The 72,089-nt window shown below is 36.4% G+C and overlaps 1 protein-coding gene across 3 annotated transcripts; it reads left to right on the top strand.

Moving 5' to 3' along the window:
* The first annotated feature begins 40,273 nt into the window (after positions 1-40,273).
* On the top strand, positions 40,274-69,451 carry LOC763375 (bursicon subunit beta-related polypeptide). Of its 3 annotated transcripts, none has more exons than XM_011662958.2 (3): positions 40,274-40,610; positions 59,038-59,310; positions 68,663-69,451. In XM_011662958.2, exons 1-3 carry the CDS (start codon positions 40,605-40,607, stop codon positions 68,816-68,818), a joined length of 435 nt encoding a protein of 144 aa, XP_011661260.1. In that variant the 5' UTR covers positions 40,274-40,604; the 3' UTR covers positions 68,819-69,451. The 3 variants fall into 3 exon arrangements, with proteins under 3 accessions (XP_011661260.1, XP_011661261.1, NP_001103717.1); XM_011662959.2 differs by lacking the exon at positions 40,274-40,610 and adding an exon at positions 55,182-56,007; NM_001110247.1 differs by lacking the exon at positions 40,274-40,610 and having other exon boundaries at positions 59,074-59,310; positions 68,663-68,818.
* Positions 69,452-72,089: the final 2,638 nt, after the last annotated feature.

Raw genomic sequence — 72,089 nt, 5'->3', positions numbered from 1 at the left:
TTAGTCCTCTGACATTTGTTTACCTCTGACATTTTTACACCGACCACTCTCAATAGCGAACTTTCTCCACCTGCAATGCGATCATCATTTTAATCAAACGGAACTTTGTTATTCCTGGCTCATTTTTCCTGATTCAGGTGTCATATGAAATAAACTTTCTAGAAATGTGAATTTTTCTTCGAAATTCTAATACCGCCCGCCAATTTACTTTTTGGTTTCCTTCCTTCAAATTGCTTTTAATCACTTATGCGTGAAATATACATTATATGAGTTGCATCAAATGAAAGAAGAGGATATACGCTTCACAAATATGTGTAATTTATTAATTCTAATTGTGATTAAGTTATGATTAAACTTTTTTCTGGGTCGCACTGTATACTCATCGGGACAGATTTGTCAGCCGGTTTGTAAATGAGATATAGGCTGCCTTCATTCATCAATATTCAAGTACACTGCAATTTTTAGTCCGGGATGGTGTCAAGGTAAACCTCTCTTAGTACAGAAGGCCCGAATTAATATAACGCTACGATATGGTACTTATCAACATGTCATTCAAATGAACTTATCCTCTAACGCCTAACCGTATATTGTATGTATTTCTCATGAACAATCCCCCCCCCCCAAAAAAAAAACCTACTTTTAAAGCTTTCGCCTCCTACCATTTTCTGAATTATCTTGCTGTACTGATCTCTATGTTTTAAATAAGAAGTATACCGATAATGAGAAGGAAATAGATATTAATTTGAATTCAGTTCATTTCAAAACATGTTTTGTTTGTTTACGTTACTTATTGCGGGAGGTTAAATAGCGTTGTAGGGAAAACACACACATTTACCATCAAAGGATCATAGTAGGATGTCGAAAACTTTGTAAGGGAATCGCAACCGAACCTCCATTGTACGTGGCAGAATCTTATCGTGATCATGGGTTAAAATCATTTCGCAACCTAATTTATGTATAACCATAAATGGATTGTACAATTGTTGTGCATTTGAATACAGATCACGTCAGGAATGTGGGCTCGTCATTTTTTTCTTATTGACATAGTTTAATTGTTCAATGAATGCTTGACTTCTTTTTAAAATTTACCAAGTTTTCACACCAGCTTGTAAGGTTCATTAGTCTGGAGGAGCTTTGAAATAATAACCTTTGACCTGACAATAAGTACTCCCACCGATAGTTTACACTCCGAGAATTATACAATAAAATAATCATGGTCTTCTCTCAACATAAAACAAAATACATATCAGTGTTCAATAATACATATGAATATTGTCAAAAATGAAAGAAAATGTGCTTTACGAAGTAGTAGGACCTTCGTATAAAGAATAGATGTAACCCAAGTTTACTTTTCTACCACTATCATGACTAGGATACATGTCTTTTTCATTGTATAGCATGATTTTGGGCACTTCCATAAATACGATTTCTAGATTTGTAAGTCTTTATTCATCTGCTGCGTGATTAAGAAGTAAGAATAGCATTCGGCAAAATTTTCCCGTGTATACAATATAATAATAACAGAAATTTGACATTAAAACAATATGTAACTGATAACATACTACCAATAATTATTCACTCTAGAGAGATATTATCTTCTTAAGTGGAATGAAATAAACTTAGGAGCTATTGATCTGTTAGCGAGGGAGAAACCGAGATAGGGGCGTCCCTCAACAAGACTTGAATATCATTCTTGACAAAGGCAGCTCTCATTAGTAGATAGAAGGGACATTTTGGTGCTTTAATCCATCATTAAAGCCCCCCCCCCCCCACACACACACACACACCCATTACCTGAGCATTATATGGTGAATCTTTCGGTTTTAGCATGTCTATTAAGTCAAATAATCAATATGTGTATGGGTAATTTGTATGTCCCATACAAAAGAATATGGAATTACTGAATCATGAACAGGAAAATAAATTTATGTGGGTTTGCATGGTTATTATAACCATATCACTTAAACCCTAACGGTTACTATGTGCACATGCGCAGGTTTAGATAGCTAGCTAGACTCTTCGCGGACGCGACTTGTAGGTAAGTCTGAGATGGTCTACCGCGTAAGCTATTAAATTGTATTACAGTGATGATGTTGATATGAAATTTGAAAATGAAGCTGATGATGATAACATTGATGATAATATTATTGATGATGATGGTGGTGGTGATGATGATGATGACGCCATCACTATCGTAATCATAATCTTCATAAATTGTATGATTATTTTCAACATGTTTTCATCAACATCATCATCATCATCATCATCATTGCCATTTGTTTTCATAACTACTCCCAACACCGTCAACATCATTATCATACCCATCGGTCATGTACTCACTATCATCGTCTATAAAAGCACCGACCTTGTCATTTACGTAATCATTACATATTTTAAAAAACTCGTCACGGTATCAATATCGTCGTCTCTAGGCCTTTCCATGTTTTTGTCATTTTCATCATCATCATCATCATCACCATCATCATCATCGTTATCATGCCTATCGATCTTGTCGTCATTATCACTATCTCAATATCGTCATCTACGTCATTGTTAATATTTAAAATAAACTAGGGGGTAAATTTCGTCGTGGGTGGTTCTCGTTTGGGGGTAATTTTCCGCGGTCAATTTTCCTTGGGGGTAAATGTCTTGCTCTTAAAAGTCCGGGGTGATTTTCCAGGGGGTAAATGTCCTAGAGCCATTTCTTAGAAGTGTTTTGTGTTTGTGTAAGTGGCTATTATGCTAATCCGTTCAAGATGGAAATTTGAAGCGCAATTGTAACTGCAAAAAAGGTGCTACACCAAAATAATATGTCGGTTGGATTTGCTCGGATTAATGAAATTCATTTATAATGTAATCCCTAAATTATGCAAATAAAATTGAATTGAATTTATTTATTCACCACCATTGAAAACATTGAAACAAAAGATAAATGTACAATGACAATGTCAATATAACATAAATGCATGACATGAATTATAAAAAAAAATACATGTTCTACAGCGATATACATGTCGTTATGACAAATATAAAGTAAACTTTGCTTCAAGAGTAAAACAATAAATGACTATTTACAATGATTTTGTGATCGATGGTAAAATAGAGAAAAAAATAGCACATGTGCTAGTCGAGTCTGACTCTCGTTATCTAAAGCCTAAAATAAAGTTAATTTAAAAATACATGATGGGTTTCCAAATCTTATATATAAGATTTGTGTATAATATTAAAATGAGACTGGTTACTATATACAACTATATAGTTACGAAATTATGAGTCGTGGTTTTCACTTAAGATGAAATATTTATAAAAAAAAAATTAAAAAAAAGAAAGAAGTATAATTGATAAAAGCTATAACATACATGTGGAAGAGGGTTAGCCTATTCCCAGGTGCTAAGTAGTGTGACCACATAAAGGAAATTTAAAGGGAATTAAACATGGAAATGAGGTATGTCCCTATAAGATTACCCCCTTGTGCGGTAGTAGTCAACGAAATTTAATGGAACGCTGTTCGTCTAAGCGAGGGAAGTATTAAACAAACACGGGGAGGTGTACTGCAATTATTGTACATTTATCATGTTTATATCAAATATATATAAAAATCCGACAGAAACTTACACAAACCACGTAAACTCGTCCGTTGGACTCGAATGCACGTTGCCTTCTTTATAGCAGATTCCTCTTTGCTGTCAATATTTTGGATCTGGAATAAAAAGGTAGACACATTTAGTTAAGTTGAGACCCATCTTCAGAGTGAGTCAGAAAAAAATGCCCTACTTTTTAAAAGTTGTATTGTTTGAAGTATGAATATTAAATCATGGGTTTCACGATATTTTTTGATAGAGTTATCCTCCCAAAACATTTAGATACCATTTTCATTTGAATCTCTGCATGCATTACTGAACATCAGACAATCTTTACAAGGCTGCCAAATCTCACTTTCGCCAAGTTACTGGGTGAGGAATAAAACGGTGCATTGAACAAAGGCAGTCAAACAGACAGACAGACACACACACACACACACCTTCTACCATTGTCTGAATTATCTTGCTGTACTGATCTCTATGTTTTAAATAAGAAGTATACCGATAATGAGAAAGAAATGAATATTAATTTGAATTCAGGTCATTTCAAAACGTTTTTTGTTTGTTTACTTATTGTGGGAGGTTAAATAGCGTTGTAGGGGAAACACACACATTTACCATCTAAGGATAATGATAGTAGGTTGTCGAAAACTTTGTAAGGGAATCGCAACCGAACCTCCATTGTACGTGGCAGAATCTTATCGTGATCATGGGTTAAAATCACTTCGCAACCAGATTTATGTATAACCATAAAAGGATTGTACCATTGTTGAGCATTTGAATACAGATCACGCCAGGAATGTGGGCTCAGCATTTTTTTCTTATTGTCATAGTAATTGTTCAATGAATGCTTGACTTCTTTTTAAAATTTACCAAGTGTTCACACCAGCTTGTAAGGTACATTAGTCTGGAGGAGCTTTTAAATAAAAAACCATTGACCTGACAATAAGTACTCCCACTAATAGTTTATACTCATCATCATTATCATGCCTATTGGTCATGTCGTCTTTATTACTATCTCAATATCGTCATCTACGTCATTGTTTCTATTTAAAATAAACTAGGGGGTAATTGTCGTCGGGGGTGGTTCTCGTTTGGGGGTAATATTCCGGGGGCAATGTTCCTTGGGGGTGGGGGTAATTGTCTTGCTCTTAAAAGTCCGGGGTAATTTTCCAGGGAGTAATTGTCCTAGAGCCATTTTTAGAAGTGTTTTGTGATTGTGTAAGTGACCATTATGCTAATCCGTTCTGGATGGAAATTTGAAGCGCAATTGTAACTGCAAAAAAGGTGCTTCACTAAAATACTATGTCAGTTGGATTTGCTCGGATTAACGAAGTTTATCTGTAATGTAATCCCTAAATTATGAAGTATAATGGAGGAAAGCTATAACATACATGTGGAACAGAGCTAAGCAGTATGACAACACTAAGGAAATTTAAAGGGAATTTAATATTGGAAGGAGGTATGTCCCTATAAAATTAGCACGTGTGCGGTCGTAGTCAATAACATTAAATGGAACGCTCTTCGTCGAAGCGAGAAAGTTATTGAATAAAGCAATGGTAGGTGTACTGCAATTATCGCACAATTATCATGTTAATATCAAATATCATTATGCGACAGAAACTTACATAAGCCACGTAAGCTCGTGCGTTGGACTCGAATGCAAGTTGCCCCTCTTAGCAGATTCCTCTTTTCTGTCAATATTTTGGATCTGGAATAAAAAGGTACACACGTTTATTTAAGTTTAGACCCATCTAAGGTCGTTTTTTAATCAGTCTTTGTTCTGAAAAAACACATTGGACTGAATGACACAAACGCTAGGATTTGTTTAGATGGCAAAGTTAGTTACTTGGAAGGAGAATGTTGGGAAATATGTGAAAGCCAGTTACCAGTAGCAGAGTGCCAAGAAGCGGTTAATAAAACGTCAACAGGAAAATCACAAGGTAACAATGGCCTCACAAAGGATTTTTTTGTCAGATTCTCGGACATTGTATCTGCTCTCTTACTATCGGCAATAAATTATTCTTTTGTGAAATCTGAACCGTCTCGTCTAAAACAATGTGATTTTACATTATTTTTATCTTTTATCTTTCATTTATTTATTTATTTTTTATTTAAATTTTTATCTTTTTTTTTTTTTTTTTTTTTTTTGGGGGGGGGGGGAGAATTATCGACATTTCTCATTGATAAACGTTGATGTGAAAAACTGCTTAAAGTACTTGCAACATGCTTAAAGAAAGTGATACAGTTAATTATTCATCCAGATCAACATGCTTTCACCAATGGTAGAAATAACAGAAGCTATTTGAAATGTACTGGATATGTTTTATTACTTGAATACTGAAAACAATCAACTGACTTTAGAAAAGCCTTCGTTTCAGTAGACAATGTATTTATTTATAAAGCACGAAGTCTCTACGTCTAGGTCCAACATTATTGCGTTAAAACAGTCTTTCATACAATTGAAGGATGTCTACTCAATAATGGCACTTCAACCGGTTATTTTCCTACTTCCAAAGGAGTAGGACAAGGAGTCCATTTATCCATGCACCTTTTTCTGATTGCGATTGAAATGTTAGCCTCTCGTTTTAAAAATATAAACAAAATAAACGAAATACGAACAAACTTAGAGGTATTACTTTGGCTCAACTGAATCGAAGCTATCATCACGAGTAGGGGCGGCGATCCCGGGGGGACGGGGGGAACACGTCCCCCCCCCCCCTCAATTATCATAAAAAAGTGCACACAAAAAAAATGTATAGCAAATACAGACTAAAGTCTGCAACACACTTTAAGGCTCTGGAGGGTCCAAGAGTGCAGCGTTTAGACAAATAAAATGCAAAAATCTTCTCACTCGGGAGCTACGCTCCCTCGCATAATATCCTTCAAAATGTACAAGTAAATACCGAGAAAAAAAGTGTGAAAAAAGTATATTGCTTGTTTTTATACTATAGTTTTGCTAGGGAATGTAATTTGTTAATACAACAAAACTTCAAAAACCTGGGAGGGGGTGGTCACTTCCGTCACCTTCACCCCTCTAATTCACTATCATCCCTCGAACTTGCGTACTGATGGGGGGGGGGCGCTTTGGAGGCAGTTCCCATCAAATGAAGTTCAAACGTGGTTTATTTCTAATTCGATACCAGGGATTTACTAATGTTGTAATGTTGTAATATCCCACAAAGGGCCCTAAGGCGGGCCCCTGGTTGCTCGTCTGACCGTAATTAAATGCCTAAAACGCCTGAGCTTCCAGTGGCTCTGCCCCCTGGACCCCACCAAGGGCCCTAAGGCGGCCCCTGGATGCCCATCCGATCGTAATTTAATGCCCAAACCCCTGAGCTTCTGGGGGCTCCGCCCCCCTGGACCCCACTCCAATAAGTGACCTGCATGCCAGTGTCACAAATAAGGTATCAAAATATGCTCATCTGACCGTATTAAAAGGCTTAAAACCCCTGAGCTTTCGGGGGCTCCGCCTCCAGGATACTCATCTGACCTTAATAAATGCCTAAAACCGCTGGGCTTCATGAGGCTCCACCCCTTGACACCCGCCGGGGCTTTGCCCCTGGACCCCACGCCAACTTACGCTCCAATTTGCTTTGCTTTGCTCTACCTGATCGTAAATACTTTAGCCCCCCCCCCCCCCCCCCCCACTTTGAAAAATGTTTCCAGGGCCTGCGTAACATGTAAGAGTGGTGGTGATGCGGATTTTTTTTTCTGCCCCCCCCCCCTAAAAAAAAAAAAAAAACTCGTCCCTCGCATTTCGTCCCCCCGGTCATGAACAGAAATCGCCGCCCCTGATCATGAGTGACTCCACCCACCTGCCAAGAGCGACTGCGCCCCGATAGACAGAGCGTGGATTGCACACACTAGCCGCTACCAGGCAGGGCAAGCTATAATGTTTGCCCAACCTAGCAACAACCAATATGCGCAACCCACACCCCGCCCACGAAAACGCAATCACTCCTATGGCCCGGTCACACATAGACGACGCACGGCACGCGCATTGAAAATCAGAAAAAAGGTCGTGCGCCCGACTTTTGTCAGGATTTGGGAGAAACTAGCGAGCTGACCGAATGTGTAGCGTGTTGCTAGCTCGTTGCGCGTATACAGGGCGTTTGCTCCACGGATGTCTGGCGTTGGCGTAGCGCTTTGGGCGCGGGTCTGGCGTCCTTTTGGCATTTACTTTCATGCGTCGAGCTCCGCGCACCCTTTTGAGCATGTACAAACAATCCCGACGCCCGGCCCCCCTGCCCCCCCCCCCCCCCACTCAGGTTTCGAAATGACCGCATGCGTGTTCCAAAACTCTCCGGCTCGTAACAAAAGAAAAAGGTCGACCCGTATTGACTTTACACACCGGACTTTTGCTGAAAGGGGGGGGGGGTCACTTGGAACACGCATATGCGTACCCTAAATAACACTGAGTGGGGGGGGGCGGGCCCGACGCACACAGCGAATGACGACGAATGCATGGCGTTGGTTCAGCGTTGGTCCAGCGCAAATTTTCAATGCGAGGGCCGTTCGTCCCCCGTGCGTCCCATATGTGTGACCGGGCCTTGGCAGGCGAAGGGAACCACACGCATCCAGGCACCCCACGGAGACCCACTCACCCAACTCGAACACATTACGAAACCGGTCCATTGAAAAGCGGCGCCTCCTTGGACGTATTGACCAAACGTTCATGTTGGTAATGAATATTATTATATGCACAAGTATATTATGAATATACTGTATAGAGTATAGACGGATGTTTTGAGCTATAGAGTTCAATATATGCATCCATTTTGCAAAAGATTTATTGCATTCTTTCATGGAATTTGTGTTTGTGAACTAAAAAGTGTCAATAAAATATATTTGAAATATTCAAACAAAGAAACACATAGTCATAATACCACTGTAGACGTTTCTTTATAAGTAGTACACAGCAATATAGATCAGTTGGCAACATTTATTCATGGGCTATGATAAATTTGAAAGACAAGCTTACCTAATCTTATCGACAGCCTATTAATCGAAGCTAGGTGTCATCCTAAAAGGGTTCAAACAAAGCTGAAAACATGGATTTGTAGAAGCTGAAGAAACATATCGTGTCGTTGTTTTTAGAAGTCTGACTACGTAATAACGAACAAGTTAGTTCCTGGTTTGAGTAAAGCCAATCCTACATACTTTTAGGAATAAACCAATCACATGAAGGCAGCAGTCTGTCTCTCAGTGGGTTATTCATTAGGAATAATAATTCAACATATCATGTCGTCACAATTTCAATAGAATCAGTCAGGTAGAGTGTCTAGGAGGAGGATCTGAACAACTGGAGGGGGCGGTAAGGTTTTTTAAAGGGAGAGGATTGTCAATAAGCTAACACGACTATCGTTCAGACGGTCACTAGGCCGACCTTCACGCCGACCTTACCATAATACGCCAACTAGCTCTAAACACGAAATTTACTCCCACCTAAATTCCCATCGTGTGAACACGGCAAATGACAACAGTGGCGGATCCAGGGGGTGAGTGATGCCCCCTCCCCCTCCCCTGGGAAAAGAAACGTGTAAAAACACGTAAATTGTACCTTGTTTTGGAGATTCCCCCCCCCCCCCAAAAAAAAAAAAACCTGGGGTTCAAGGGGGGGGAGGGGGTCCCTCCCCCTAAGAAATCCTGGATCCGCGCCTGAATGACAAGCCCACATTCCTGACATGATCCCTATTCAATTGCTCAACAACAGTACAAGTCTTTTATGGTTTTTACAGAAATCAGGTTGCGAAACGATATAATCCATGATCATGAAAAGATTGTGCAGCGTATAATATACAGTAGAGATTGAGTTGCAATTTCCTAACTAAGTTTCCAACATCCTACGATGTTCCTGAGATTGTATAGCTATTGGTAAATGTGTGTTTTTCATACAGCAATATCTTAACATTCCACAATAAATAATGTAAAAAACTAACCCGTCTTGCAATGAGCTGAATAAAAATACGTATTCAATTTCTTGTCATTAACGGTACAATTATTATTTGAAACATAGAGATAAGTACAGCAAGAACATTCAGAAAATGTAGGGAAGAGAAAGCTCTAAAAAGCAAAGCTTGTATTGAGAACGCCCATTACAAATAAATACAATATACCAATAGGCATTGGAGGGTAACTTACATTTGCATAAGTACTATATCATATCGTATACTAATTCGAGCCTACTTTACCAAGAGGTGTTTGCGATGACACCATCACAGACTAATTATTGCAGTGTACTAGAACATTGATGAATGAAGACAGCATATACATGTTTACCATTTATAAAACGGCTGACAAGACTGTACCGAGGAGTATACAATGATTCCATGTACCCAATCAGCTGGTAAAATAACACGCCTCAACGTTGACATAAGACTATGCCATTCTTCTCATTATTATGTTCTTTTGGACGTTAATTTGGGGGATCAGGCGATGGGTGAAGACACCGCCACGCTGTATGTGGGATCGATGAGTGGGGGTAGAAGAATACAGATTTTTAAAAAACGGACAGAATCTCGATTAATTTGAGGCATGTGAATTCACATAAATGATCAAAAAAAGTAACAGTAAAAACAGTAAAAATGTACCACTTCCCAAACTAACACGATATTCTAACAAGTGACAAGTTGGCGTAAAGCTCACGCACGCCAGCTATAAGGGACTTTTAGATTTGCGTAGCAATCAACGTTGTCGTTGTGCAAATTTACTTTAAATTTATGAAAATATGTTATGGAAATATTAAGTTTCGTTATTATATGTACATATATTATGTAAAACAAATATTTTGATATGAAGAAATTATTGTTTGCTTATGTTGTATTATACCTTACATTCATATGTTCTTTGTTATTCAGTTATATTTTGTTTGGAAAAAATGCAGAAATAAAATCAAATTATATATAAATCTAAAATTCCCTATTCTCAACTCTTGACGACGGATAGTCAACCTGTTCGAAACGTCGAGCCACTCCCGCCACCCATCCTCCCCAAGCGCTATTGTTCTCCTTAGAACTATAAGCTAAGAAAGATAACCAACAGTCTTTTTTTAGGACTACACACCCTCAAGAAAGATTACCGAGAGTCCTTTTCAGGACTCCTCGGTCCTCCCTCTCTCTCTCCCATAGTGCATCCGCAAGCCTACCGTATAAGTTGGCGTATATAGAAATTCTGTTTAACGCATCCAACCTGATTAAAAGGGAAGTCCACCGAGAAAGTAACTTTGTTTAAATGAACACAGAAACAATAAGAGAAACAAAGTAGTAAAAGTTGAGCACTATTCGATTAATAATAAGAAAAGTTATGATTTGTTAAATTTGTCATCAGTGAAACAAAAATTGGCGACACTGTGACGTATCTTGCGAGCTCCTCTCCAAAAATATATTTATTCTCTGTTTGGATCTTTAAAACGGATTTATTTAATGTTGTCGAGCATGTGAGAATTGGGCAGCTATTGATTTAATGCGGGGGTAGTATCTTTAAAGTCCGATCACCTTTCTGTTTACTGGTGCGAGAGATGTGAATTACGGATGATAAAGCGTGTATTGTACTTGTGCGAGTAAAGACGATCCGCTGTCTATTCTGGGGCTTGAGTGTTGTTGAATTATTTGTGCACCCGTAGACGCTCTGAATAGTGGGAATTACTTGGTAGGTCTGCGGGTTAGCAGTGCGCCACATACATTAATGGGTTTTCCACCAAACCTGGTGTCAGCGAATTATGGCCTTCTACACATGGAACTGACAACCTTCTCCCTCTAAATAACATTGCCCCCTCCAGTTGTACAGATCTTAGATACTCTACCTGACTGATTCCATTGAAATTGTGACGATATAATAAGTTGAATTATTTTTCCTAATGATCAACGCACTGAGATGCAGACAGCTGGCTTCATGTGATTGGTTCATTTCTATGTAGGATTGGCTTTACTCAAACCAGGAACTAACGTTATTTCACAGTGAGACTTCTATCAACAACGACACGATATGTTTCTTCAGCTTCTACAAATCAATGTTTTCAGCTTTGTTTGAACCCTTTTGAGATGACACCTAGCTTCAATTAGTAGGCTTTCAAAGAGATTAGGTATGATTGTATTTCACATTCGTCATAACCCATGAATAAATATTGTCCACTGATTAATATAATAGTGTAATAAATATAAAGTAGCTTCGATCGTTGCATCATGACTATATTTATATATACATTTGAAATGTTTCAAAGATGTTTTACTGAAACTTTCCAAATTATAAAACATATTCCATGGAAGGATGCAATAAATCGTTTACATAATTGCTGCATTTCAAAAGCATATCAATAGCTTGAAACATGTGTCTACGAAGTACATGTATGATAGAGAGATCTTCAGGTAAAATGCAGTTAAAGTGAAAAGTAAAAGTAATTTTAACAAAGGTTAGTATATAATACAATTTTCTATGATGAAATAGTAAATCACTTTTTCGATCTGCAAAATATAGTTCTTCTTTATACAAAGTAAAAAGCATCCTTTTGAAACAATCAATGCTTTGCTTGTTTTTCTTGTTCGTGCACAGGTAAATACATCATTTCGCTCTCAGTAAAACATGATTTATTATTTTACTTTGTGGGTGCTTTTCAAAATATCGTATGTTTACTGTTTTTATCATCGGGAAAAGATAAGTCAAACATGTATAAAACAAATTTGGTTTCATTCCAAGACGTCTGTGCATATAGCTTTAGTGCATGTTCTAAAATTTCCGATTTTTTTTTTACAGCCAAACGTGCATTCTGGAGAAGGTTTTTAAGCATTTTTGAAAAGCTTGCAATTAAAAAATAGAATATTATGCAAAAACTTTAAACTTGAAGTTTCGTGTTTTCGTATCAATTGGTGTATTGATCTTTATTTTTCGTACTTAACAGAATTCAGTACCACTCAAATCACACCTTTTTCTTAAACGAAAACAGCTCAGACATTACTCTTTCTTCATTTCAACAGAATTTACATATAAGTGTATACTTTAATTACCTTTAGATATCTTAATTCATTTGGCACATCGATATCTTTAGTAACTGCCTTCATTTCATCTTTGTGAACCGGACTAAGCTGTTGATCCACTGCCCTTCTTTATGCATGAATCTACTCCTTGTAGTAATAAATAGTCATTCCCATTTATGGTGGTTGAATTGAAAAACAAGTCGTATCTTTTCATTGCAACATCTGGCAACTTAATATGATGTCTAGTTACAATTCCCTTCTCAAACAAAAGTTTACACAAAATTATTTTATTGTCGATCTGTATCTTAAAATTGTTCCATATCATCTGATTAGCATAAGATTTATCTCTACAGATGAAAGTAGCCATGGCCAATTTTCCAAAATAGAGGCATATAATGGAGGTAGTTGTAAGATGTAGAGATCAGTATCATAGTTGCAGTTAAGAAGAAACCCATCACCACATTTCTGTGTATAATAGTTAAATTATTGAACTAGGCTTCAGTGGTTCACCTTTTCATTCTAAAATCCAAGTTAACTGTTGTGCCGAGATTACGGATTTGACAATTACAATTTTGAGACCCTCTTTCTCAACTTTATAATGACATTCCGTTTAAGTTTGTCCTTCCCTTTCCATAGAAAATCGTAAAATATAGTTTCATTTTCTCTCACAACCAAGATGGGTATTAGAATTCATAAGAAAATCTTAATCAACTTTAGATTATTGTTAGATATACCGAAATATTTAATGATCTATATTTTGTTAAATAAAGTACAATTTCTTTGTTTCCAAACATGTAGTTCTCGCCTAAATGATACTGCATACCCATTTTTGTTCCTGATAATCATCAGCATCGTACCATACTTCTGTTCCTAAGATTCTGAAATTATCGACTAGGCGGATATCATCCGAATAATGCGAGCACCTCGTTGCTTTTCAATCTTCAATATTTATGTTTTCTTTGTTAAATTTCAGACTAGAACATCTATCAAATTGCCTTAGTACATCGAATAATACTTCAACTAGATTATAATCTACACAAAATGCACAACAAACGTATCACTTTATTAAAGCGTGTTGCAAGTACTTTTGAGCAGATTTACACAGACATATTTCAAGGAGATAGGTCGGTAATTCTTTGTGACAACACTTTGTTTTCGACTAGCAGACAGTTCGTAATATACAAAAGAATAATTTAGGGCCGATAGTAAGAGAGCAGATACAATATCCCAGAATCTGACATAGAATGTCTTTGTGAGGCCATCGGCTCCTGATGATTTTCATATTGGCATTTTTATAAACCGGTGCCCACCACTTTTGCTATTGTTAACTGGCCTTGACAAATCTCTCACTATTCTTCTTCCACGTGATTAACTTTGTTATCCAACAAGTTTTTAGCGTTTGTGTCATTCAGTCCAACATGTTTTTTTTAGTACAATTACTGATAAAAACAGAACTATAGATGAGTCTCAATTTTACTAACGTGCCTTCCTTTTGTTTCAGATCCAAAATATTGACAGCAAAGGGGAATTTTCTAGATAGACAACGTGCATTCGAAGCCAACGGACGAGTTGACGTGGTCTATGTAAGTTGCTATCGCATTTAGTGTTTGATATAAACATGACAATTGCGCAATAATCGCAGAACACCTACCATCACTTATTCAATATCATATCCCTCATCGTAAGATTGGTGCATTTGGTACGGGTGTGCATAACAAGAAAAGCAACAGTTTTACTAGAAAAGACGTTTCCTGCCGAATAGTTCATCTTTTATTGCTGACGTCACAAATAGTCCATTTTTTCCAGCGGCCAACTCCAGCGTCGTCAAGGAGCTCATACCGTGCAATTTACGCTGAGCCGCAGTAATGGCACTACACTAGTACCTTTAAAGCTCCAGCTAAACATATTTATACCCTCCATTGTTTCATTTGAGCCCTGCAATTTTCCGTTTTTTTTTGTTTAATGTGATGTGAGTGTGAGTACGGTTCATGGTATTAGAGGAGTATATAATGAATGATACAGGTGGAAGGGATATAAAAATTAAAAAAACAATGACTCATTCTCGGAACAAGCTATAAACCCAGTGTTGGATTAAGGGGGAGCCCGGCCCCCTTCCCTGGCCAAAAAAAGTAGGTTAAATAAAAAGATGGTAACGTTAATTTTACCTTTTAAAAAAAAAAAAAAAGACGGGCCCCCCTCCCCAGGAAAAAGAATGTGCTCAAAGGGGGGGGGGGGGTGTTGATTAAAAAAGAAATTGAGCTCTTGTTTTGAATCACCATCACTTTGGGAATGAAAATCCGTATTTTATACCTTCGCAAGTATCATTAAATACATTTAAATCTGGCCTTACTTTAAATTCTAGTTGATTGTGTATACAAATACCAACTACTCCACCTTTCCTGTCATTTCGTTCTGATCCTGTAAATTGGTAATAATTACAAATAATATCAGGAGTGTTTTCTTTATCTAACCAATTTTCGTTCTGATCCTGTAAATTGGTAATAATTACAAATAATATCAGGAGTGTTTTCTTCATCTAATAAATTTTCCCAAAAGGCTTATATTTTAAACTTATGATTTAAAGTTTATAATAATTTACCTATTTAATAATAACACGTACATGCAGTACAGTTAATAATTCTTGTGTATAATTATGTTTTCAAGGTTCCACTCAGTTCAACTATCGAAAACTGGTTTAGAATACTATTCATTATAATGGGAGTACTTTAACTAAAATATGAAGAGTATACGTGTGCTAGCATATAAAAACATTGCTCGTTCAAAGTGAAGATAGCAATTCATGGCCAGACCCCAGGATATGTGTCATCTTTAATCGAGCGGCGTCATCTTCGCCCTGGACTTCGCTCATCTGGCCTTACTCTCCAGATGCCCATTACTCATCTCAAGGGATATGGAGACCGAGCATTTTCCTCTATTGCTCCTCGCCTGTGGAATTCCCTCCCATCATCTATTCGCGAAATTGACAACCTTGACCACTTCAAAGCTTTACTAAAAACTCACATTTTCCTTCAAACATTTAAATGCTAACTTTATTGGTGGAGCTCGCGCCTTTGAATGTCTTTTAAAACAGATAAATGGCGCCATACAAATGCTGTGAATCATCATCATTATCATATATCTCATTTAAAAACCGGCTAACAAAACTGTCCCGATAGGCATACAATGCATTCATGAAATAGAATCGACGTGCCAATTCACAGCTGAGTCATAAGTACGTAAATTGTCAAAATAAGTCAATCAAAAAAAAAAAAAAAAAGGTAGAAATGTATATACTACTTCCAAACTAACATGAAATACACACACGTGACAAGAAGGCCCATATAGAGATTCCGTGTAACGCATCAAACCTTATTAAAAAACATTTAAGTTATGTTTTGTTTAATTTGTCATCAGTAAAACAAAAATTTACACAGCTATGACGTTTGTTGCGAGCTCCTCTCAATAATGTGTATGCCATGAAAAAAATGTTGTTAGAGTTGTTTTTAATGTTGTCATGGTTGTGAGGATTGCGCAGCTCTTGATGTAAATGGGGAAGGAGTCCGCTATTGAGAGGGATGGAGACCCTAAAGCCCGATCACCTATCTGTTTGCCCTAGCAAGAGATGTGTATTACCATGGACCTATTACGGATGGACATTCATCGTTTTCTTAACGAATTTATTGTGATTGTCTCCGTCAATGTGTCTCAATGTCGTCTCAATAACATTCCGTACATGTTTCTTCCCTTTGGTCTCATCATGGTCGCCGGCAAAAAGCCGAGACAGAATCAAGATGTTAATCTACATGCGCAGAAGATAATTACTCGCCTAAATCATGGAAAATAGATGTGCAGTTCTGGCTTATAATCGGAAATTGTTGTTCCGTGTACTGTACATGTATTTTTTTTGGAAAAACATGTTGATATTACCAGATAGAGATTATTTTTGGATTTTTTGGTTGTGATTTAAAATCCCGTTTCCCCCTATTTCCTCATAATATTCCAGAGTTACAACGCACAGGGCTGATACAGATCATGGCCTTCTAATTGTTTTATAAGGTCATAGGTGTGTGCGAAAGTTTGCGAATCAGTAATAATACATTTCATATCACCAAAATCGTCTGCTTTTCAACTATGCTGCTCCCCATTGAGGATGCTTTTATTTAAGACACACTCTTACAGAGCACACCATCCAAACAAAACCCAAGAGAGGGAAACTGCTCCTTTGTCAATGACCGAAAATGCTTACGCAGTCGTTATTGTTAAAACAGATGAATGTTCTCATTAAGATGCACATAATCAGAAGGCGGCGACTATGATTGGATCAAAGAAAGAATCACGTTGAATGTCCATCCGTATTAAGTCCATGGTATTACGAATTGTAAAGCGTGTATCGTACATGAAAGTATGCGAATGGAGACGATCTGCTGTTTACTATGGGTTGTTTGATTGTTTGTGCATTATTGGTGCACACGTAGACTTTCCGAGAGCATAGACCCCCCCCCCCCCCCCAAAAAAAAAAAAAAAAAAAAAAAAAAAAACGCCCTCCCTCAACAACAAAAAAGAAGAAGAAAATTAGCAGTAAAGGAGTAAAAATGATTTCTATTTGATAACCAAAAATATATTAAAATCTGAACTGCATCCATAAAAATTATATTCCTTTTAAAGAAAAGCCCAGAGCTTCTGGGGGATTCGCCCCTTGTACCCCACTTAACGCCCGTAAGCGATCCCCTGGATGCTCATCTGACCATAATTAAATGCCTTAAACCCCAGAGCTTCCGAGGGCCCCTGGATGTTCATCTGGCCATAAATTAATGCTTAAAACCCATGAGTTTCCGGGGGCTCCGCCACCTGACCCCAGCCTGGGCGAGTCCTCTGGACCCGACGCCAATTTACGCTCTACCTGATCGTTAATACTCAACTTGGGAAAACATTCCGCGGCCTGCATGTATATGTAAGAGTGGTGGTGATGCAGATTTGTCTTCCCCCAAACGTTTTTGCTCATTACGCCACTGCCCCTGAAAGGTGAGCCCCCTGGAATGTGTGTCCCCCCCCCCCCAATCCCAAACTGCTTTCGGCGCGTTTCCAGGCTTGTACAAACATTAATGGTATTCCGACCAAGTCTGGTGTCAGCGAATGATGGCCTCCTACACATGGTATTTGATGACCTTCTTTCTATAGATCATAATGACCCCCCCCCCCCCCCCCCCGTTCAGTTGTACAGATCCTAGAAACTCTACTTGACTGATTCCATTGAACGTGTGACAACATAATAAGTTGAATTATTATTCATAATGATCAACGCGCTGAGAGACAGACATCGTGCTTTATGTGGTCGGTTCATTAATATGCAGGATTGGCTTTTCTCAAACCAGGAACTAACTTGTTAGTTATTTCTCGGTAATACTTCTATCAACAACGACGCGATTTGTTTCATCAGCTTCTTAACATTTATATATTCAGCTTTGTTCGAACTATTTTGGGATAACTCTAGGCTTCAATTAGTAGACTTCCAAAAAGATTTGGTAAGATTGTCATAGCCCATGAATAAACGTTGCCCACTGAACATTATTGCAGTGTGATACTTATAAAGGAACCTTTACCGTGGTATCATAAACATATATATATATACATATATATACATATATATACATATATATACATATTTGTTAAATATTTCAAAGATGTTTTCTTGATACTTTTCAGTTCACAAAACACATTTCATGGAAAGAACCAATTCATATTTTCATGATTGATGCATATATATATATATATATATATCTAAAAGTGCGAGAATTCTCAACTCTGACATGACAACGGGTAAAATTGTAAAGTACAGCTATGTCTCACATTCCTAGACCATTTTATTTACGCCTATATATATATATATATACACTTTCTTTTAATTAGATAAATTGTATCAGGGGGGAATAAGGGGAGCTCTTCTCTTCACTTGATTATGTTCTCACATTTGTTTTATTTTAATTGTTGCTGTGTGATTGTGCTACAAAACATAATACCGAAATTTTCGGAGTTTCCCACGAACTTTCATCGAAAATCATATATTACAATTTGTACCTGATTATACTTTTGTTATGGTTTTTTAGTCTCCATTGCCATACTGTATACCTATTCAATTGAATATGTTACAAAAATGATTGCCAATAGCGAAATGGAATACCCAAGTTTACCTTCGGCAATAGACGACGAATAAGAATGCATCTTGGCACATGCGTTAAAGGTATTAAAAAGTTTTGGCATGGGGTCATGAATTTGGTTCAAATTAACATATTGGAAGCATATGCATTCCTACAATATTCATTGATTGTTGTCGCGGTTGAAATCGAGTCTAAATTTATGAAATTATAAATAATAAACTTTTTATGTTGTATAGGTCCCTCTCAAGGTCCAGATATTAAATTAGCTATGAAACAATGTTTCTTGACTAAAATCGACCAATTAGCTATTCCCGTTTGAAAATTATATATCACAACTACATATTCTGAGATTTTTATGGTCGCACCTACCATTGTACGGCCTTAGGCGCTATTTGAAATTTATCAAAATTTACCGGGAGCACCGGTAAATTTTTATATTCAAGTTTTCTCGAAAACAGAAATGTTTTAGGGGCTAATTTTTGTAGTGTTTTTAATACATCCACAGGGGCATCCAAATATATCAAAATTGTAAAGATTCACTATCCACCCAATTTTCAAAATTTCCCAAAACTTTGTATTACCTTTAAATGAATTCGAATGGTAAAAGTGCAAATTCCCGCGACCGAAGTCATTGAGGTCATTGAATTTAATTCGGAAACCGAACAAACATTTTATCACACGTTTAACAAAAAAACAAAAAACGAAATTGGCCAGAAAAACCTATATCGTTATCAATTACTATTCATTTTTAATTTTGACAGGGCCAGCTACGTCATTGCGTGAGGAGTACGGATAAGAATAAACGACATGATCTTCAGTCCTCATCAGACTTCCCCTGACTTGTTCTGCAGCAGATAGCATGTGGTGATTGACGGCAGGAAGGAGAATATACCCGACTGTAAACACTCATCTCATTACACTAAGTTACTTAAGTGCATTGTTGTCATAGCAATCAAAAAGTAATACTTGTTTATGACATTATAAACTGTTTCTGAGTGATTACCAATATTAAAGAACGTTGGCTGAAATCCGTAAAAAATGATCGACCCCCGACCTATCCCGATGATTTTAACCCGGTTTGTTTGATCATTAACATGACTCAAGGTGGTTTGTAATAATTGTTGTTGTAATTATATGTATCAGATCAGTGCATATTGACATAGGAGAATCACAATGTCGGAATTCGAACACAATGTTTCACGCAATTTGCAGTGCCCTGTTTGTTTCGAGCTGCTTAGTGACCCAAAGCAGTTATCATGTACACATACATTCTGTAAGAAATGCCTTAATGATATTCTTAAAAGCTCTCCACAAAGTGATCTAACATGTCCCATATGTCGAAGCGAAACCTCTGTAAAGGATGGCAATGTCTTAAATCTAAATACTAATGTTCCTCTTAAGTGTCTCATTGATGAGGCGAGAAATAGCCAGCAAGACTGTAAAATGTGTGACTCAAACTCGATAGCTGTACATTTCTGTTGTGAGTGCGGTAAGAACATGTGTAACACATGCCTTGAGATTCACAACGAATGGCCGCCTCATGTCACGCATAGAGTTGTGAGGGTAGAAGACGTCAGAGAGGGAAGGGTGGTCGTCCAAAAAGAGGTTTACTGTCAGGAACACAAAGCAGATAAACAAAAACACCTCTGTACTGATGTGTGTATAACCTGTAAGAAGTTCATCTGCTTGACATGTAGGTTGCAGAGTCATGAGAATCAAGGCCACACAGTTCAAGATCTTCAGGAATACAATGCTTCTATCGAGATACAAATTGAATCTCTAGAAGCCCGAGGTAAAACAAAAGCTACAGCCATCAAGAATCACGTGACCTGTATCAAGGCTCAGAAGGAACGTGTCACTGATCACTTTGCAGGCAAGCAGGCGGAAATCAACAAGAATTATCAAGAATCACTCAAGAAATTAAACGAGAGGAAAGCAGCATTAGACTACATGTTGGACGCTCAGAAAATGAAATTATGTAAAAGATTGGATGAGATGAAAGATGTTGATGACAGGTTAATTACGAGTGTTGAGAGTGCAAGCGTGTTAGCGAATAATAGCAAGAAGGCTCCATTAGAAGGTGACATAATTGTTATCCGTGATACATTGTCTGGTGAGCTGAAGAATGTACTAGATAGGGATGATCCAGAGAAGAAGATTGCTACGGATGTAGCTGACCGTGCAGAACAACTGAAATTCACACCTAACAATCGATTTGATCAGTTGAACATTGGGAAGGTCAGGTTTGTGAAATGTGAGTTGGAATGTGATGCAGAACTCTCTATAAAGAAAGACTGCATGAATGGCATGGCTGCTACACCCGATGGAAGAATGGCAGTGGGACACATCACAGGAGAAATCGATATTTTTTCTGCTGATGGTCAGTTACAGAAGACAGTCCCCAAGGATGTCGTGGTTCGTGATGTAGAATACTTGTCTGGTAGTCGACAAGTGGTACTGAATTGCAACAATGACATGACATTGTATACACAGGAGTATGAGAAGCTGGATGTAACGTTTGATACTCTGAGTGAAGACGAAGGTGGTTTTGGTAGTCTCACTGTAGACAGTGATGATCTGATCCATGTCGGCTACTTCAAAGCCAATAAGATTCATGTGTTCGCACCAGCAGGTGGGAAGGCGATCAGAGAGATACAATGCGATGGGTATAAACCTGAGCAGATCACTAGTTATAATGACGTATTAATCATCAAAGATCGTAATACAATAATAATAATTGACAAATATGGCAATGTAAAATGCAAGGTAGAAAAATCAAATGTTTACTCATTCGCTGCTGTGACTCAGAATAATTCAATCATAATCGCCTGGGTCAAACATGATGAAGGGTTGGTTAGTATCGATGAGTACACCAGCGCGCTGAAATACGTCCAAACTCTCATCTCTGATCACAAGATTGAGAAAGCTAAGAGAAACTGGTACTATCTACAGGAGTTCCGATCAGGCGAGATTGCTTTCTGTACTCCTCGTAGACTCTATATATTCAACTAAACATCACAACAGTCCATAAATGATAACGGTCCAGTATCAGACGACTATGCAATTATAAAATGATACAACATTTTCTCCTAACGTGATGTATTATGAATTTCAATTATTTTCTTGAAACACAAATGCGTAATAAAATGAGTAAAATATCTTAATTGAATTCGTAAGGTACGATAACGTGATGTGACGTGATGTATTCAGACACTTAGAGGTGTTGTGGTCGAGTGGATACGTCGCCGGACTGTCGATCACAAGGTCCGCGGTTCGAGTCCCGCCGTTGCACTAATGTCCTTTGGCAAGACATTGATCTACATTTGCCACACTCCACCCAGGTGAAGTAAATGGGTACCTGGTTGGAATTTATTCCTTGAAACGCAGCGCGCGTAACAGCTGCACTGCTAAAGCCAGGGTAATTATGCTGCATTATTGTAGAGCGCTTAGAGACTTCTGACAAAGTAAGTGTTAGGCGCTATATAAGCACTGTAATTATTAATTATTATTATTACTTAATTATATATATATTACTTTTTAGCCTAATTCTTTTGAAATACAAATGCGTTACTATAACATGACTTATGATTTAATTTTTAATTTGAAAGGTATTTTACAATGAGTTTCGTGTCTAGTTTTCTTTAATTCGTGTTGCTTAAGGCAACAGGAAGATACGATTCATAGATAAGTTACATATTAGAACAAAGGGAAAGAGCCTCTGTCATCTAAAATAGAGCAAAAAAGGGCATATATAATTGAAATATGCAATATCATTTACAATTGCTTAGTATACATGCTTGCATTATTCTAATTTAATAATTGAAATGTTTATTGTATATATAGTTATTGTATATATTCGTCCTAATTAGACCTTTTAGATGATATCATTAGATAATAAATATTGTAGGATCAATAGAAATTAGGCTGTTGATATAGTTACCTCAAGATAGTAGCAATTGGAAAAGCATTTTTTGTTTTGTTTAAGTCTTAATCTAAGACAAAATTTAGGTCCTTTTAACTAAATGCCTAAAATAAATGTATTTACTCACATGCTGTGAATTCTTAGAGTTGTACATATTCCTAATTACCCAATTTTGTTTTTGTTGGTTTGTTTCTTTTTTAATTCCTTTCCTTGTTATGTTTTGAAAATGATATTTAAAATAACGGAAGGTCCTTTGCCCCTGTCGGCTCCTCCACTCTGAATGTATTTTTATTCCTTCCTTGTCTCACCTATCAGCCCATGTACGCGTATACGTAAATGTATATATTTATGTGTATATGCTAATATAGCATATGCTTTAATTCTTGTTATCTTATTTTATGAGTGGAAATAATCTTAAAACTGGAAAATTAAATTTGTATATTGCTACAAGAGAATGTTTAGTAATTTTTTTTTTAAATAGTATTGCAATTGATAATAGCTAGCTTCTTTAGTAAAAATTTCCCTGTCATTTTGAAAGATGAATTGGTATGTTTAATATAATGTATATGGGAGACAATCACGTGATGACCCTGTAAACATGTTACTTCAACGTCTTTCAAAGTACGCTTTATACACAAGATGGAATAGAAAATACTTGTTTTTCTATTCCTTCTTAGGATACATATACATCTATTTTGGTAGAGTAACATCCCTGTATAATAATTTCAATCTGTACCTTCAGTTCTTTAAGAAAGTACATGTTTATAGTGTTGAGAAATTATAAGATTCATAACTTTGTTGTGGTTATACCATGGTAGAGGTGTTGTGGTCGAGTTGATACGTAGACGGACTGTCGATCTTAAGGTCCGCGGTTCGACTCCCGCCGCGGCACTAATGTCCTTTGACAAGACATTGATCTACATTCGCCACACTCAACCCAGGTAACGTAAATGGGTACCTGGCATGAATTAATTCCTTGAACATATGCTAAAGCGCCGCGGTGGCTGCCTTGGTAAAGCCAGGGTAATAATTGGGGCAGCGCCGGGAGCATCACAACGTGACGGACCGACTATATAAGAAGCCACCGTTATTATTATTATTATTATAATATTGTCCCAAAATGTAAACAGTGCAAGTTCTGTATATTATATTGATAAATCATAATTGAGAGAAAGACGAGCACTCTTGTACAACACCGAGTAATCCAAAGCTCCAAAACAAAATATTCGGAGAAAATAGATCATCGTTAACCTAAGATCTTAAAAAAATCAATAAAATACTGTTGATAGACGTCCGTTATGTTCGCTTAGTTAGTTCTTGCCAAATGAGTACATTGTCTTTAAAAAGAAACTGAATTCACACGTTACATCAATTCCATTTAACAAAACATATTTGTAATAAAACATGAAAAGCCACGCGAAGGATACGTGTAAACATTATAAAAAATGAAATAAGTATGCATTTAATTATGTTAGAAAGACGACAAACTGATAATTCATATCAAATTAAAATCAATTATGTTAACACTGTGAAAGATACTACATATAAGCAAATGAGGAAAGTTTAGTATGTAAAACATAAGTCTGCATGTATACTGTGAGGTTTATAATTATCACAAAATAACAGGCTTTGTATATTGGACTTCACAAAATTATGACCCAAACTCTCCAGCTATATATTATCATATTTGTTATTTCAACAGCGATTCCTTTCAGGAGATATTCTTAGTATGATATTTTCTCAAATTGACATACAAAGAACGAGGAAGCTCAACAAATTTTTTTTTTTATTTTTATCAGTACTTAGTCTTCTCTGCTTTTTCATTTTGGGAATGTATATTTGTTCGTTCTATGAAGAACGGAACAAGGATTTTATACGTGAACGTATAGACAATTGTATTACAACTATAACCTATCATAATCGGTATGTGTATGAAACAGAAAAAGTAATTGTGAAAACTTATTGGTGATTATTTTTGATAAAGTGCGAGCTGACCCGTTTCAAATAAATTTCGAACATGCTTGATATGTTTGTAAAGGGAACGAGGATGACATGAAACATGAATCAATGTAGAGGGTATCATAAGCAAAGTGGAAACTGTTTTAAAAATCGAATTTTCTATAATAGCGTGTTTATGTATCACTTTGTATTTTGAGGCGACAATAAATTGTTTTATTTGAAAAGTGGTGAATCCCAAGCAAATATTTTTTCACTCTTAAGGTAAGAATATGGATCTAATATTTATGTGCAGCTGCTGAAAATGTAATACCCAAACTCCCCCAACCTCTTTTGAAATATATTCATATTTTACAGATATAGAATGTGAAACAAATAACTGATAGTAATTCTGATAATGGTGACGTTTTTTTCCTTTTTTGCTGTTTTCTGTAATTTGTTTTGGTTGTTGTTTGTTTGTTGTTTGGTCTTCTTTCTAAATTTGATTCTTGAAATAGTAATTAGTATGATGCTATGTTTATAAAAAAAAATCAAAGATATGACAAGAACCATGAAGATGATGATGAAGATGATGACGATTATGATGATGATGATAGTAATGCAGACAGTGATACCATGACAACTTTAAACAAAAATCAAGACGTAAATGATAATATTGTTGATCAAAAAGATAGCTAGAGCGTCATGCCTGGCGGACTGGTGCGCTTTTTTAGAAGCCCCCATTATCATTATTATTATTATTTCCGCTTAACGTGTTTTGTGGCTGGTTGTAGTCTTTTTTGAAAAAGTTTCAGAATGCTATTCTTACTTCTTAATCACGCTTATTCACGCAACAGATGTAAAAAAAACTTACAAAACTAAAACTCGTATATACGGAAGCGCACAAAATCATAATATTTAATAAATAAGCCGTGTATCACAGTCATGATAGCGGTCGAAGAGTAAGCTTGGGGACCCTAATTCTTTATACGAAGGCCCTAATACACTGTTAACAGACATTTTCTATCATGTTTGACAGATTCCATGTGTATTCTTGAACACTGATGTTAATCTTGTTTTATTCGAGAGAAGACTGTGTTAATTTTTTTCTATTGCAATCTATCATCGTTATGATTTATTGTTAGGGCCATGGTTATAATTGTAAAGCTCTACAAACTACTGAGCCATAACAAGCTGGTGTGAAAATGTGGTTATTTCTATAGAGGAATCAAGTATTCATTAAAAAATGACACGTTGTCAATATTAAGGAAGAATGACGAGCCCACATTCCTGACATGATCTCTATTCAAATGCACAACAATAGAATGAGCCTTTCATGGTTAAACGGAAATCAGGTAGCGAAATGCTTTAACACATGATCATGAGAAGATTGCCCAGCGTACAATGGAGATCGAGTTGCGATTCCGAGGAAAATTCTCGACATTTAACGATGTTCCTGATATTGTTTAATTAGCTATTGGTAAATGACTTCTTTTTCCTACAACGATATATAAACCTCCTACAATCCTTTCTCTTTTCTATTGTGCATTTCTCTCTCCTCATCTTCTTCTCAACCCCACATGCAGCTCATCATTTTGTATTATTTAATGTACCCCTGATCTCTCACTTCTTTTTTTTTTTACATTGTCTACTCTTTGTATTATGACCGTGTCATAATATGACCTTTGTCATGTAAAGTACTGTCTTGTCCCGTTCTTGTCTCTGTTGGCATATTCTCCCTTTTTTTCCCTAGTTTGAAGTTCTTTTTTTAGTTACGGAGTTGTAAATTTAATTACTCCTTATTCCTAAATATCATTTGAGGTGTTCACACACGTGTACAAGCAATGCTTTTTAGTGGACCCCTAAGTTTCCAATATAATTTTTACATTTGTTGTACATGTTTATAATTGATTTGTAATGTATTTTTGTAAAAATAAATAAATTGAAATTGAAAATTTTAATTGCAGTGGTGGTAACTGTACCATCCCAATAATCTATATGTTTGCTGATGCGAGAGATATGTATGACAAATTGTAAAGCGTGTATTGTACATTAGTAGGTGAGGGTGGAGACGATCTGCTGTTTATTATGTGGCTAATTGAGAGCAGCCAATAGTTGATGCACCCATAGACTATCCTAGAGACTAGCGAGTATATCTTATCAGGCCTACGGGCTCCTCTCAAATTATTTGTATGCTATGTTTATAACTTTTTATAGAGATTTCTTTAAAGATAAACTTTAGTACTGGTAATGCAATTGCATTGTGAAAGAAAAGGTGTGGAAAGGATCAGAAACAGTTGATCATGTAGCATGTAAGTATTGGTGTGCACTGCAAGGTTCTGGAGTCATCAAAATCCTAATAAATTTGACCGAGTCTTGGTAAAGTAACAAGCACTCACATAGAAAGCTATATATGGGACAACACACATGGTGTCGGGGCTAGTACTACCTTGATTCCCTTGTCTTTCTATGCTCATTACTCAGCCAGTATACATTTTCTTCCAAAATTGTTTGGCACATGTCATTTAATTGTAATCTTGAACATTCAGTGTAAGTTTCGTTTGTTTCTGTGAGAATTTTTTTTTTTTTACCAGTACTGGAGTTTATCTTTAATGTTGTCTTGATTGTGAGAATTAGGCAGCTCTTGATTTAAAGCGGGGAGGGGGGGGGGGTCCGCCAATAAGAAGGTTGGTAAAATACTGAAAAGCCCGATCACCTATCTGTTTGCTGTTGCGAGAGATGTGTATTACAAATAATAATATAAAGCGTGTATTGAATGTGTGCGCTTAGAGACGATCTGTTGCTCATTGTGGGGCTTGATTGTTGGTGCATTGTTGGTGCACCCATAGACTCTCTGAGAGACAAGTGGGTGTTTCTGGATAGGCCTACATGTATGCTACGTGGAGACTTGTACACACTTTAATGATATTTCCACCAAGTCTGGTGTCAAATAATGGCCTTTTGCACATGGAAACTGACGACCTTCTCCCTTTAAAGGCATTGTTTAACAAAGTTAAATCTGATATACATGGCCCTACATGTTATCAGTGTCTTTGATATGGGGAAATATTGATGCCCTAAAAAAGTGCCCTTCAAAATGATTCTAAAGTGCCTCAACAAAGTAAAAATCCTTGAGTGACCGGTTTTACCATACTCATTTTCTCCAATAGACTGTGGTGTTATAAACACCGTTAGGAAAATGAAAAATGACATTTCGATTCCAATCATAAACATCTTGATAATCAGACAGGCGATCGGCTTATAGAAGTCATGGGATTCCTGACTGACCTAAAGGTTTATAATTTGATTGCAGCATGAGCTAAATCCAGGACTTTGTTTCAAAATCTGAGACAATGTTATCGAGTCACTTTAAATACCCATGACCTCCCCCCCCCCCCCCCCCCCCCAGGTTCTACATATCCTAGATACTCTGCACTTGACTGATTCAATTAAATTGCGACGACACAACAAGTTGAATTATTATACAAACGCACTGAAATACAGGCAGCTGGCTTCCTGTGATTGGTTCATTCCTATGTAGGAGTGGCTTTACTCAAAACAGGAACTATCATGTTCGTTATTTCACAGTGAGACTTCTGTCAACAACTTAAAATCGATGTTTTCAGCTTTGCCTTTGTTCGAACCCTTTTGCGATGAAACTTGTCTTCAAAAATAGTTGGCTTTCAAATAGATCTGGTAATATTGTCTTTCAAAGCTAATAATAGTAAAGAAACGTCTACTCTGGTAACAGGACTATATGTACGTATTTTTGTCAGTGATTTATTATTGATACTTTTCAGTTCACAAAACACATTGCATGGAAGAATGGATGTAATCTATTGTATAGCTGAAGCATATATATATATATATATATATATATATATATGACTCAACAGCTTGAAACATATGTCTATAAAGTACATGTATAATGAAGAGATTTTTCAGGTCAAATAGGATAGCAGTAGGACAATATTCCATTATCTATGGTGAAATGTTAGCTTGCCTTTTTGGCGATTTATACGAATTAAAAGGCATCCTTTACAAAAATCAACGCTTGGATTGTTTTTCTAGATTTTTCTTGCTATTAGTAAAACATGATTCATTATTACACTACTTGGTTGCTTTTCAAAATATCATACTATTACTGTTTTTTCATCCAGAAAAGATAAGTCAAACATGAACAACACAAATTTAAAGTAAATTCTAAACGCCTGAATACATAGTGCTTGTTCTAAAGTTCTGATTTGTAAATCCAAACGTACGTACTGGGGTAGGGTTATAATATTAAAAGCTTGGTTCTAAAAAGCAGAATATTACCCACAACTTTATCATAATTTTTCGGACTGTATACAATTCATTATCACTCAAATTAAAGTTGTTTCTTAAACGAAAAGAGCTCAGAGATCGTCTCTTTTCGTTTAAACAAAATTAATATAAAAGTGTTTACTTTTTATCACCTTATAAACCCTAATAAGGCCGGGCTATTTGAGGTCTTAATACGGCCGGGGGGGAATTATGGCCCCCATCAAGATCTCGGCCGTGAAACGGCCGATCGCCGCGAAAATTTGCACGCATGTCAAGTGAAGTGTATAGAATACTATGGTGAATTTAATTTTTTGAAAAATTCACTCATTTTTATATTCATGGTAATTTATGCAAATAAGGTCATAAAATTCACATTTTACCCATAAATCATATATTATTCATATTTAAACATAAGTTTTCACTACATATATTCTTCAGATCATTTGGAATAATATGACCGAAAGAAATTGGAAGAACGGCGTTATTCCTTATGTTATCTATTGATTTGATAATTTCTTATGTATTTCTTTGTTTTTTTATTTATGTGTTTTATTGTTTTTGTTGTTTTATTTTAATTCTCACTATAATTCAACTATTTTTGACCCCAAAATAAACACCCAAACTATAAACAAGACCAAATTACCAATGTTTTATCTCTTTTTTGGAAAAATGAGATTTCCATATGTTTTGTACACAAATCACGAAAATGAGCGATTTTCGGGCTGACATGCAAAGACAAAAGGTCACGTGACTTTGTAACGGTAGGTCCGATTTTCGAAAAACTTATTTCAAAAGATGCGCAAGACTGCCTTATTAGGGTTAAGATGTCTGGACATATTTGGCCTCACAATATTTGTTGGTAATTGCTTTTATTACATCTTTTTGAACCTGACTAACTTTTTGATCACTGTCCTTCTGTAGTATTAAATAGCCATTACCTTTGATGTTTAATTTTTCAAACAAATGTTTACACAAAAATAATCTTATTGTCAATCTGTACCTTAAAATTATTCAATATAATCTGATTAACATAATATCCATCCTCTACAGAACAGCATAGCAATGACCACCTTCCCAAAATAGAGGTATAGAATGGCGGTAGTTGTATATAATGTGTCTACTTGTTATTCCAGATCCAAAATATTGAGAGCAAAGAGGAATCATCGAGGTGGACAACGTGCATTCGAGTCCAACGGACGAGTTTACGTGCTTTATGTAAGTAATAGTAATCCGACCTTGTGGATTTGTATCAACAAACTTGAAACTTGTAAGTTGCTGTCTGGTTATGATGTTTGGTATAAACATGACAATTTCGTTAAAAATTGCAGCACACCTACCATCACTTATTCATAAATTTCACACTTCGACGAAGAGCGTTCTATTTAATGGTGTTGCCTATTACAGTACACGGGCCAATTTTATAGGGACATATCTCATCTGAATGTTTATTTCCCTTAAGTGTGGTCGCACTGCTTAGCATCTGGGAATATGTTTTTCCTCTTCGTCATATACTTCATAGATATCATCAATTATACTTCACTTTATTTTGCATAATTTATGAATTACATTACAAGTAAATTTCATTAATCCGATCCAATCCAATCCACATAGGACTTTGATGTACCGCCCTTTTTGTTTGTGCATCTAGAACATTTAAATATAAGCGCACTTACACAATGATAAACAAATTCCTAGCGGGGGAATTACCTCCGGAAAGTTACCCTCCCCCCCCCCCACAGACAACCATCCCCCGAGGACAATAACCACTGGAACACCCCCCCCCCCCCCCCTCTTGATTCAATATATATATATATATATATATGTTTATATAAACTTTTCTTTTTTTTTGATATAATTTTTGAATTTAAACCAAATTATTATCAGAGTCGACTTTCTCTTTAATAAACAGGGGAGTAATTTTACGGGGGAATAATTGCCTTCGGGGGAGATTGTCCTAGGTTATCCTAGGGGTGGGGGGGGGGAGATAATTTATCCACGGGGCTAATTCCGGGTGTTAATTGTCCTTGGGGGGGGGGGGTAATGATATTCATCATGGTGTATGATGAATTGTCAATAATCAAATATTAGTTATCGATTATTCTCAAATGTAAACATATAAATGATTGGATACTGACATTGATACAATCATTTTTCTGTTGATTTGATTTGATTTGATTTGATTTGATTTATTGGTTTCTGCATCTTTTTTCTTTTTTTCATCATACATTTTCATGAACATAATATGGCTTAATACAATATTTCAAGTGTATATAATTTTTATACAGATAATAAACGATATTAAACACACATATTGAATTTAAACAAATATATTGAATGGAAATTAACATACATTAGATTCAGGAGGGCTACAGTAATAAGCAAAGTAGCTTGACGTACCGGCAGCCCTCAACTTAGATACAACAATACAAATAAAAATATTAAAAAAGAGTGACTTGCAGAGAAGAAAAGGAAAGGGGAGAGAAGGAGGAGGAGGAGCGTTGGTAATAATACAATAAATCTCATACAGCTGCTGATTGAATGCAGGTTCATTCATTCATTCTCTATCTCTCTCTCTCTCTCTCTCATCTGGTTCATTGCAAAGTCCGTTTGCAATACATTAATCACATTTATCAATCTCCACCCAGGTAGATAACTGACCATTGGAGGGGTAATAGTAATTGGAGGGGCAGTAGGAAGAGCAGTATTAACCCCGATGTGCTACCTTAGGTATATCATCATTATCTATTCATTTTCAATTTCAGTGCCAACTAGCACATTGTGTGAGGAGAACGGACCAGAAGAAATGAGATCATCTCCAGTCCTCTTCAGACTGCCTCCTGACTCGTTCTTGATCTGCAGCAGATAGCATGTGGTAGTCGACGGCAAGAAGGAGAATATACCCGACTGTAAACTCACCCTTTTATCTTATTACACTAAGTTACTTCAATACATTCTATTGAAGCCATAGGCATGAGACAAAATGCTTTGTCATAGCGTTATGTACTATTAATGACTTTCGATGAAACATATCTCATATTCTCGGCTTAAATTTATCCATTGATCAACTGTAGTTGTTTGCATTATGTATCAAAGCAGTGCATATTGAGATAGGAGAATCATAATGTCGGAATTTGCACGCAAAGTTTCACGCGTTTTGCAGTGCCCTGTTTGTTCCGAGTTGATTAGTGACCCAAAGCAGTTATCATGTACACATACTTTCTGTAATAAATGTCTTAATGATATTCTTAAAAGCTCTTCACAAAATTATCTGACATGTCCCATATGTCGAAGAGAAACATCTGTAAAGGATGGCAATATCTTGAATCTGAATACTAATTTTCCTCTTAAGACTCTCATTGATGATGTAAGAAATTGTGAGCAGTTGTGTGAAATGTGTAACTCAAACTCGATAGCTGTGCATTTATGTTGTGAGTGTCGTAAGGACATGTGTAACACATGCCTTGAGATTCACAATGAATGGCCGCCTCATGTCAAGCATAGAGTTGTAAGAGTAGAAGACGTCAGAGAGGGAAGGGTGGTCCTGGAAAAAGAGGTTTACTGCCAGGGACACAAAGCAGATAAACAAAAGCACCTCTGTACTGATGTGTGTATAACCTGTAAGAAGTTTATCTGCTTGAGATGTAGGTTGCTGAGTCATGAGCATAAAGGCCACACAGTTCAGAATACTGAGGAATACAATGCTTCTATCGAGATACAAATTGAATCTCTAGAAGCCCGAGGTAAAACAAAAGCTACAACCATCAGGAATCACATGACCAGCATCAAGGCTCAGAAGAAGCGCGCCACGGATCACATTGCCGGCAAAAAGGCTGAAGTCAACAAGAGTTATCAAGAATCAGTCAAGATATTAAACGAGAGGAAAGCAGCATTAGACAAGCAGTTAGACGCTCAGGAAGTGAAATTGTGTAAAAGATTGGATGAGATGCAAGATGTTGATGAAAGGTTGATTACGAGTATTGAGAGTGCCAGTGTGTTAGCGGGCAATAGCATGAAGGCTCCGTTAGAACGTGATATCATTGTTATTCGTGATACACTGTCTGGTGAGCTGAAGAATGTATTAGACAGGGATGATCCAGAGAATAAGCTTGCTATGGATGTAGCTGACCGTGCAGAGCAACTGATATTCACACCTAACAATCGATTTGATCAGTTGAAAATTGGGAAGGTCAGGTTTGTGAAATGTGAGTTGGAATATGACGTAGAGCTCTCTAAGAAAGACTGCATGAATGGCATGGCTGCTACACCCGATGGAAGAATGGCAGTGGGATACAACAGCAAAGGAATTGATATCTTCTCTGCTGATGGTCAGCTGCAGAAGACAGTCCTCAAGGATGTGGAGATCACTAGAGTAGGATTCTTATCTGATGGTCGTTATGTCGTACTGAATGGCAACAATGACGTCACACTGTACACAGAAGAGTGTGAGAAGCTGGATGTAAAATTTGATACACTGAGTTATGATGCAAGTGGGTTTGGTCGTCTCACTGTAGACAGTAATGATCTGATCTATGTCGGCTACTGGAAAGCCGAGAAGATCCAGGTGTTCTCACCAGCAGGTAGGAAGACGATCAGGAAGATACCATGCAAAGGGTATACAACTCATCACATCACTAGTTATAATGACTTATTGATCATTGTATATAAAAATACAGTAAGAATAATTGACAAGGATGGCAATGTAATACACACGGTGGAGAGATCAAATGTTTACTCATCCGCTGCTGTGACTCAGAATAATTCAATCTTGATCGCTTGGGTCAAGCATGATGATGGATTAGTTAGTATAGATGAGTACACCAGCGAGCTCAAACACGTCCAGACTCTCATCTCTGGTCACAAGATTGAGAAGTCTGAGAGACACTTGTACTATCTGCGCGAGTTCCGATCAGGGGAGATTGCTTTCTGTACTCCTGATAGACTCTATATATTCATCAACCATCACAACAGTCCATGATCGATAATAGTCCTCTAACAACAAAAACAACTCTTGACTAAATATCTCACTTAATTTAAAAGATAACGTGATATGACGTGATGTGTTTGACTCTCAATTACTTAGAATGATTTTTTGGCAAATTCTCTTGAAATACAAAATGCATAATAACATGACTTAATATTTAATATAATTCGAAAGTTATGATTTTAATTCCTCAGAGTCATGTTTGTATCTATGTTTTTTTTAAAGGGCCAGTCTAACCAAAACGGGCTAAAAAAAATGAAAACAAAACATGTAGAATAATTTTTAATGGAGATTAAGAACATGACAATGATTTTCCTTAGAAATCATCAATAATTCTGGAATCTAGCTTTAAAAATGACGACTCAGAACGCTCAGAAAAAAAGCCCAATTTCTGAGGTGTATTGCGCAATAGCATATGACGTCACTGCGGGAGACAACATGGACATTATACTCGTCATAACTTACTTGAATCATATCCCTGCTTGAATGGAGATACCCTACTATAAGTTCTATAACATACCAAAAATCAACTAAATCTTCAACAATAGTTCAAATAATGGTCATGATTTAAAAGTCTCTATCTTTTTTAACCTGTTTTGTGTCAATTTTCTTATATTTTTCCTAAAAACGAGGACAGAACAGGTTTCACGGCAAGCCGCTGCACAATACTAGTATATTTATGGATGTGGATTTGATTATAGCTATTGTGTATGTACCTCGTAATAAGACCTTGGGATTTTATCATTATAAAATATGTTATAGTTTGATCAAGGAAAATGAAGCCGTTGGGATAGTCAGCTCAAGATAGTAGCACTCGGAAAGTACAAGTTTTGTTTAATATGTTGATGAATATTCTTTGTTAAACAATCATCATTGAGAGAAGCCAAACAAGAGCACTTTCGCAAATCACCGGGTAATCCCGAATTCCGAAAGCCTAAAAACGTTATTTGAAGAAAATAATGTATCAGCGTAAACTAAGCTCGACGAAATCGCAATAATTCGCTGTATATATTTGTTAAAGTTATTTTAGATTAAGTTGAGTTCTGGTCAAACGAGTACATTGTATTTTAAAGGAAAAACTGAATTAACATGTCACATGAATATTTGATTTAACAAAACGTGTTTGTAATAAAGCATAACAAATCACGCGAAGGATACATATAAAAAATATAATTAATTAACTAAGTTTACATATAATTATATAAGGAAGAAGACCAATGGATATTTATATCAAATTCAAAATGAATTATGTTGACCCTGGGAAATATACTGCCTAGAAGCAAATGGGAAAAGTTCAGTATAAGTCTGTATGTATTCTGTAAGCTAAACTCTTTAGCTTTATATTGTTATTACATTGTACTAGATATTTTAACAACGATCTCTTTTATGATATACTCCTACTTTGATATTCTCTAAACATTGACGTACAAGGAATGCGGAAGCTCGAAACATATTGTTCAAGTTTACCAGAACTCAGTTTCTCTTTGCCATTCTTAACGGACAATGTCGTAATATGAAAATCATAATAAGGAATTTAATGTTAACGTGTAGTCAAATGTATTACATCTATAACCTAAAATGATTTGTATGTGTATAAACAGGTAATTAGTGACAAATTTATCTGACTGGTTCGGTCATTATTTTGAATAAGTTGCGAGCTGACCCGTTTCAAATCAATTTCATACACGGTTTATAAATATGTAGAGGGCACTAGGATGAAATGCAACATGCATCAATGTAGGATGTAAACATGGTAGAAACTATTATAACAAGTTGTTTTTATGTTTATAACGTGTGTATGTATCAGTCTATATTTGAGGCGAAAATAAATCGTATTATTTGAAAAGTAGTGAATCCCAAGCAAGATTTGTTGTCACTGTTAATGTTAGAATATGGATCTAGTATTTAGATGCTGCTGCTGTTGATGTAAAACCAAAGCTCATCCTACCCTCTTGGTCATACTCATTCATGATTACAATGCTGGTGATGATGATGGAGATGATGATGGAGATGATGATGGTTATTATGATGATAGCAATGATGATGATGGTGTAGATGATGATGAGGAGAAGGAGGAGAAGGAGGATAATGGTGGTGGTGATAGTGGTGGTGATGATCATCCTGGTAATGATGATGATGTTGATGATGATGATGATGATGACGATGATGATGTTGATGAAGATGATGATGGTGATGATAATGAGAGTAATGATGACGATGATGATGTTGGATATGATGATAATGATGGTGATGAGGATGATGATGAGGATGATGATGATGCTGGTGGTGATGTTGATGATGATGATGATGATGATGATGATAGTAATGATGACGATGATGATGTTGGATATGATGATGGTAATGATAGTGATAATGATGATGGTGATGATTGTGGTGATGGTGATGAGGAGGATAATGACGGTGGCGATGATGATGGTGATGATGATGATGATGATGATGCTGATGATGACGATGATGGTGATGAAAGTGTTGGTGATGTTGACGATGATGATAATGATTATGATAATGATGATGGTGGTGATGTGATGGTGATGAGAATGATGATATAAATGTGGGGAGGGTGATGATTATGATGAGGGCTTCGGTTGTTTAGTTATCAGAGAATATTAATATATATATCTATTTTCGGAAATTGAAAATGGATAAATATTATTTCTTTTGATTTTGAGTCCTCAGGGAAACAATATTTGCCGTAATATAAAACGTCAATTTTAGTTGAATTCAGGTATTAAGGGAAAGCCTAAGGTGGTATACCTGCGCACATCCCAGTTAGATATCATGGGAGGAGAGACATGAGATTTACCATGGTTACCATTCGCCTTTACCCTCCGGCCTAAGTACTGGTCAATGAATGTCAAATACTAAATAATACAAAGAAAGAAAATAACAATTTAAATATAACAATGAAGAAGAGGATTCTTGTGAAAGAAATTGTTATCCCAAGTATCATTTTTGTGTGGTATTTGTTTCAGGCTTGGATGAACAGAAAGCATTGTATGCGCCAAAGTATGAAAGAGAGAGAATGAATTAAATGTATCAAATGAAATGCATTGCAAATGCATTTTTTTTGGCAGAAGCAAAGGCACGCACACGCACACGCACACGCACACACACACACACACACACACACACACACACGCACACATGTTCTTTGATATTTGATAGTTGATATGTGATATGTGTGGCATATGATTAATTTTGTTAGGTATGTTAATATTTAGATTTGCAAAGACCGAATCAATAACCAAATCCCAATCGTTTTATTCACACATCACGTAAGCAACTTTGGCGCAAGTCGATTTTTGCACTCTCGCAAACAATGCCTCCTTTTCATCCAAGCGTGAACACATTCCACACAAAAATGATGCTAAATGGTTTTGGATAAAACACTCTTTCAAGTTTCAAGTTGTATAGTAATTTACTGTTCATAAATGATTTTAAAAATAATCAGCAATTTTCAAGGTGTAAAGTTTTTTTGGACTCACACTGTATAGATAAATTTCTATTGCCGCACCCCGGTTGAAAAACGCTTTATCAACGCACTGTACATCTTTTTGAAGAGCGCCACCTGAACCAAAACGTCGTCATAACTTGAAAGTAAGTCTGCCGTGGTCTGCTGTATGACCTATCGAGTTATGGCATTGAGGTTGATGCGCAATGTGTACATGATGCTGATGCTGATGATAAGTGTAGCGGTGATGATGATGATTATATTGATGATGACGATGATGAAGATGATGATGATGATGATGATGATGATGGTTATGATGATGATCAACGTAAGTTTTTTGTTAAATTTCATTTAATTTTAATGGTGATGATAGTGGTGGTGATGATGATGCTGGTGATTATGTTGGTGATGATGATGGGGATGATGATGTTGGTGATGATGCTGGTGATGATGGTGGGGATGATGTTGATGATGATGATGATGATACTGATGATGACGATGATGATGATGATGATGGTTATGATGATGATGATCAATGTAAGCTTATTTTTATTTCATTTCATTTCATTTTAATTAATTTAAACACGGATCACTTGCTTCAAAATCAGCCAACGGCTGTTCTTCTGCAAGTCCGTGCATACATACATATATCACATAGAAGAAGAAGAAGAAGACCCAGTACAAAGTAATCAATTGCAACATTGATATTAACGGATGCCATAAACCTGTTAAATGTTCATGGACGCATTTAAACACAACTGTTTAGAAAGTTCTCATTCAAGTTCGTTGGATATCTTGGGTCCTACTATAGCCCTTCATCGTGATCAAGCTTTTCATACGCTGTGTATCACTCCTTTCTCATGATGTGCTTGTGTACAGATCGTATATATGTCATTATGACGTTGGCAACAGGAATCTAAAACAATGATTCACAAGAACAATCTGGTTTGTTTGTTTGCTTGTTTGTTTATTTTATTTTAGCACGGTGGCATACTTTACTTTTTCTTTCTTCAGAAGGTTGGGTTCTTGGAAGAGGTGAACAATAATATTATTTGTGAGCGTTATCAATGTATTATGCAAGTGTGGCAGCACATCCGATAAAAATTGTTCCCTGAAAAGCATGGCTCTTCAAATGCTCTAATATTCTAAATATGGCATGTAACATCCTAAAATTCGGGACGGATTTTCATGCCACATGTTCGTGTAGTCCCATATACATCTTTCTATGTACAGTGCTTGTAGCATTGACTCACAATGCAATCGCATGACCAGAACGCAACTTTATCTTTAAGGACAAAATTTTATTGATTAAAGAATGAAAGTTTAAACTTTATTTTAATATAAACCAATGCTAACTTATTTCTTTATAATAATATATACATTGTTAGATGTCGTGGTCTAGTGGAAATATCGCCGAACTGTGGATGTTGGTTCTAGTCCCGCTGCCACACTAATTTCCTTTGGTAAGACATTAAACTACATTCTGTGCCACTCTCCACCCAGATGTTAAAAGGGTACCCGATGGCATGCAAAAGTTAAAGTTTAATGTGTGTGAATTAACATGTATGTGCTTGTAATGGCGCCTGGCAGTAAATCTCCCCAGGAATTATAATAACTACTAGTATTGTTATTATTATTGGTAGTAGTATTAATATTATTATTTTCATCATTATCATCATTATTAATAGATGTAGTAGTAGTAGTAGTAATCGTCGAAGCAATTTTATTATTTTTATTATCATTATTGTAAGATGGAGTAAAATTTCAAAGAGCTTGTATGTAGCATGGACCTACTTAGTAGTTCCATGGTTGTAGGATCACCCGTTTGTACATAATCAAAATCATCTAACTACTTTGTATATTTGAAATTGTGATAAGGATAAACATTTGAAATAATTATAATGTTTATTAATGTATATTCCTGTTTATTTTTCTGTCCAATTTAAACATCAATTTTACATGAAGCATAAACAATTTAAGAGTTACGAGAGTTGTTATACGATAAATTCTAGAGTTGGCATATTGTCAAGTGATGTTCTTAATGTTATGAAGTATCTTCTTCACACTTTCACTTTTCCGTATGTATTACTTTCTGTTTTTATTGCAAACCAATTTGTAGGTAATCACTGTTTACTTTCCCTTTAATAATTATATGTTTCCAGAACACTTCTGTAATTCAAATTTGCAGATAGAGATAAAATATGAAATATCTTGCATTATTATGAGGTCAGTAACGTCCCTTCTTGTTAATATATATAATATATGATTACCCTACGGTATGAGTCCATGACGGGCCTGTAATCCTGCTTTATTAACTCATCCTTGAGCGTAGAGCTATCATGGTTAGGCGCACGACCTTTCATGGACTTTACCCATTTACATCACCTGGGTGGAGAGTGGAGACTGTAGATTAATGTCTTGCAAAAGGCAATAGTGCCGTGAGAGGGATTCGAACCCCGTACCTTGTGCTTCCAATAGACAAATGAAATCATTACCTAGATTACGATTATTATTCTAAGATATAATTGCACATACACAATAAGAAGATCGATAGATAGACACGAATGTATATTACTGAGTCTAAATGGCTTCATTTTGTTCTATATTTTCATCACCACGAAACTGGGACGGGGCCTGAGGTTCACCAAATCATATCAGACGGAATTTTCTTCTCTTTCGTTATCCAAGCATCATCTCCATCGTCAAAGGGTCTTAAACCAGCCCTAAATAAACACTTCATCCTTCATCGTCCTACTCTAACGTTCATCTAAACGCTATCATATTCTTCTATTTTCACTAATTGGTGAGAGCCTTAAACCCCCAGTAGCATGTCTTTCCCTTATGGAATAGAGCAAGCCTGCTCAACCAATAAACATCCTCGTTTGTAATTCCAAACTATATCCGTTGCATCGAGCAACCAATCAGTGCTCGTGTTTCAGGCGGGAAATGATGTTCAATCGTTTGTACAATGATCGCGTGTTTTGTATCATCGCGCGTCTAGCTACGCGAGCGTAAATTGCTTGTCACCGGACGCCCAACCTACGGCTGCGTGCAAGGGCGGGAGTTCGAGCAATAGCAGGTGGTCAAAATTCCAACATTCTTTGCGTTGACGGAACCGGCGGGGAAAAAACAGACCCACAAGCGGAAAAGTCATTAAGCAATTGAATGTTCAAACGAAATAATAGATAGCATCATCAGCAAACGGAATTGAGACAAGAGGCGGCCCTGCACATTGTTGATGTGTTTTGCAAATTGATTTGACAGCACAGAATTAATCGGCGATGGCGGTAAGTTTATTTCTCTTATTTCTTAAGGATGCACATATTAATTGCTCTTATTATGTTCACCTTGAATCTGTATTGAATTCTGATACAAGTAATTCGTACTTAACAACGTTGGATTTTTTTTGTTGGTTATAATCAAATCTTTCTTTCGGAATAGCCCTTTGTAATTTGATTCCATCTTAGCAAGATCTTGACGAGATGGTGACGTAATATATCATCTCAAATTAAAATTTAAAAAGATCTATAATTCCAACTGTTTGCATTAGTTTTCTCTTTAAAAAAAAACCCAGCTTCTTTGAATTAATTCGTCTGTTGTGAATTTAGAGCTACAAGTTGCGTTGGTAAACCATAAAATTATTTGCTATCATGGACAAGCTATCAATGAGTATTTTCTCAGTAAACTTTGATGAGGCACTATTCAATAATTCATTGAGATGATTTGAAAAGTCATATACAGAAAAGTAAAACTGATAAAGACATTCTCGTTGAGATGTACACAGTAACACTTTATTTTTCAAATAATCGTGTAAGCTTATGACGCATTTAATAATACTAATAATACATTTCAGTTATTTAGAGTTGAGCGCCCTCATTGGGTGGATACTGAGCAGGATAAATGCCCGCGTAGTGACGTTCATATAGAATTACTCGTGGCTGAAGACACATACATTGATCTCAATCAACTGTTTTCTTCTACAGGTTCGACAAGAGCATAGTTTTTGTCTTTGTTGTGATAAACACTAGCTCAATGCTTTTTTATTTATAATATATAATGAAAAATATTTAAAAATAACTAAAAAAAGACGTATGTTTAATGTTCGCTTATGATGTTGATACTACTACTAGGCCTACTACTACTACTACTACTTCCGATAATAATAATAATAATAATAATAATAATAATAATAATAATAATAATAATAATAATAATAATAATAATAATAATAATAATAATACAGTACATCACTATGCAAGCCGATATTTACGAGCAGCATCTAATAATGATAATATTAATGATAGTTGATTAAAAAACACACAATAATAGTTATTATCTTAATAATAGTAATTAAACAATAACAATAACAGCCACTAATGTCCCTCGGCCAGACATTTGCCACTTTCCGCCCAGGAAATAAATGGGTACCTGTAGAAAGGAATTCCTTGGATGCCGCAAGCACCCAAAATGGCCACCTAGCAGGAACGAGGTAATATTAGAGCGCCTTGAACACCTTGCGTGTTGGATAGGTGTGCTATAAAAAAAGATCAAAATTTATATAATAATGAAAATGTAGCATGATCATTCGATGAATTAATAAATATTCAACCAATATTGTTAATATTTTTTTTTGGAAAACAAATATTTATGTGGATATTCAGTCGTAAGAGAAATATTAAACAGGTAATGGCTTTGTGCAAGTTTCAGAAGTGTATTCTGTAATTCATGCATTTATAATAATACAATCGACATGATCGACGCGTCTCATTGTATTGCAGAGTATTTCATTTTTCATGTTCAAATATACAATTCTGATTGTTATTATTTGAATCAACACGCAAATGTCTAAAAAGGGAAATATCAACTGTTTTCCTTCTGCCCCTCGTACCCTTCTTTCTACACGCGTGTACTTTTTGAAAATTGTATATTATGCTAATAAAAAGAGCGTGGGGTGAATTGCAAGCTTCATAATACCTCTTTTATATATTAAGTGCTCTCCCCGACTAAAATCCCGTTTAAGGCGTCTGAGAAATGTATTTCCTAAAGGTCTCCAGGGTGGTAATTTTTTTCATTATGCTCAGTACTTTCCAGGGCAGTAGAGGTCCTTCATCCTTCTTGATTTTTGAATAAGGATTACTTTGTCTTTATTCGGCATTTTGTTTTATCCTGGATTGCCTTCATGCATACATTTCTTCGGCCCAGAATCATGGTTTTCAAACGTTTTTAGTCAAAACACATATCTGGAAAACGAAACCAGAGGGCATTACAATTTTAATAATCCTATATTCATCATCAACATGTTATGCTACCAGCCACATACTTGACCACGAAAGGACATAATCTTTGCCTGAAACAATTAAATGATGAATACATAAATATATACAAAACTGAATAGGATCACTGTACTGCCCCCATAAATGAATCTTCACCAAATCGAACGCTTCCGTCATGCATTCATTATGAACGAATTTCCAGGAACTTGCATTCTTTTCTATTTTGACAAAGTTTTGGCGCCATAGTTGACCTTTCGGTGAAGAATTTCACACGTGTCACCAGACTTGTGTGCTGTGCCTGATATTAATTTAGATGCATGACTCTATCTATATCATACACCAATTACCAGCAGTTTAATAAGCACGCTTCTTGATCGCTTACCCTTCTTGATCATTTCATAATTTTGAAGTAATATCGGTTTACGATAAGCAAAATGAAATACCAGATAAACCTAACATTTAATAACTGTGCGTGTTGTTAGCACGTGTTAGAGTTCATGTATTGACGTTGCTTGTTGGCACTACCTTGAATTTCTTGAAAATTATACTCCGCCCATATTGCTTAGTCGCTGTTATACATATATTGTTGGCGCCCCGTAACACACAAGTTCGTTATCAATTGCAAATTTAAAACGTCATTTTATATTCGATTGCAAACATAATGACAGGCCTTTTATTAATTTCACATAGTAAAAAGACGTAAGAACTCGTAGAAAGCGGTAAACTATGTAAAAAAACATGATAGCAATTTATTTTGAGTTTTCCTCTATTTTCATTTTACGGTTTTTTAAGTCGCCTCTAGACAAAAGTGTGTAAGTTACAAATCAGTGATTTCTTCATACTCTAGCATTCTTGTTTTGTAAAAAAGCTCCGATTGGCTTTCCTTAGATGATCTAGATTTAGAAGCAAAATGAAGAACAATTAAAATGATGGAGAAATAGAATGGGAAGATGACTTGAAGGAAAAAAAGGTTACCTTGAAATGACTCGAAAGTAATGCATTTATTTCATGGGATAAGATCGAGTACAAACCTTCAATATGTTTTGCACTGTCTTTGTGTTCAGCCTCAGTTGTTTTATGAAGACGCAGAAAAACATCCTACAATTAAAGAACAATTAAGCACGATAATTGACAGCAGTGCGAGCTCGGAAGAATCATTCATACCGGTAACCATGACAACTAAGGGAATCTTTCCTAGTGAGGAAGCAAATGTCGCCAACCGGCCCGTTTTCGCTAATGATAAATGAATGAATGGATGGATGGATGGATGGATGGATTAATGAAAGAATGTATGAACGGATGAGTGAATGAATAAATAAATGAATAAATGAACTAATGAATGAATTAATAATTGAATAAATGAATGAATGAATAAATGAATAAATAAAAGAATGAATAAATGAATTTATATCCATTTTTGAAATATTATATAAACCATATTTACAGGTTTTAACAAAAGTGTATATATGTATATACATATGGTAACAGACGACCAGGACATAGCTATGGATTATCCCTTTAATTATCCTGGAAGTGGGTTGATTGTCACCACCTTCTACCATCTAATGATATTACTATTCGTCATATACTACATGAAGAAGAGATTATCGATCTTCAGATTCCCAAGCGAAAGTTCTTCTCTTTCTTAAACAACTGACCGTATTCTGGATGTGTTACTCCAGTTGTAGTTTGTCTAAATCATTATTGATTGTTAAAAATTAAAAAAAATTGTTAAACTCTTAGAGAAAAGCAAAAACCTATCAGCAAGGTTTTATATGGTACAGTAAGAGTACATACGGGGGTATATTTCTGGTATGCATTTTGGAACTGTCTATCATATACTCTTTCATATTCAATGAGTGTTAAGTAAATTAAATCAAAACTTATGGAAAAGTCCAAGTGCACGTTTAGTTCATATAAAACATAGCTTATCGGAAATCACTGATAGAAAATTACACCTCACAACAAAAATATGAAGAGGGGGAGGAGGGGGAAGAATGAAATGAAATAGAAAGAGAACAAGTAAATCAAGAAGAAGAAAAAATAATGAAATCAACAATCATAATAATAATGATTAGAATGATGATAATAACGTTAACGATAATGACCATAATAATAATAAATGTGACGATATTAATAACAAAAATAATAATAATGATGATGATGATGATGATGATAACAATATTAATCATGATAATAATACTAATACTTAGTATAAACGTGATAATAACATATTTAAAATAACGATGATATTAATAATTCTGGGTTGATATATCGACGATATCACTAAATCGCTTTACACATATCCTTACCACATATTGCTTATCACTCGCACAGTGCCTCACATTAAAACTGGGTGTTATGCGGTAAGATGATAACCTCAATCTAAGGTCCAATAATTCCCGCTTAAAAATCAATGAAAGTGCGCGTCGTATGTCCCAGATGATATTCGCAACGGCATGATTATTGTGTTTATAATACCTCAAGGCTTCCTTATAATCAGTCCCAAATGGTTACCTTAACCATGTATTAGCAGGGGATGGAGGGGTTATGGATGTTACTATTATGCATGTGTCCGTAGTTCAGACATTATAGTGCTTCTAAACTTGAATAGTATTTGGGTACCTATCAAGACGGTGAATTAGATATAATACAGACAAATCTTAATGTAGTTTTATTCTATTTACCGTGGATAAACTATAAACATGAATTATCTGAATCAATAGTAAGGTCTATTAAAAAGCATAATTTTCAAACCATCTATTGTATTATTAACCATTTCGCGTATTATAAAGCAGGCTAACTTATTCAGTTTTGAGTCTAACATTGCAAAAACGCCAATCACAGCCTGCGTCAATTATTTCAAACTACCCATCGTTGACGAAACTTCAAAATGAAACTTATGGAAATTACAAAAAAGGAAACAAATATGAAAAGAAGAAGAAGAAGAAGAAGAAGAAGAAGAAGAAGAAGAAGAAGAAGGAAATGGAGAAGAAGAGCAATATGAGGAGGAGGAGGAAGAAGATGAAGAAGAAGAAAACAAAAAACTCTGAATCAATAGAATGCCAGCAGACAGGTGCAAAGACCTGTCATGTCGGAAGTAAACGGTGATTGGTTATATGCAGGTCGTTTGATTCTCCCATCAAACTATAACATCCCTTTTACCCCTTTCATAAATGCCAAAAATAAAACTAACAACAACAACAATAACAACATCGAGGTGGTAGAATGTCTATTTGAAGATGGGAGGATCGTGTTCACGACGCGTCACTGAAAGTCCGCTCGAGAGATTTATGCAATACGAAACGTCAGTAAATGACAGCTCGTGTACAACGGCTATAAATTGTCACTATCATATGGCGTGTCAAAGACCGCGTCAGTAGCTGACACAACCCTGCGTCAGTAAAAGACAGCTCGTGTGCAACGGCTATAAATTGTCACTATCATATGGGGCGTCAAAGACCGCGTCAGCAAGTGAGAGCCCATGTGCAACGGACATAACTTATCACTATCATAGTCGCGTCAAAGATCGCGTCAGTAGCTGACACAGCCTTGCTTCAGCAAATGACAGCTCGTTTACAACGGCTATAAACTGTCACTATCATATGGCGTGTCAAAGACCGTGTCAGTAGCTGGCACAACCCTGTGTCAGCACAAGACAGCTCGTGTGCAACTGGCATACAAACGTGTGTAAACAACATGTATTCCGCTGTAGCATGCCTCAGGGCACATGTTCTCTGCGTATACATCTTGGCGCTCGTACCTGGCATGAACCCAATAAGCCGTCGTAATGTCTTGTACGAGGCAATCGTCACAAGTTAAAGTTAATGCCATCTAGTCTGATGGTTCTTCGAGTAATGACCATAACTTGTGGTATTCGCAGAAAGAACTTGAACTTGAATTAAATTGAATGATAGACTATGTCAGTAAGATAACTATTAAGGGTTCTGAGACCAGGTAATTTCTTTTCCCACCATCTGTTTCCCCCTGTGTTATCTCTTTACCTGGGGAACAATCTTTTCATGATGCGACGTTTTCTTTGAGCTAGTTGAATACAAATTTGAACTTTAGTTCATATACATGTTTAGATTAAAGCTAACAAAGATTTTATGAAATTAGGAAGAGTCATTGCTTAAAGTCGCATGCAATGTACACAGGAATGGGTAAATAGGACTACACACATGTCGTGGCTTAAAAACTTGGCTCTATTGTCAGCTAATTCTCGTCATATTTCGAATCTAAGGACAATTTTTTAGCAGTCCTTATGGAAGCATTGCAGCTATGAAATTCTTCCAAACTGACATCAACTGGTGAGAAAGCTAACACACTATTATCTTTTAATCCTCATAACCAAGTCCCTCGGAGAGTGCTTAAAGCCGTCGGTACCCGGTTGCTTACTTATAAGCACACATGCACATGCTTTCTTAGCAGTCAGGTAAAACCAACAAACTAAGCAACCTGTTTATCTTTACGAGAACTTAATCTTCTCTTCAACGACCTGCATACTTGGTATCGACGTGCTCCGATTGGTTAGTGTATTAAATATATGAGATTAGTAGTCACTGGCTTGAAGGGGAGGGGCCCAAGAATCACACAATGAGGAAAAGGCTGTTTTTTCTTTTGTGCTCTTCAGATATTCTACTTTACCCCCAAAACATTGTCTAAAGGATCACATGCCGATTATGCCTCCGTAAATCCTCGAATGGTCTATGTACCAGGGTCCTTGGTCCAACATAAAAGGAAATATATCCCGAAATGCTATTTAGTTGAATTGTACAGAAAGCAATCCCTTGTTTTATCGATAACCCAGATTTTAAAAGTTTGAGCTTTATGATCCAAGTGTCCAAGCCAAGACTTATGCCACCCACCTCGTAGAGTTCGTGTGACCCATGTCTGACTGCGATCCATTCCTCCTCCAGACGACCGTCATAATAACGCATACTCGCTGTCTCAATGAGATGTTAAACGATTTTAAATGGCGTAATATTTTGGTAGCGCGCCAAAAAATCGTAGTCATGAGTTTGCGCGCCAAAAAGCACGGCTTCGTTAACATTAGAAATAACTTCTCTGTATCAAAATTTAATACAAATATCCCAATTCATTGCGGCAGCTTTCGTTTATACATACCCTGTATCCTTTTGATAAACTAGTTGGCTTAATTAACATAGGCCTACCCTATCGTTAAGCAAAAACATTGGGTATTTACTGATACAGAAGATTTTAACCAATGTGGTCCATGAAATAATTTCTAAGGCTTTTATAAAATTAGAAGCGGTAAATAATCGATGAAAGCTATTTCATTGAAAGAAGGAAGAATAATACCTGCAAAAAGCAGAAAAAGATGCTTTCCAAAACAAATGTTATATATAAAGCTGTGTAGATTTTTGTCGCCCTAAATTTACATAATATATTTACGGGACCAGGACAATCAGAAAGTGGTGGAAAGTGTACAAAGGCAGGGAGAGGGTTATAATCTCATTAAGACAAAGCAGTAAGACCATGAGATAATGCAGAACAACACGAAAACAATTTTTCATACGACTTTTTCTTCTTTTGAGGTAGACTTAATCAATATTCCTGCAATCATTCTTCTTTTCGTTCGCTTCAGTTCGTCTAATGACATGCACTGATAATGATTTACTGCATGTACCTAGACATCCAATTGCTGTGATTAATTTCTATCACATCCATGGGCAGTGGCGTAGCCAGTCATTTATGAGTAGGAACAGTGGCGTAGCCCCAGTCATTTGGAAAGGACCGGCATCATGGGGGAGGGGGGTGTCATTAGCCTTACTTGATCAGTGAAATGTAGGCCTACGTAAAGGCCGCAGGTTAGTGTTGGGTGGGGCAAAGTAGTTTTATCATCTCCTTTTTAAGTTCTCCTTCACTCTTCTTCTTCTATGTGTTTTTTTTTTTCTTCTCGTCATTCATGTTGGGGCACATACCTACTTGCAGCTACGCCACCGGGCAGGGGAAGAGGACGCAAATTCTAAACATTTAAAAAACATCTTTCTCTATTATTGTATCATCTTTATATCGAGCAGGAATACCTCAATTAATGGAAGCCTGACATGATAACACATATAATGTCTTCATTCATAGAACTGTTGAATGTAAATAACACCTTGAAAATGAGAAGCGACCACATGACTCATTAGTTTTATCATTCTTACATCATGTTATCATGACAATTAACATGCTTTGGCGTCTCGAAGTGTCTCTTTCTACCCAGGGACATGCTATAGGTCCATGTTCTACCTTAACAAATTCCGCTGGCGTTAAGTGAGGGGGGAGGTGGGCTCCCTCATGTTTCATTTTTTCTTCAAATTATTACTTGTGTATCCTATCATATAAAGTGAAAATTTCCGATGGATAAACTGCCCCCCCCCCCTCCCCAGCTATAAGTCTCGAAGATGTCTGGACGACCCTGACAGCTCCAGAATGTTCCAGCCAGACAGAAAGACATGCAGGGATGTTGCGTTGGAACAGCCCAAGCGGACAGGGCTTGAATTCCTGACGTGTGTAAAGACATCTGGTGAAATCTACATCCCGCCAATTGCGTCAATGAAAGGTTAAAGTTCAAGGTATCGTCTGCTAAAAGTAGAGCAAGTTTACTACAATGTTTTGATTCACATGTCTGGTTTGGGACTATACCGTCGTGAGGCCAAAAGGCGCTTAATCCACTTTGGCCTGAAATGGGTTCTTTCAAAGCGGCTATATTGTCTTTCGATCGAGTCCGTTGGAGGACCACATACCTACTGTGGTCTCATCGTCATTTTAGCAGGCTTTTTGTTTATGGGAGGCTATAAATCTAAGATGTCAAGCGATACCTCACCACAAAAGATGACACAAACATGCAAGACAAAAAAAAAAGACAAAACATACAAATTTACAGTTAATCATCGCGATCACTAAAAGTGGATTTGGCGCCTTTTTCCATTAATCTCTTCACGGATATCGACTTGCCGGATAATGACTTTTCAATGAGGCGTTTCGACTCGCACGACATGGATTTTGGATGATGCAAAGATGATAATGGCATAATGAGTTAAACCAATTGTGGTAATTATCGAAAGTTCAATATCGTAACTTCAAAATGTGCCATGTTTAATAACCGAGACATCTTTGTCGATATTTCTCTCTGCTAGTTTCACTATGTTTAGAACATATTAAAAGTAATAGAGTCTCAGTAAAAATCAAAGATCAACCTACAGATCAAGCATAAGGAGTATACATCAAAAGAGAGGACGAGAGAGGGAGGGGTGGGGTGGAGCGGGTGAATAGGGATCGGGGAAGGGTGTCGGACTTATAGGGGGTAAGGTAGAGACAGTAGACAGCGAGTGAGAGTTTTGAAAGAGTTTCGAAAAAATCAAATACAAATACCGATAATAAAGGCTGGTGAGGATTCGAACTGAAACTGCAATCACCTCCAAGAAGCAGGAATAGGCGTATGAGGCAGGGGTGGCAGGGAGGGTGGCCTTTAGAGCTTTCCCAGTTCCGCCTGAGAATTTTGAAATTTCCATTATCCCGGGAATTCGCCTGATTTGTATCTCTGAGGTCAACTCTTCTCAATGTTCATATCTAGTATGACAAACTTGACATTTTACCTGGACAAACAGGACATCGGCCAACCCCAGCTAGCGAAATAATTGTGCTCTTAGGCCAATGGAGTTAGGCATGGTGTAAGGTTAATGAGGTGATAACACGTCAGTCATGACGCGACCGATTACACCAACAAACCATCGATGAATTACGGTGTATGGCTACTGCTTTAAAACAATAGGGACTTTTCGATATGCACGTTCATAAGTGGACTGCGACGTATGCGGTCATTTTTAAGCAGGGTTGACGAGGCACGCTGACTGTACGTTGTTCGTTACCTTTCCGATGTTACACAACTACGACGCTCGCTTAGTTAGCGCGAAACTGGATCGAATAGCTAAAGATATAACACCAAATTCGGTGCATGGAACTGTTCTAAAAAAATATGCTGCAACAGATTAGCGTTGCATAAATAAAATGTGTTCACTTTATGAATTATTCTGCTTAGTGAGCGCGAAATTCGATCGAAAAGCTAAAGATTCAACACACCAAATTCGGTGCATGGGACTAATCTCGAAAATTATGCTGCAACAGATTGGCGATGCACAAATAAAATGTGTTCATTTTATGAATTATCCTGCAACAATTTTGATTTAATGGAAATTACAGACACGAAAATGTGTTCATTTAAGAGAATTCACGCTTCCACCACTCTCCAGTTCTAGAATTAGGTCAATTGGGTCCATTTAGTGACTTCAATGTGATGTTTCGTGCCTACAAAAGATTGTTTACGAACATGTCTCGTCACAGTTTGCGAACGACGGCAAAACAAGGGCGAACGCGTTCGAGAATTCTGCTATGAACGATGAGCTCGTCGATGCGCATGCGCACTGCTTCAAAAGTGACCACATACGTCGCAGTCCACAAATCGAAAAGTCCCTAATAGCACAGCAATGATTTCATATGGATGGCTTTAAGCGAAAAAAATTGCATGTATTGAGAAAAATGTATTAATGAAGAAATATGTAAGTGTTTTTACATGATCAGAAAAAGGACAATCTCTTCTGAGAATTATGGTCTAAATGATCGATTTATCTAAAACTTTGATATTTTCTGTATGTTAAGCATCTTTCAGGTATGAATGTTTTTTATATAAAACTATTTATTATGTGTTTATGTAATTACTTTTTGTAATCCATAATCTTTCGCTAGATTATGGTAACAAATAATTTAAACGACGCGTTGTTATGTTCAACAAAAAATGAGGTAAGACGAACAACATCATAATTTCTTCTGAAATAAACAAGGTCACATTGTTGTGATAATGACTTTATAACAATTCAATATCTAATTACTTTAATCAAAGTTTCTGTTTTTTCCTCGTGATTTCTGAATGTGACGTGTCACCACAAGAAACGGTACTCTCCCCCTCCCCTTCTCTCTCTCCCCCTTCCCCCTCCCTCTCTCTCCCCCTCTCTCTCTCTCTCTCTCTCTCTCTCTCTGTACACCTCTCTCTCTCTCTCTCGCTCTCGCTCTCTCTCTCTGTCTCCCTCTCTCTTACTCTTTTCTCTGTTTCTATTTTTCCCCTCCCCCTTCTCTCTCTCTCTATCTTTACCAGTGGCGTAGCGTTAAGCCTGCCACTGATGTCCTTTTGCGAGACATTAATCTACATTTGCCACTCTCCACCCAGGTGTTAAATTGGTACCCGGTTGGATGCGAACGTTAATGTGGTTGAATTGGAATGTGTGCTCTTGTAAAATGGCGCCTGGCATGAATACTGCACAGAGAGCGGAGCGTATGCACTATCATGTGTTATGTGGATTTGCAATCAACTACAATGACAGGGGTAATAATAATTACAATGTAAAGCGAATAGAAACATAACATTAAGCCTTATACAAATATGACAATTATTATTTCACCACCCGATTGGGGGCACATACTCCCTTGCCCCTCCAGATATCAGCACCACTTCTCTGTTCATAACGATAAAAAAGATACTCGTACGATACGAAATATATAGGCCATCACAGAAGGAAGTTCAGACTTTCGTAACACCAATCAAAAATTCATATCACTGCTCATTATGAAGACATGTAATCCTCTGGTTCAAGTTTAATGTGTATAATCCCATGGATCTGATGGTTGAGAGCTGAGGCTTAAAGGTTGAGCCTCGTAAAGACATGACGTCGTATAACCGCGGCGTTTTTGGTGTTTTTTTTAAATACATTTCCGTATCTTAAAACGCAGAGCTAAGTGAATACGCTTTTGTCTCTAGTTGCACTCAGGTGCCATTTCATTTGCACGTACAAAAACATTGCTCTTTTTTTTTTTGGGGGGGGGGGGGTTCGGCTTACCATGCAATTTCAATTAGTTCACGATAATGAAAGTGACCTTCTCACAAAGTGCAACAACGCCATGTTGACGCTGGAATTTTGAAGAAGACAAAATCTGTTTGACATGAACGTCACGCACCCCAATAGAAAGTTAGATTATTCGCCATAAGTGCGCAATGTTTTTCAGCGAAGAAACCAGAAATACAGAATAAGTTTACAAAACAATAAATATTCTCAATATTATCGTCATCAGATGAAACACTTAAAAAGTAAATGTTTATTCGTTGGTCTCATGTCATGGGCGTACACACAAAGCCGTCTTCGCCTCCTTCTAGTTTCTTAATTATTTACTGAACTGATCTCAATGCTTACCAAATTGTACCGATACAAAAAAGGAATAAAGGTGAATATCAAATTGAAAGTCTTACTTATGCATTAAAATGATATTTCAATGCATGGAAACATTTGCCATTTCTACCTTACATTCTAGTCATCATTTTACACGTTTGCCGATTCAATCAACAAAAAGAGGAAAATCATTCCAGTAAAACCACGGTAATAGTAAGCTTGCACTTCCAAGTTTTCAGATGATTATGCACTGACTAAAATATAACATTGGGAACATTTCGTCGCTGTTTTCACGAAGTGACGGTAGTGAGGAAAATCGTAACGCAAAGTGAATGCAATTTTTTTTCACTACCGTCACTTTGTGAAAACAGCGACGATTATTCTTAAAGGCAAACTATTATTAAACGCCTCTATATGCTCAGCAATACAAATTATAAGGGCTGACCTGCTTTCCATTTTCCGACTTGTGTACACCTTCGCAAAAACAAGATGTGCTGACCAGGGCGTTCCATCCCATGAATTGTAGATATTATAGATATAATTGATTAAATGTTTGCATCGGGAATCGAACCGCGAACTATGTGATCCATAGTCCAGTGACGCGACCACTATACCACAACTCCAATCATCGTACAAGTTACGTGCTTTAGCCTCATAACTCATTCTTGTAACTTATCGCGAAGATGTGAATACACAGTGAAAGCACATTTCTGAATCACCATCTGAACTGCAATGCCCAACTATGCCACTCAACTGCAAACATTTAATTTTATTACATTCACGATCAATAACAGAACCAATTAGATTTTCCTTTCATCACAGGCTTGAAACCAAGGGAATTACTCACCAATCCTCTCCGTGTGAGTTTACTTCATGAGTTAGGAAAGGGAGAGAAATCTTTGTATGCGAATAGGATTTATTTGGATTCTAAGTAGCTCTAGAGCTAACCATTTACAAAGTGCTACGAACAGAATAGTGGCTTTTCGATGATAAAGAAAGAACTTTATTTCAACTTTCCCATTCATTTTTAGTCAGTTTAATGTAGGGAGAGGAGAGAGAGAGAGAGAGAGAGAGAGAGAGAGAGAGAGAGAGAGAGAGAGGGTGAAGGCAAAATGTTGGATAATCAACACAAAGTTCAACTAAAACAAGTCTTCTCAAAATAGCCATAAAAGGGCTGACCATCGTGACGTTAGTTGTAATGAAGTAACGCTGCTATGATTATATTTCAAGAACAATTTGAAGTTTACCTCTAAGGCTGAATAGAGAACCAAGGATTGAATAAAAGAACATTGAAATCAACACGAGAGATATTTATCGCGTGGGGTATCGGGACATACTTTTTTGTAGTTATTTCATGCGTAATTTAGTATGTTTTGAAGGGCGGTTTTTGAAAGAACGGGTGTACACTATATAATAACAAAAATATAACTCTTTATAACTTTTTTAGTTTTATCTTTGTCTGATGTCCCATTCGGTTGTGACACCCTATTTTACACTGATTGTTTTGTATTAGAGGTTTTAATCATTACACTTTTCAACTGTTATTAATTGGACGACATATTCCTATTACACTTTTTATTTCCTAATCAGATATTGTCTTATTTCATCTTCTTCTCATCTCATCTTCTTTTCATCTTATCTTATTCTCATCTCATCTTCTTGATCCGTTTCTCTTGATTTGTCAGACCTGCAATGTAAGGATCTCATGACCTTCAGCTGACCTAGACAAAGTTCGTTGCAACTTGCAAGCATCCGAGACAAAGTGTTTTATAAGATGGCTTTTTTTCTGGCAGTAGGCCAAATACTACATACCATTAGCTATATCATGGCTATATCGAACACTGTCCAAATGATACACAGTGAAGGAGCAAGACAAACTGTATTATTGACAAAACTTGGAGATAATTAAAAAACCTTAATATTATATTTTTTTTAAATGTGTGCCCATGTTTACTTGAATTACTTGATATCTATTGTCATATTTTCCTGACGAAAACAAAAATGGGTAAATGTTTTCACGGAAGAAATGGCGACGTAAATCTATTTTTATAGTGATAAAGAGTTGAGGTGGATATTGTCAAAGAATTCGTTGATTGAGTATCCTCTCCATGAAAACTAGAAAAAGAATTGTGGCTGGACTCAAGGCCAGACGGGTCTTTTCAAATGTATTCATGCACAAAATATGAACACAATTTGATTTTCTGTGGTTGGAACCGAAATGAAAACATCTCAAAGAAACGGTTTTAAATACCATGTCTGTAGAGAAAAAGAGTAAAACGATTGAGAAGAATAATTTGTCTGCCTTTATTGATCATTGTGTATTGACGTGATTAAACGGACTAATCGTGATTCAGAAATCCGGTGCTGAATGGACATCGCTGGAAACTTGTCAAGATTGCCTCATTTCCCACAAGGTGCTGTTTCAATTGCACCCACTGAGGGGCGGATTTATTTAAATATATTGATCTGAATTTGAACTCTCATCTTTAAATCTCAAGGTTCACCCATCATTACTTGTTTTCAGTGTGTCAAGCAAGATCGAGAAGTTGTAACGATCGCATTCAGGATTGGACAGGTGATTCTTTCTTAAATTAGATCGTTTTAATCTGTTCACTTCATCTGGTCCGATTAGACGTTTACCCGCCATGATCACATGATCAGAATTGCTTGCATCACTCTTCATTGCATGGCTAATTGTAAAAGGTTGCATCTCAAGCTGACATCGATGCCAATGACGTCATCGTCTCACTCATTTCGAAACTTCTTTTATTTATTGAATCGGATGAGATCATTCGTGCAATTTGAGAAGTTATTCGCTTTGACTCGCTTGATGATTTGCCTTCGTTTGGATGTGCGTGGTGTATAATTATCTTAACGCTACTGACCGGCTATGCCAGTCAAGAACTACCAAATAGGAATTGCATGTTTATATTTGTAGAGTACAAGAGAAAAAACGACTACGTGAAATATTATTGGCGTGACTGCAATTAGCGTTTGTTCAGGTTTCGACTTGCTTAGTTTATTTCACTTTGTCTTTCTCACCTCAAGACGTTAAGGAGGTTTCATCGAACTATACAATAACTTGTTCACCTTGATGTACAACTGTAGATTGCTGTAAAAAAGTGACAAAGTTGTAAACGACCGAACTGTAATCGACCGACATCTACACGAAGTTTTCTTCCCAGGTTTGTAGCTCCTAATTTTACCGTGCAGTTGACTTGCCACGTATAATTATGTTAAGTCTTCGTAGAGTATCTAAGAATTTTGTTGAGAATAGCAGGTAGACACTCATGGCATTTAAGTTACTTGTGGCTCAGTAGTTTATTAACAGTCCACATGAAATACTAAGGTCATGGGTTCGAGTCCTGGCATGGTACTAATGTCCTTTAATAAAACACTGCCACTCTATACCCTGGAAAAATATGACATTATATGATGCCGGAAGCTACTTCGAACGAAATGTCCACATGTCGTTTAGCTAAAGTTATCATTTTGGTAAGAATATCGTCCTGTAATTGGAGATGGTGCACAAACTATTTGCATGAATGAATACGATGACGTGGAAATAGATACTTGTACTGATATTTATGTTCCATGTTGTGAATGTATTGTCTTTGTCTCGCACTGTAGATATAATTTTGCGGTCAGCATCACCTGATATACAGGTTTTGTTGGTGTTTTATCATTACTCTGTGAAGTAGATTTATTGAAAGAGGTCTATTTCCGTTTGGTGAAATACAAGTGAGTAGATTCATTAAAATGATAACCAAAGAAGATGTCGGAGTGTGCAGACGGCATGGTGTGATAAATTGATTAGAATGCATTAAACACAATCGCAATTACTTTAAAAAAAAACACCCAGAGCAATAAGCTCGTGCATGACCTATTGCATTGTACTAACATGACAATTCAATTCAATTCAATTCAAATGAATATTTATTTTCTTCCATTCAATTTGACAACATATTTGACATCTGAGGTATTACGTAGTCCGAACATGACTTCCATTATTATGATGTAGAATGGGGTATTGCAATTGCCCTTGTGTTGGTTATTCGATGTATTTGAGATGTTGTTATTACTGCTCAATATCTGCTCAATTTCAACAGAACACTATTGTAAGCTATGATAGCATGATTAATTCCTTTCACTGTGCAGGGTCCTCAGCTCTTTTGGAACATTCACGCGTGAAATTAAGGGGAGTTGATTCAATGCTTTGAAACTATTGTCATTTTAATACTTAATTACAAATGAACTCAATTCGAAATCATGAATATTTTGGGGATTCGTTTTCCTCGTGGATAGCGTTAGAGAATGTTTGTATTATCATTCGAACCAAATCTTGTGCTAAATTCAAAGATTATATTATCTGGATCATAAATAAAGGATTGGCAATTCCTTGAGAATAAATTAAAATCCTTAATTCAAGCTTGTATATTGTACCAAAAATACATAAATATTACGTTACCTGGGTGTATTGAGACATAATACAACAACATCTACAAAAACCGGTACAATAACAGCAACAGCAACAGCCATAACAACAAGTACAATAACAACAACAGCCACAACAACACGTACGATAACAACAACAAGAACCAAAAGAACAAATACAATAACAACAACAAGGACAGACCTTTTGGTATTCTTATGTACATTTGGATTTATTTGCTATAGTTTTTGCTACCTTATTAATTAGTCATCCCATATTCTCCTCCGCATCGTTTAATTAAAATTGTCTTTGTCCCTCCTTGTATTGTGATGATCACGATGATTGAATTAGTTGAAGCCATGAATCACCAATCAGACTCACTCCATAATTAAACTGATTAATATTCCTAGACCGTCACCCCCGACAAGTCTCATGATTGACGAGCTGAAAGCACGTTGTAGTATAGTTCAACGCCCCGGTATTATCAGTAGCCAGTTTTTCTTCGTTTGGGCACCATTTCACGTTTAATCACAAATGCAACCTTAGATTATTTCCAAATGAAACACTCGTTTCCAAAATGGACGTCGATTGACTTTTTGTTCCAGCATATTCGACACTCAAAATCAGTTAATAAGGCTAAATGCTCTGATGCTTTATTTTATGTCACTCATATTTTAATCTTAGTCGTTGTTGTAGCGCTAGTAGTAATATTAATAGTACTAGCAGTAGTACCGAGTAGTAGTACTAGCAGTAGTACTGAGTAGTAGTACTAGCAGTAGTACTGAGTAGTAGTACTAGTAGTAGTAGTAGTAGTAGTAGTAGTAGTAGTAGTAGTAGTAGCAGTAGTAGTAGTAGTAGTAGTAGTAGTAGTAGTAGTAGTAGTAGTAGTAGTAGTGGTAGTAGTAGTAGAGTAGTAGTGCTAGCAATAGTAGTAGCAGTAGAAGAAGTAGTAGCACTAGCAGTAGAAGTAGTAGTATTAGAAGTAGAGAAGTAGTAGAGAAGTAGTAATAATAGAAGTAGTAGTCAAAGTAGTAGTAGTAGTAGTAGTAGTAGTAGTAGTAGTAGTAGTAGTAGTAGTAGTAGTGCTAGCAATAGTAGTATCAGTAGTAGAAGTAGTAGCACTAGCAGTAGTAGGATTAGTAGTAGTAGTAGTAGTAGTAGTAGTAGTAGTAGTAGTAGTAGTAGTAGTAGTAGTAGTAGTAGTAGTAGTAGTACCAGCAGGAGCAGTAAGTAGTAGTAGTAGAAGTAGTAGTTCTTCTAGCGGGAGTAGTTCTAGCAGAAGTAGTAAGTAGTAGTACTCATGATAATTCTAACAGTAGTAGTAAGTACTTGGAGTATTAGTAGTAGTAGTAGTAGTAGTAGTAGTAGTAGTAGTAGTAGTAGTAGTGGTAATAGCGTTGTGGCGTGCACCTGTGATTCAGCCAAAAATGGAAGTTACAAACGCAGGTTCGAAACTGAGTCACGTCTTTCGGATGGTCCCAGACGTGAATAGTCATATCTGATCGATTGATACACGTCTGTAAAACACCCAATTTCACACTCACTAGCGAAGTAGTAGTAGTTGTTGTGGTAGTAGTAGTAGTAGCAATAGCAGCAGTAGTAGTTGTAGTTGTAGTAATAGTTGGTTGCCGTTGTAGTAGTAATATTAGTATTAAGTACATGAACCTACACTACATTTATTATCGTAGTTTTTTTTAAATTAAAAAAAAAAAAAAATGTTAGTAGTAGTAGTAGCCCGAATGTTAATTTTGAAAGTTTTCTCCCTCTTTTGTTTTCTTCACAGTTCACGCCTAAACCACCTGGCATCTGGCTGTACACCATGTTGTTACTTCTCGTCGTCTTACTCTGTGGGGCGGGAAGCGTTTCTCGCGTCAGCTCTCTCGCGGATGGCGAGACTTGTGAGCTGTCACACGGCGAGACTACCATAGATGTCGAGGTGGTGGACGATAACCTTCAAAGAACTCTTCGATGTCGGAAACGAGTTCAGGTGAACCAATGCGAGGGTAAATGCATATCACAGGTGTCTCCTACCGTCTTACAACATGGCTTTGATAAGGTGAATACAGATTTTGTTTCCTTTTTTAACGATTGCAAAGTCTTTCAGAATCCACTCGAGGGCAGTTTCAGTACATTATTGTATCGCCTACTATCGCCTATATTAATCGTTTTCGATTTGCGTAATATGTCATTGTCGTGTTCGCATTTTTCAAAGGGCTGCATGATTTTTTTTTTCTTCAAAAGTCTTTGCGATCGACTAATAAATCGCATCCAATATTTGTGTACTTAGTATATAAATATATATATACATCTCTCTCTCTCTCTTTCTCTCTCTCTTTTCTCTCTCTCTCTCTCTTTCTTTCCAATTATCTCTCTCTTCATCGCCTACATCTCGTTCTATCTCAGTCTCTCTGTTTGCCTTTCGTAGGTCTTTATTTATCTCCCGTAGTGACTTCTATCTTCTACTCGATTTAAACATATTGGCCATGACGATTCAATGAGCATTTAGCTTTTATAACACTCTTTGTATTGCTAATGGTATATGTGTCTTACCATTTATTTAATGTATTTATCTTTTTCTTCATTTATTTACACTGCCCCGTACTTTCCATGCCTTTTGCTCACACCATCTTTCACCTGTTCATTGGTATCATTTCTATGTATCTATGTCGTTCTTTGCTCTCCCAACTCTCTCTCCCTCTCTCCCTCTCTCCCTCTCTCTCTCTCTCTTTCTCTCTCTCTCTCTCTCTTCCTCTCCATCCCTCTCTCCCTCTCTTTCCCTCTCCCTCTCTATCCCCTCTCTCTCTCTCTTCCACCCCTCTCTCTCTCTCTATCTCCCTCTCCCTCTCTACCCCTCCCTCTCTCTCTCTCTTCCATCTCTCTCTCTCTCTCTCTCTCTCTCTTTCTCTTTCTCCATCTCTCTCTCTCTCTCTCTCTCTCTCTCTCTCTCTCTCTCCCTCTCTCTCTCTCTCTCTATCTCTCACACACCCTCTACATGCCCCTCTCTCTCTCTGTCCCCCTCTCTCTCTCTCTGTCCCAAGATCCCTCATAATTCTGCACACTTTTCTATCAATCGTGCATGGTACAAACACAAATGTTAAATCAAAATTCAAGGAGTGAACACATGTTCAAAGGGGTACGTTAACAAATTTAATATGTATAATAAATATTTATATTTATATTAGTTTATCATATTATTATTTCATATTTATATGTATAATACACTGTCGCTCTTCGGCCGTTTTAAATCTTTGTTTAACCCTTCCGTTTTTAAAGTGTTATTCATCTCCATCGCCCACTTTATTTACTGTCTCCGTCCTCGCTATCTTCATTTCCAAGGCCCATTTCCCCCTTCCTCGTTCTTTTGTTAGAGTCAACATGAGCCCCTTGGTTACCGATCACACCCTCGCACAAGGCCTAGTTTTATGAATGGTGAACACTAAGCAGGACATTTCGACAAACATTGCAAATGCTCGAGGGAAATCATTGTAAGAGACGGATCGTAACATCCTGAATGTGTACAAAACCTGCCAATCACCCTTGCAAAGAAAACTTGACTGTTTAAACGTCAAACGAAAAATGAAGTTTAATATCCAGTGTCCACCCACTCTCACTATATTAACTGCAAAACGTAAATTAGTGAATGCTTGGTTCAGAGGCGGGGCTATACGCACCCCTTACAATCACCCCAATGCATTATGGTTAACAGGGTGCAATTTGAAAAGAAATAATCCGGAGGGCGTTAACACGTTCATAGAGCGTTCATTTGAGTCCCAATAACCTTTTTATGTGTGTGGGCGTGTGTGGGTGAGTGTGTGTGAGTATGTACGTTAGGTATATGCTTGTGTGTGTTCCCTGGGTTGTCATTTCGTAACATAATTATGTGTCAGGATTTGTTTCAAATGGTAATATATCGTTAAGAAAGCTGAAAGAAGAGATGCCGATAGGACATGTACTCCGTGAGTTTTATATTTTGCTGTCTAAACGGCCCTTCTTTTTTTATTCGGTCAATGAGGAAACACAAAGGCCAGATGTTTGTGAAGGTGGGCAGAGGTACACCTACTGTTATACGATCTTTATATGATATTATATGTGTAACGAAATGATTGAACAGAACCCAGTCATGAAATGAAAATGAAAGTCGATTTTAAGATGACGAGAATTTTGTTTGTTTATTTAGAATTCATGCATGATGTTTTTATGGGATGACACGTGAAGTTCCCTTTAAATCACTGGACTGATTTTACGCACTTAAACCTGAATTAAAATTAAGACGCTTTTAACAAATGCGAGCCAAAGATCCCAATTATGACCCAGGCAAAAGTATACTATAAATGTCGAGTGAATGCACTTTTCCTCCCTTTTCAAAGAAAAGACCTTAGATATCTTCAGATGAAGTACGGATAACCCGTTATATTTGGAATTGTTCCGTACCATTCCGTGCCATCTCCATTGATACAAAGCATATATAAGTAAGCAACGGATATCATATCGCACGGAAACATAATGGGAGGAATATGAAACACTTCCTACCCAGCTGCACACCAATGTCAACCAGTGTTAACAAGGTCTAAGTTAGCGACATTCCCTTTACGCTGAGTGTCTCCTTATATCTACTCCATTCAAATAATCTAAAGAAGGACCATGATTAATAATTAAAATCCCAAGTGACATCATGAGACGTTAAAGTAAATACTTTCTTTGTCATGATTTGAAAATCGAAATCCATCCGGTCTTCATGCCACTTTTACGTTTCATTCATAATAGAAGGTTGGCTAAAAGAAGTGGTCGGGAGCAAATATATAAACCGTTATGAATGATTTAGTCGATATATCTGAACAATACTGATATTCAAGAATTCAGTGTTTTTAAAGAAAAATAGTACACGATAGAGAGAGAGAGAGAGAGAGAGAGAGAGAGAGAGAGAGAGAGACAGTCCACCGAGAATTTAACCCGAAGGTTGAGAAAGAAAACGCTACTTCAAAGAAAACCTCAAGATACCATTGAGGCATTGTTATATTTGTTTACCCTTTGTGTATCATCGCACGGGAGTTCATATATTCATTAGCCTGTCATCGCAGTTCTCTCTTTGTTAACTCGTTATATTATTACTATTTAAAACTAGTTTTGCTATTGTGCGTATGCTATCTCGACACCGTAAGCCTGGTGAATTCGGGATAACTGAATATACGTTCGATTTTGGTCATTATTGAGGGCGATGAGGTTCTCATTCCCCTATTCATCAGGGAGTTCATGCAACTGTTATGCATTATCCAAAGGGAAATTAAAATGGGTCATCATGAATGGGAGATCAATAGGAGTCTCGATCCACAATGCCACTCAATTCTATTTCCATAGACAAATATCCTTAGAGGTACACACGAAAACCTGCTAAATGGGGGCAATATTGATTGAACATTACCTTTACATTACTTGTTTTTTTCCCTTCGTCATCATCACATTACGGTCCTGAGATAGGGCCTATATGGAGCATAACGTGAACTGAAATTTGCAAATTGTATCTAGTTTTTCTTTTTAGAAAAAAAAAGTAGTTATTTAGAAATCAATCTGACATGTTCATCGCATTGTATTACTTGTACTGCTGTTGTAAAAAGACGTTTCTTAACCTATATCGTACTCAGAAAAAAGTGTTTAATTCCTGATCCTACATTTGTTAGGAATTAGGATCATAAGTACTTATTAATGTATGTTAAGATTCATTTATAGATTTGAATATCATTCGAGCGTTTTGGCTCGTAGATTCTATTCAATGATTACATCGATACCTTTGATCGAAGCTATTCGTATAAGAAAAGAAATTAAAAATACAAGTGGAGCCTAAAGGGATGGTTGAGTTCTGTTTTCAGACCGCAAATGCCTTCAAAGTGCATGGTTATTGCTTTTATTCTTATCTTTGACATTTATAGTGCCCTTTTAGAACCAAAAATTGCGATAAAGGTAATTTTAGACCTCAAAATGTGTGACATTTAGCCAATGCGATCATACCAATTCAGCTCTACTTTAAAAAAAAAAACACGGTGACCGTTAATTAGTTATTTAATTAAAAATAACAATACATGAGCCGGCTAACTGTGGATAATATAAGCTACACGAAAATGCCAACAAAAAAGCCAACATCGGCATTAGTTGAAATACGACGTAAAAGGTGTTATTTCGTTTTTTTCAACGTTTTTTTCAAATGTTTCAAAATATCCAATATTTTGTGGTTGTACACAAGTATTATTAGAAATCGTTATATTTCAGCCGTCTCTAAACCGATTTTGATCAAACAAAGATGATTTTGTCATTTAAATATTATGTTCTTTCGGATCTGACACTCAGTTTTTCATTATCTCACAAAAAAAATATTTTGTGTAGCGCCCTCTGCAACAGAACTCAACTATCCCTTTAAATCATCAGTGACGTGCCGTGGAATGTGGAATGTGGAAGCTTGTGGACTTTTGTTTACCTTATGTCCTCGTTCTGTGTCCAACATACCCTTACCTACGTGAGTTTGATGCATTTTGTAGTGGTCATTAATCCTATCTCTCTACATGTCACTCAATACGATGACCAGTATTATAAAACACGCCTGGCCTCAAGAAATGAGCACCATTCTTGTAACAGACACGTGATGACACCATAAAAGTTGAAGGTGTCGATAAGTAGCATGTAAAGTGCTCGAGGAAGAAGATGTTGGGCACCATGTCTTGCCACGTTTATGTGCTTGGGTACCCAAGAAATGTACCAATCTATTTCATTTCGTTTCATTTCATTTCATTTCATTTTATTTCAACATGGATGACTTGCTTCAGCTAATGGCTATTTGTCTGCAAGTCCGTGCATACATAATACAAAATTACATACGAAATATATACAATTGAATATAAGACGCAATACAAAGTATACAAATACAACAGTGCCTCAGTCACATTTTTGCGTATTTGGCTTGCGTATTACTTTGTTTTTATGGCAAGCCATTTTAACATTTATTCCTATTTCTTGATATAAAAAAATACCATTGCTTTACAACAGAAAAATCATTTAGTTTAAGCATATCTGCTTGCTTGCTCAAGTCAAGGTATTCATCAATTAAGATTCCAAGGTATCTAATTTGCGTTACTCTTTTGATTACATTTGTTCCTATACCAACATCAGGCACATATTTCTTTCTAATCCGATTTCTACTCCCTTCCAACAAAAACTCGCTATTCAAAACGTCTAGAACAGCGCTTCTCAACCTTTGAAAACTGGAGGCCTACGTTGGCTGATAGAAATATTTCAAGGCCCACCTTACAAAACACTTGAGAAAAAATATCAATAAAACATGACACAAGAAAACAGAGGACGAATTGTAGAGGTAAGCAGTGGTGTGTGTAAGTATTATTGCGTCCTTCACCTGCACATGTTTATCTAGGTCTTCCCAACTGCCCAACTTCCCAACTTCCCAACCAGCGAGTGAGCATGCGAACGAGCGGTAGATTTGGGCGTGTTTAACCCTGAAACACGCTATTGTCCTTTTTATCCATCACGGGTAGAAAAAATCGCAAAGGAGATATAAAACCACAGGCAGGGGGGACCTGAGTATTTCTGGTTGAATATTAATCATCCTGTGTATAAATCTCATGAGTGTGCAAAGTTAGCGAATCGAGCGAACAAAAAAGAAAAGACATTTTTATTATGGTACATGTAAATCTAAGCTGAATTGCAGCTGTGTCATGTAAGATCACACATTCTTTTAAAAAAAATTGTATTATTATCTCGAAAAACATAGGCCTATGTCTTTCTGGCCGACATCCCGGCCCATCAGTTTAGAAGCGCTGGTCTAAAAAGTCCCATATTGCTTAGAGGAAGGTGGAAGGCGCTTTCTGAGAACAGTTTTTGTTATTTTTATTATTATCATAACCATGATAACTGGGTTTCAAGAATGGCATGGTCCCGTGTTATGTTTTTTAATATTTTGCGGTTAAACAAAAGTGTGTTTAAGAAAATGCTACTATAGTTAAAAAGAAATAAAATATACTCTCATGAATTAATATTAGTTCACTGAACATGGGAAAATCAGTGGTGTAACCAGCTCTGGGTGAAGTCCTTCTAAGCCGCACAGCCATATGCATATATGTATTATGAAAAATAGATAACAACTTGCAGTAGATTTCAATACAACATAGTCCTACAGGAATTTTTTCAATACATTTTCCCTCTTACGTATTTCATTTTTTTAAGCCTCCAATGTGAAACTAAAACAATCAAGATGAATACAGTCTACTAGCTTTCGAACTATGACACGAGATTATGTGATACTATTTGACAGAGAAGAGGCAGGTACATGTAGCTTAATCACGTGTTAAAGATTTATGAAGTCGCTTGTTTCACAACTTATGGTGCTTCGCATTGAAAATATGCACCACAGTTAGACGATGGCAATGTAACTTAAATCCGCATTACTAAATTTTGTAAAGTTACCCGTAGTGTGTTTACCGCTAAGATTGTCACCATTTCGATGGCATCACAAAGAACAAAATCTGATGTACCTGTTCTTTTCATACTACTTACTTTAAAGTAAGATGACTTTGTATCTCGCGTTCTATAATTTCCTCTGTTCATATCATGTAGCCCCTCCCCACACCCCTCCCCCGCACCCTCGCCTACATGGTATTCACTTAGACTTGAGGCATGGATGAATGAAGTCAGGAAGACGTGACGTGTTTCTGAGCTAATATTGACCAATTAATCACACTTTCATTGATATCATCCTCTCCCCCTCATCGCATCACATTAGTACTGTACTTTATTCAGGTTAACACCCTATCCACGTGACCTACGTGCTCTCTCAATGATCTTCATATATTAAATAGAATATTACAGGGTACATGCATGAGTGCATGGTACAGTGGTGGTTTGGGTCACGTGGTACTCTACCCGCTCGTTAGTCTATCATACCAGTAAGTGGTCGTCACTCATCATTATTCGTTACCATAGTGATGGTACCAAGAAAATGTGGTGACGAGAAAGAATTTTTTATGGGAACTCTTTATTCCCTCATAACTTACCACCTAAGAGAAGCATGCACATTTTTGTTAATATCAAATCTTACAATTGGCTTATTTGAAAACTTATTCTAAGTTTTATTTTACTTTATTTTGTTTCATTTCCAGTTACGTTAAGGAGTATAACAAAAGCTTAATAGCAAAGAATACAAGCAAACCGGAGTACAATAACTAACAAAAAAGAAGGGTAAAGCGAAACCAGGAAATCCCTGCAGTTCTATACTCCGTAATGTCCCGGTATTCATTTTCTAGACATATACATGGTATATCGGTAAACTGTTATGTTAAACAAGTTATAAAGGGTTGTCATAAAAGTGTAAGCTTGTCAACAAAAGTTGAAAAAAAAATTTGTAGGGGGATTCATATAGTAGTGAGAGAGTGCGTTACAACGCCTTATACCCCGCTTCTCTGGCATTATCATGGTGCTACATAATTTACATTCAAATTAGTCACACCGGAAGAGAGGCAAGACATCACATTAATTAAGTTTGCTCTTCACACTGCTCTCCTCCCGAATTATTAATGATTAATAATATTTAAGAAGTCATTTTTGCGAAGGTGGTGTGAATTACGGATCCGCTGAAATTGCGATTGGACGCTCGTGTTCATCATTTTCTCGAAACCTCTTAACGCATGAGTGTTTCATCTACCTATGTAAACAATTTCCATATCTGTGTAAACACTGGTAAAAATGATACAATATTATGAGCGCACACCCTAACTAACACCGTCATTTCTTCTTTTTATCATTCCCGTTTCTCTAATTCCCTCCCACCTCTACCCCTCTCTTTCTCTCTCTCTCTCTCTCTCTCTCTCTCTCTCTCTCTCTCTCTCTCTCTCTATCTCCTCTCTCTATCTATCTTTCTTTTTCTCTTTCTCTCTCGCTCTCACTTTCTCCCTCTCCTCCTCTTTCTCCCCCTCTCCCTATCCATTTCCTTTATGTATATGTATATTTGCATCCTCGAAGGTCATGATGTGTATTTTGGGGGGATGATTTATCCCATTTTCTTTCCTGATTTTGATGATTATATTTTTTCTTCTCTTGGACATTACATCTTATTAGCATTACGTTTGCCTTCATGGAAACATAACAAACATTTTAAAATTTGAAGGTCTATAATGAATTACTTTGCCTCGTGATATCGAACAATTACATCTCGATGAAGACAAACTTTGAAACGAATTTCGTTCAGGGATTTTCTCCCAGATAAAGAGGATACATGAAAGGTCATAATATGAAGGATTGTTAGAGGGTTGACAGGAAGTAGAGCAACCAGAGGAAAGAGGGAAGTCCGTGTAAGAATGGTACCTTTTTGAGATCCATGAAGAAATAGTCGATGGCAAACCTATCGTCGTGGAAACATCCAAATCAAAACCACCTGCTTACAACGCTATTTCCGTTGATGCTCGTTTTAGATGCTCAAGGAATTCCCGACTTGGAACAAAACCGAAGAGAAAGAAAGAATAATTGTTTTGTTTCACTGAGTCACGTTAGAATTAAACAATTTGGATGGTTCCCTAGGCGTTTTGTGTTCTTATAAAGGTCTCGATCGAAATATTGACTTAAGAAGTGGGAAAAAGGGTTCATAATCTAATAAAATAGTACTAGTTTGAGTGAGCTTTAAAATTGTAAATATTTGATTGAAACTATGTTCTTTTTATCAATAGGTGTACATTTATTGTAAAAGACTATCTGTAGTTTATAATGCAAGCAAAACATGAAAATATTTTAAAATGTTCTCACCTTAAACCTATAATAAAACCAACAGTTTTCCTATTATTTTGACGGGTAAAATCTGAGCACGTGTCACATGAACATAATATTGGATCTAAGACCAAAGACCATGAGGTTGGCCACACGAAAGCTAGTTTTATTAACCGGTTTGAACAAAAGGAGGCAACAAAAGAACCGTTGAGCGATTGTTTTTGAAAAGTTTATCGCATATAAATGAAACTACTTCCGTGCTGTCGGAGATAAATGATTACGAAGTGCAGCTTTTAGTCCTTCTTGTTGCAAATAATTTCAAAATGCATACAGTAGTAAAATAACAGAATAATTCATTTTAAATATACAGTAACAAAAAAAGGTAGATTTGTTACTTTCAAAATGTGGTTCAGGATTATTTTTTTTAAGATTTTGAAGATTACAAGATTGTTCATTTTGTTACGGGTTTAGTGTAGGTAACCCTTTAAAAGAGGGATAGAGCTCAAAACTATTTTGCATCTTTACAAGAATTCTACCATCTCTTTCAAGAAAGTAATCTAGAAATGCGTTATCTTCGAGCGCATCAATATGCCTTTAGGGATTAACTACTTCATATTCTTTACAGACTATCTTCTGTTCTTTGATTGCTATTTCAGAAATGTCACTGTTGCAGAGAACATGGGATGGTTCACAAGAAGGTTGTCATGACAAACTGCTATGATCACGCCCTAGGAATCACAGATCCAGATTTCACTCACCAAGTGACTCTAAAACAACCCGAAGCTTGCCGTTGCCAGATCTGTACATTCTAAGATTTTCCCATATTTGGTTTTTACTATATTTGTTCACTGAGAGGTTTTCCTATGTATTATATCCTTCATAATTGTATGTATTGTAAATGATTTTAATGTTGGTGTTTGGAAAGTAAAGGACCTTTGTTTTTCGTAATTAATTAATCAATGATTCATTTTATAATGATGTCATTCTGACATATTTCTTTTTGTAAAATGCTGCATTAACATGAGTAAGGCTTTATCAAAACATTAAATGACCTATCAACACTTTTAAAACTAAGGCATGCCAATAAACAAAAACGATGAATGTCCAATTCAAGATTTATTTTGCTAATATTAAGCTTCATTTTATTTGAATGACAGGTCAGATAAAGATCATTTTAGACGTCAGGTTTTAAGATCCTCTTGAAAGTCTCCGAGGAACGCGAGAAATCAAACCAATCTATAGTTTATCTTTATCACCAAAAATACGAATGTTAGGAATTTCAAATGCAGACGTGTACTGTAATGTTTAAAGCTACTACTCGCTTCATGTAGGTTTAGTGTTAAGATTGATGTAATTAACACAATAACTATGAAAGGAAAGATAGCATAACTGTACTCGGGTCAAGGGTTAACGTGAGATTAGTAGTGCCTTTTTATGCTGACGGGTTTTATAAACGCATTTTAAAACAAAGCAAAATAAACTACTTCGAACACACTATTAAAACAAAATTGATTTTGCTTGAACTGTTCACTATTCTTCAAACATTATTTCGATGGATTTATTCACAATTTCAATAATTCTATTATATATTTTTTTAAAACGAAGTTGATAATACTAGTGTGATTTTATGGTTAAAGAGTAATGTGTACGATACATGAAAGTGTCCTGTCATAAAGGGAATGATATCCAGTTAATCTATATTTGATTAACGGGAAATTAAACCTTAATATCAAATACTCTGGAGGAAAGTAGGACAAATCAGAGAAGTAGACTGGGAAAAGTTTTAATTAAGTCGGACAAATATTGAGAAAGTAATACATTTTCAAAAGGTGCAATCACTATAGGTATGGGCTCTACAAAATTGGCTGAATCGGTAATATCTCTGCGATGTAGTAGCGGACAACTCTCCTGTTTGTTCCAAGACACGAAATTACTAAAATTTATATTTTATACAAATTTATGTCTCAGAAAGGTTTATTCTCTTTGGAGGACCTGTAATAATGATAAGCTATCCATAATATATTTTTAGTGTTGCAACAAGAGAGAAGGCTCTTAGGAGAAAAACAGGAATAAATGATATTTTGTACACAACAAAAGGGAGATTTATGCGCGACTACGCCACAGTCTCATGACCAAACTGCCAAATTGAGATTCGCATAGACTTATTAGTGATCTCATATTTAAAACGATGATAACTTTATTATTATTTGTTCGATTTAATTCGACATTTTATGTATCTTATTTTCTGCCTTAATAAAAATGAACTTATCACAAGGGATGGATTTCCTTTTTATGTCTTTAACTGAGGTAAAGATTAAGCCTTTCTTATATCAGAGCATCAAATTTTGTCAAAGTGAAAGTCTCTATTAAACGATTTTAGTTCATATATGAGAAATGTGCTCTTCAAAAGACCGTATAAATGGATTTATTCAGCTGCATCGTCTATATCTTCAGTAATGGCAAAGTACCCCCCCCCCTTAATCATCTGAAGAATATTGAATGTGAATATATGCTAAAAGTATGTTTACGTGCTTTTTATTTTTTTCAAAATAATTTTAAAATGAGACTTGTGTTATATTTTATGCAAAGTTGTAGCCTTTAATGGAAGGATCTTCTCGATAGAAAAGTTCCCCTGTAAAGATAATCTCTTCTCGGGTGATCACTTTGGCTGTCTAGTAGTATGCTTTCAAGCCTTTAAGAGCATGTTAAATGCCATTTTCAAATATCCCCATTGTTCACGAGTCTTTAAATCACAAATGACAAATAGGACTTTGAACTAATTACTAATCAGAAGAAATGAAGATCAGTGCCCACTCGTTGACTGGACCCATCCAGCTGAAAACAAGAACGAGTTCTAATTTGACGCCAATGTTATCTTCTAATTCAGAGATTGGTTTCAGTGTAAATAACACCTTACTAGTATCTATCAAATGAAACCTCTCATGACTTTATACTGGAGCTGTGATAATGCGATGATATTCATACAAAGTGTAAACATATAATAATGCGTGTTCTCTTACTTTTCAGTACTAGAAAGGGTAAAATTTCATCGATTTGTACGTAGTTTAGGTGACAAATTAGGTTCGCTTTACATTGTGATGGCGCTTGAAATTTTGAATGAAAATTAAAAGAACAAAATAGTAAGTATGGTGAATATTGTCAAATAAAATGTAAGATTATCTGTGAAAATAATGGGTAGGAACAATAAAAACGTCTGATATCAAGCACTTCATATTAATTTCAAAGTGTCTTTGGTTATCTAATCACGGGAGTCGCATTAGATGATATGGCTGTATGTACATGGTGACTGAGCAGGATCGGTAGTGAGCATGGTGATACTTCAAATTTCAAGTAGTATAAATCTAATTTCAAGTAGTATATCCAAGTGCATGCGATTGCAAAAAAATAATAACCAGCAAAGGACGTAATAATAGTAGCAGTAGTAGAAGTATTAGAAGATGTAAAAGTAGTAGCAGTAGTAATAATAATATTAATAGAAGTAGTAGTAGCAGTGTAAATAGTAGGTGTGGTACAAATAGAAGCAGTAGTAGTAGTACAGGTGAAGTAGAAGTGGTAGAAATGGTTGTGGTAGCAGAATTAGTTGGAGGAGAAGTAGTTGAAGTAGTAGAAGAAGTAGTAGTACTACTACTAGTAGTAGAAGAAGTGGATACTAGTAGAAGTAGCAGAAGCAGTAGAAGATGTGGAAGTAGTAGTGTTAATATTATTATTCATTTAATCAGTATCATTAGTAGTATAATTATAAGAAGAAGTAGAACTAGAAGTACTAGTAGTAGTTGTTGTAGTAGAAGAAGTAGAAGTAGTAGATATGGTAGTAGTAGTAGTAGTTGTTGTTGTTGTTGTAATAATAGTAGCAGTAGTAGTAGATGTTGTAGTAGTAAAATTAGAAGTAGAAGTAGTAGTAGTAGTAGTAGTAGTAGTAGTAGTAGTAGTAGTAGTAGTAGTAGTAGTAGAAGTGGTAGTAGTATTAGTTTAGGTAGTGGTAGTAGTAATAGTAGTTTTGGGTAAGGAATGGAAATTTAGTCTCTGTGTGTGTGGGAGGGGGTCGTTTGCGGATATCCGTGT

Source organism: Strongylocentrotus purpuratus, unplaced genomic scaffold, assembly GCF_000002235.5.
Source record: "Strongylocentrotus purpuratus isolate Spur 01 unplaced genomic scaffold, Spur_5.0 spur5_scaffold_19, whole genome shotgun sequence".
Lineage (NCBI taxonomy): Eukaryota > Metazoa > Echinodermata > Echinoidea > Camarodonta > Strongylocentrotidae > Strongylocentrotus > Strongylocentrotus purpuratus.
Note: the sequence above shows the minus strand (reverse complement) of the source record. Positions and strands in the feature narration are given on the sequence as shown.

What these genes read in the sequence shown, in the direction of transcription:
- LOC763375 (XM_011662958.2), top strand. An exon ending in TACAACATGGCTTTGATAAG is followed by an intron (nt 59,311 to 68,662) that starts GTGAATACAGAT and finishes TTGCTATTTCAG; the next exon opens with AAATGTCACTGTTGCAGAGA.